This window comes from Haemaphysalis longicornis, unplaced genomic scaffold (assembly GCF_048455015.1).
Source record: "Haemaphysalis longicornis isolate Haplotype H1 unplaced genomic scaffold, Haemaphysalis longicornis Haplotype H1 scaffold_5, whole genome shotgun sequence".
Taxonomy (NCBI): Eukaryota; Metazoa; Arthropoda; class Arachnida; order Ixodida; family Ixodidae; genus Haemaphysalis; species Haemaphysalis longicornis.
Genome location: NW_027526385.1, coordinates 21,502,434 through 21,574,522, shown reverse-complemented (window position 1 = coordinate 21,574,522; position 72,089 = coordinate 21,502,434).

Here is a 72,089-nt window from a genome sequence, read left to right as displayed (position 1 = left end):
GTTGATGATGATGATAACACAACTTTGCACCCCTACTTCAGTGTGTTTAGTCCTCTAGGATGTCTTTCTATAGTTTAGTTTGGAAGTGAATGTATTGCAAACTTTATTCCTCAGGCCACACTCCGCGTTCTCACCTTTGCTTGATTTTAAACAAGTTATTTTTGGACGTGGCGTCGTATTGTACCCATTACGAGGCTGCAGCACGACAGTACTCACCTATTGAATTGTTGTGCAATGTCTGGTACTATAGCATACATTGATTCCAGTTCTCAGCATATTGACGTCTTCCTTCTTCAGCATTTATTGTCATGTAGCTACTGGGCTACCTTGTTATAAATTCTTTTTACCTACAGTACCTAAAGACCTAAAGACAGATTATCAGCCATAGAGAGATCTCCCATTTTTTAAACTGAACATTCCGAGGCGGAAACTACAAACGGGTTGGAGGTGTGACATCAAGAAAGAATGCTACTGTCACGTAACTTTCTAACACCGTACATGACTTCAAATGAAGAAGGATATCAAGGATGAAGCGGCTCTTAGATTTGCCAAGCTAACGTGACCCTTTCCTAATTTATTGGTAAAAACGAGCAGCTTTATAACTTATCTTTTCTATTTTAAGCCATCAAAACATTTCGCAGTCAACTTTCGTGCGAAGTTGTGTGCAACATTTTTAGAAAATAATGTGAAGCTTCCCTCACAGCAATATTTGCTTGCCCACAATAGTTTTCAACCCACCACTTTGAAAAAAAAGCGTTTAAAATAATTTAATTTGTTCTTACTTAGCCTTCAGCAGAAGATAGTGCAGTATAGCCGGCCATAAAATAAAACGTATAACGCGAGCGGCATGCAAGAACTATCGGCGTTACACCTCTCTGTTCAGCACCTGCTGTAGGGATAGCTGAGTGCGACTGTGCAGTGCGAATGGGGTTGAGTGCATTGGGCAGGCATTCTCAGATAATGAATGGGAGCCTACCATTGTCCCTTAAAAAGAAAGTGTATGACAGCTGCATCTTACCGGTACTCACCTACGGCGCAGAAACTTGGGGGCTCAATAAGAGGGTTCAACCTAAATTGAGGACTACTCAGCGCGCAATGGAATGGAAGGTGATAGGTATAACATTAAGGGAAGAAGAGAGTGGAGTGAGTCAGGGAACAAACGCGTATTAAGAATATATTAGTAGAAATTAAGAAGAAGAAATCGACGTGGGCAGGGCATGTAATGCGAAGGCAAGATAACCTTTGGTCATTGAGGGTAACAGAGTGGACTCCTAGAGAAGGCAAGCGTTGGAGGGGGGGCAGAAAGTTCGATGGGCAGAGGAGATAAAGAAGTTTGCGGAGATACATTGGTCGTAGTTCGCAGAGGACTGGGGTAATTGGAGAATAATGGCAGCGCCCTTTGCCCTGCAGTGGGCGTAGATAGGCTGGTGATGATGATGATGATGTGGGTCGTTCCTTGTCAGTACACTTTAATCTCTCAATATTTCAGCCGCAACGCTTAGTTTCTCTCGAAGTAGCACCCGGAAGCGCCTTACGCGACCGTACTAGCGAGCAGCACGATTTGCAGCTAGTGGCCTTCGCTGAATCTTTAGTACCGTGCAGCTCAAGATATGTTGGTCATGCGCTTCTTTATTTGGTAAGCATTGTTTCCCGAGTTCCCCTACCAGAAACCATGCAGCGCCGTACATCTGAACATGAATCCACATTTGGCGTAATTAACGCATTTAATTGTCCAACAGCGAAGGTCGAGACAAAAATATTTTTAAAATCGAAAAAAAAGGAAAACCTAATATTAAAAACGACCAAAAAAAATCAACAATTTTTCTTAGAGACCGCCATCACTGGGAGAAGATAAAAATAGAAACCCTTGAAGGAACGAGATGTACTGACCGTGTCAAACCCTGAATACGCACAAAAGGGCATAATACGTTTATTCATTATAGTAATATAACTGAATGTACTTTATATATAAAAAAAGTGGCAGAATATCCCCTCCGTGGATGATGGCGAGGGTGTGGAGTATGGGGACTCGAAATGACATGCAAGTTGCACGCCGACCGTCATTCGATTTGAGCCGGGAGTTGCACCTTGATTATTCCCTAAATGAAACTGCAAGCCACGGCTTAAATCAAATTTCGTTTGATTTTCGCTTATTGGTGGTGTGCCCATGGATGGACGCGGAAGGACATCGTGAGTTCCTAAGGTACTCCGCACCGTTACAGGCGAGGGAGTAAGCCGTTTGACTCTCGGATACCAACTCACGATTTTAGCACAGTAGGTAAGACAACTGACACTAACAATGTGGGGTCTACCAGACACAGGCTCGAATTATGGCGGTGCCTGTCTGCTTTTGTTTGCGATTTCAAGTCCTCTACGCACGGATGCAGACGGACAGTCTGCGGTGCTAAGGTGCTCCGCACCGAAAAACAAAGTTAGACTGAAGAGCAGTGCCACAGTAGGGCTTAATTATCTATCCCTTCCGTAGCATACTGACCGGCAACTAATCAGTAACGCACGAAGCTTTATTGTCACCTTGCTCCAACGCATATCTATTGTAGACCCAACAAACCCATAATAACCTACCACCTGATGGCCATATTTTGTAAGAGCTCAACATGAACCACTACAGAGCTTCGGCAAATGCCGCATGCGGCCGGGTGCTAGAAAGACAGAATATTTTTCTTATTTCACAGAAACGACACCTTGCCATTGGAATAAAAAAATTGACACGCAGTGAGCGAAAGGACCTGCAGGCGCACTCAGCTATCTCGACAGCAAACGCTGGCCGGGAAGGGGTCGTGCCGATAGTTCTAGCGCAGTGCTCGCTTGGTTAGTTTTTATTTGGCGCCCGCCGGTCCATAAACATTGTTATATTCTTCATTAGAAAATGTTCAAATAGATTACATATTTATATCCGCCAATAATTACTTTTGGAATGTATATGTCGAGATCAAGATCACTGTCGTTCACTGATTTGCGGACTACGTGAAAGCTTGTCCCACAAAAACGCAGGATTGGGCTGCTGCTTTGTTGCAGAACTGCTGCTATGAGGTCGTGTGTTAGAATTTCCCTGCACCACATTTTTGTGCTGCGTTTCTGTGTACGCACAAAACCTTTCCTGTCCTGAAATTCTATTAGGAAGCCTCAGTCCTTTATGCGTACTACACACAGATGGTCGGAGGTAATCTTACAAATACAAGCACTTGCCCACTATAAAATATGCGACGTTCCTGACTGCGTTGAGGTGAAAAAAAATACCTGTAAACAAAAAGTTGACAGGAAGCATACTATAATCAGAACAGCATTCTCGATCCAAAATATTTAAATCGCAAGAAAGTTTATTCTCAATCGAAATATTTAAATCGCTGAAAGTTTATGACATGATACAAGATTCTCACTTCAATTATGCTGTTGCTGATGGCGACAGAGATATCAGAATCTATAACACTAAAGGACAAGCTAAACTGTTTATCTATTTATCAAACTTAAAAAAGCCCTCGGGACTGCTGAGAAAATCGACCCACTTGTTGCAATCGAAGTGGTCGTTACGAGCATAAACGCGTTGTTGCCATCTATTGTCCTCTTTCATTTCTGTTTTTGCTATCAAAATTTCCAAAGCACCTGCTCATATATTCAGCCTGCCCCTTCGGTCCAATACAAAACTACTGGTCGGATTCTACATGAAAAAAAACGGGCGTGTAAGAATGGGCTTGCTATGCTACGAATTTACAAAGGAATCCTTTCAAAAGTACTATCGGTACAGAAACCACCTGTTTGTAGAGTTTCGGACGCATTAAAACTCCAATAGAAAATTATACGCACAAAAAAGTGTTTTTACATGCTCTCGATCTCACGATGGTTTATTTATTGCCATAATAAGAGTACAAAATCCTGTACACACCCATCCACATTTTGCTCCCTGTAGGCTACTCAGAAGACATTGCTCGTGCACTCGGGAATGCTCTGAATGTGAGAAAGACGTCTTACCTGCATTGAGTAGTGTTTGAGGTCCCCCAGGCGTGTCACTGCGGGCGTAAACAATGAACACGCACAAAATCCTAACTTCGAATAAATTGCGGAGTCGTGTTAAAGAGGTTTTTTGCGAAACACCCATTTCAAAATATTTGTTGAAGTATTTCACCATGATCAACCAAGCGCAGGAGCTCGAAATATCGTATTCGAGAAAAAATGCGCCTATTGTGCAGAATTTAGGTAATCTGCCAAGCTTAAGGTTAGTGTTGATGCTGAAGGCCTTTCAATGCACTTATTTGGAAAATGTACTGTAATAAGATCTTTAAATGAAGCCACCCCGTTCGAAACATTTTTACTGTTGGATAAAACAAGCTTTTAAAAAACATCCACCAGTGACCTGTAGTGGCTCATGTCAGCGTACCAACAATATAAATTGGCATAGGGACCGGTCACTGCTCGGAGGGCGTGACGAATACGTACACCTAGCGCCGCCCCGCGGAAGCTTGAGCAAACTTTGGGTCCCTGAAAGCCATATGGGGGCCGCGCGTTCAAATGTTCGACACTTCTTGGTTATTTGTTTTTGCTGTTCTGCAATTGTTTTTGAATGGTGTCTCGGGCTCAAAACTGTTGCGGCGAATAGTTTCCCCATGTCTCAAGTTCTTCTGTGCGGTTTCCTGGCAATTACGTAGCTGGACTACTAGTTTCGGCCTCACAGAAATTGTACGCTGCGGGCACCCGTACGCGGTGAAAAAAAATTGACCGGACAGATATCGTTGCGAAGTGCCATTCTCAGCAAGGGAAGCGTCTCTACAGCATGTCTCTCCAGATCACTACCAGTTTTCCCGTGTATCACGGCCTAATAAAGTGACTCCAGCGTGTACAGCGGTGCTCCACCACATTGGCGTGTTTGTGTTGTTTTCTCTGTACGGGCAACCACACTACAGTTACGTTTTCTGTGGCCATTCTTCAGCTAGGTTGGTGTTGTCACTGATTGAGAACGCGTTGTAAACGTTATTAGCTGATGACAAACTAACCCAAACCCAGTTCCACGCAGTGCGGAAACTGCTGATACAGCTGATGGAGCTGCGGGTTTAGTTTCGGCTTCTTTCTTGTGAGTAACGCAGGAGTCTTCTTAGCGGCTTTTTGTGATAGAATTTGTTCAGGCCATGAACAGTTCTCTATAGAGTATTTCCTCCTCCTATGGTTAAAAAATAACCTCAACTTTCAGAGTACGCAAAACGCCCTAAGGAGTCAAATAAATCGTGTGAATGCCACCTTGCCTTTGATATCTTGCCACGCTCTCACTTGGAATCCGGGGCCGAATTCTGTACACACCGGAGAGCAAAGTAGGGTAGTAGGGGGGATGCGTCTTGACATTGCTGTTGGCACCATCCACGAAATGCTCTGAGCTTATTCTGGGCCTACTTTTTTCGTCCATTGGATGCCGTGAATCGCTAAAAATAAAGGTTACGGCTGATAAAACAATAATGGTGGAAACCTTAATACCTTGTGTTAAGCCAAAACTACGTAATGCGATTCAGAAATATCGCAGTCTGCGATATGTATGAAAGAGAGAAAGCAAACGTTTTAGTTTTACGGCCCTTCGCGTCTGCGCTGCACATAAAAGGTAATCGCACTCACAATTGTACTCTTTTTACTGACAAAAAATGTCATGGCTTTCTCACTTGACTATTCGTACTGCAGATATCCATTTGCGACGCTCCTTCTCCCACGGCTGCCCGGGAAACGTGTACAACACGATGCCAGGCTGCGATTCGAATTGTGGCAGTTCTTCACACAGCAGTAGCTGCGCTGCCACAAATCTTTTTGTGCAGCATTTTGATCGGTCGGACGCTGCAACTCGCCATTATAACTATGTTTCTTTAAATACGTTACGCCACACAGCTTCGAACCGCACGCAGCGCGAGTTTTCACGTGCGCAAAAGGGCGGGTCGTGATATCCACCGACGCAAAGTTGCTAAGCGATGGAGAGAGGCGGCGCTGCAGTCACGGGCAAACTTCAGTTTCCGGTGCCTATCGCCATCGTCCAATATAATTGATAAGAAAAGTATCACTGTGGCAGAAATCACGCCTAAGTTCAAAGGTTTTCTGCGACCTGTCTTCTAAACGTGATGCTCGATCACGGACGGTATCTGAAAAGATGAAAAATGCGACATGCAAAGCTCTGTTCATTTCACAGTTTTAAACAACAGGCTGATATCTAGCCGATATTAGGCGTCTGCTTTGTTCCAAGTGCGGTTGTTTCATGACAGTCAGAAACTCGCAGTACTGTTTGTAGAGCGAATTTACGAATTGCCTGCCATTGCTGCATTGTAAACTCACAGAATCAGTGCGAATTTCTGCAGGCACTCTTTAGCTACGAAGGGTCTGCCTTCGTAGCTAAAGAGTGCCAGCATGATATTTTAAACAACGCTCTATAAAGAACGCGTACTCTCAAGTTAGGGAAAAGGAAGTCATGCATGGGAGAGGGAACGCACGTTCACTAGAGTACCTTAGCGACGACAGTTAGATACGAGTGCGCATGCACGGAGGCTCGCGCGGTGAAAGATTTTTTGTAGTACGGGGGTACGTCATATTCTAGAAATATATTCCTTAGGTATGTATCTACTGCAGTAATCAGCAAGACTAGTACGAATCTTGAGCTTAACTCCCCAACACTCTTTTTTTTTGTCCGTCAGGCCAACTTGGCTTGGGATGTAAGGAGTTAGGTAAGGATGTGGTAAAGTTAGTCTGACGAATTCAAGCAGTCAATAGTTTCCGAAACGCTTTTTAAAAACGTGAAGTTAATTTCTTTGCTGTCTGATGGCTCAGCACCAAATTTGCCTTCCGAAGCGATGCAACGAACTTCGGAGCACAATCCCCACACGCTTACTAGGAGCTTAGCCACCAATCAGCCTTATATATTCTGGGTACCACATGCATTACTTCTGTAAGGTTAGTTATAACGAGATGATTCGAAAATTCAAATTGAAAGTGAAACATATTCACAGAAACAAAGTATGCGAGTCAAACGCGCACTCCAAGACTGTGCCATCCTTCATGTCTTATGGAAAGTGTTTGTCGTCGCTTTTGATGGCGGTTTATTTGCCGTTTATGAAAGGGCGAACAGCTTTTACCCGTTTCCAATCAAGTTCCAGCCGTACCAATACAACAAAAAAGCTCCCCGACCGAAGCTCGTTCCCAGTGATGATGATGACGGTTTGAGTTTAATGGTGCTAGCCCAACAAGGGCAAAGAGCTCCAAAGGCAGTGATCTGATGGCACAGATGTACAGTAAATACCAAATTGTCTCAGTAAAATCAAAAGTGGAGCGAATCTATGAAATTGTCTGGTGTATATAGGACCAGAACGATTTTGCATGATATGAAAGAAGCTGTAAAAACTTGACGTCTGATAAAAACTGAAAATCACGCTTGTTAGCTGGTTCACAGTACATACATTTCTCACATAACTTCCCCGACAGCACAACTTCTCGTCCTGCTAATATTTACTGCATCCTAACAACCTTGTATTTCGGACGCTATCTTTACCTCACTGGACCACAGTTTCCTCTATCGAGAGATCTAGCGAGCGTAGTTCTGCACCGTGGAGTTGCTTATCACACCCGTGTTAGCCGAAAGACTCCTACTTCCTCAGAAGAGAAGAGCGCACATTTTCTTGCTCCCATTCCTTAAAAGTACACTGAAGGCAACCGGCAACATAGCTTAAAACGAAAGACTGACCTCCCCATAGACATCTTATCCCTGATATAGTGCCGAAACATGCCCTAATTGCTGAAAAATCGGTAACCAAACCACGCATTTCCCTTCCTCCTTTTCCTTGCAGCAAACACATGGCGCAAATAGCGGCTGTTACAGTCAAAATTTGCGTCGCGAAAAATCAAAGCAAGCGTGGCAGCGGTTATATAGAGCGGCATAGAAGCAACCGAATACTTCGTTGCCGCGTACCAAGAGGTTTCGTCCCTTTCGGTCAAATGAGTCGTTCTTTCCAGGCCTCCCACGTCGTTTGCTGCAGCGTGCTAACTAGCAAAATGATTGATAACGGGATCCAAAATCAGTATTGAAGCTGTGTTGAGGAAACGCATATTGTTAGTTTACGCCACGTAATTGTTGGCGCCGAAAAAACGGCTCGTGACAGCCCCTGCACGTCACCTGCATAGAGGCACCACGGCCAGCGTGCACAGGCAGCGTCATCCATCAGTAGACAGGGAAGACGTTGCCTACGACAGACGTTCAATACATTTGAAGTACTTACTATAGAGAAAAAAGTGTTTCCATGACGTTTTCGAGCAGAAAAATCCCTCATCAGATAGTCATAATAAAAGTGGCTATGCAACCAGTAAGGCCCAAGGGTCGCAGGACAATCGCGTCGGGTATTGGGCCAGGTATTGCACCGAAAATGAAACGAACGTGTTGGCTTTGGGGGTCACCGCATAATCTATCGGCTGGACTCCCAGGATGTTGTTTCTAGCTTTCTTTTTGTTATTTGATGTTAAAACAACAAACTACGAAAAGTTCTGGTTAACATTTTATAACCTGCTGAAGGCGTATTATAGCTAAAACATTTGAAGCAAAATCTTCACCGCTTCTGGTGCAAGTTGCGTGCTACTGCCAGTGTTGGTGATACCTAGCTTCACTTTTTCTCTTTTTTCTACCTCATGTTTGAAACGCAAGCCCCTAAAAGTGGTATATTTGTGCTTTGGGTAATCTAATATTCGACCGATAGCAACTGGTTTTTTTACCTTCAGTGTCCATTGTACCGCTTGACCCCTTTCTCGCATTTGCCCAAAAAACCCATGTTTCTGTAGCCAATAAAATCTTCAATAAAGGCTCTGCTCTCTCTCATTAACAGGAATGCGATTTGGTGCAATTATTGAGTTGTTAAAAGTAAGAAATCACGTACCTGAGCTCAGCTGAAGCTGAAGTAGGGTGTCACAGTAGGCTACTTCACAACACGTGAGGATGAAATGTAGTACCTACTTATATACAAATTAACGATGGTTCTTTCGAAATATCTCGGTAGCTTGTTCTAAATTACTCTGTGTAACTTTTTTTTCATGTGTACAAATAAATCAGTTCAGGCCGTCCTCAAATTTTGAGTAATGTCGTCGGGTTCAAAGTTTCAAATGTCGTTCAAATGTCGTCGGGTTCAAAGTTTGAACGCAGATTCTGTCTAAATCCTATTTGATGCAATTTTTATGGTGGAACGCGAATGTGGTGCGCTGCAGTGTGCTTAGTGACCCCTTGCCTCCGGCCCAGCTTGCGTAATTCTTCTTCGGGGTTTTTCGAAAAGTAATCGCCCCGTATTGCGGCATCACTTTACGCGCCAGAGCTCCTGGGGTCACTTCCCCGCCGGCTAAATAGGAGCTTGCCCCGGTTAAAACGAGGGTGCCCTCGATGCGTGGTAGGTTGGTAATCGACATTCATACTTATGCGACAAGAGAGCTCTCCAGGGGACGGCACGAAGTAATTTGCGCCGCATATTGCGGTCGTACGACCTACTCGTTATGGCGCGATGTCATCAAGGACCTCTTTTTTGGCCCATCACTTGACAAACGTGTTCAAGTGAAGCTTTCACCATTAGCGCTCTCCCAGCATGAATATACTTTGCGAAACGTTCACAATACTGTTAGTTAGACTTAACCTAGAGGTCATTATGTTACAAGGCGCGTTTAAACGGCTTTGAGTTAGGAACTTGCGCGACCCATGATGAACTGCCGCAAAAGATAGTGGCCGAGTCTATAGTGGAACGGTAGAAGAAACTCGTGCACTCATTAGGCCAAACGGAGAGCCGCGTCAAAGAAAATCCACGGTTTGCTGGGCCCAGCTGATATTAGAGCTCGGAATAAAAGATAGATTTCTAGGAGCGGAGTACCTTAGGGCCGCATAATGTCCGTCCGCATCCATGCGCATTGCATTTAAAATCGCAAAAAATCACGCAGCCACCGGCAGAATTCGAGCCTCTGTCTGGTAGACAAGACATAGTCAGTGTCAGTCGTTTTACCCATGGGGCTACGACCGTGCGTTAGTACTCGAGAGTCAAATGCGTTACTCTCTCACCTGTAACGGTGCGGAATACCTTACGACCGCCCAATGTCCGTCCTCGTCCATCCGTGCGCACACCATCATCAAGCGAAAATCAAACGAAAATCGATATGGGCCGTGCGTTGCAGCTTCATTCAGGGAATAATCAAGGTGAAACTCACGGTCAAATCGAATGACGGTCGGGCGCAAATCGGATGTCTCTCGGGGAGCAACTTGGATGTCACTTCGAGTCCCCGTACTCCGCACCCTCCCCATCAACCACGGAGTGGAGTTGCTGCCATTTTTTTTTGTAAATTGTTCCTTTGTCAGTGCGAGTGGGCACAAAATATTGTTGCTATGATCAGTGGGTCTGAGGGGAGCTGCATTAGAAAAACATTACTATTGAAATAGGTGTTCCTTCCCACCTACTTTCAAATAAGCTGCTCTTACATCCGTTTCTACATTAACTGGTTTCCTATGCCCTCTCCTTGAATAAAATTATCTATTGGGAGAATTTGCCATGGGAATGCGATTTATGTAGATCTATTTTGCCTTGCGCTGCGTAGCTTCACCAGAAGACATACTAACTAATATCGCGTAAATTGTTTTCTACCGCAAAGATTTAGCCAAAAAAAGTATTTTAAAGAAGGCAAGACCTTTCTCTTGAAGAGAAGTAATGAAGCTGATTTTTATCTAGGACTCGGGAAGTTTTAGTCGCACTCATTTATGTATATTATTTGCCTCCCCGACCAACAGCTCCAAGTGCTAGTGCGTTATCCCTGTAGCCCTCACAAATCAACAGTGGCACAGAGGTGAGGCACAATTGTCTAGATTCCTTTTATCACCTGCTCGCCTGAATGATTGCATTTTGAAGGACTGCAGAATAATGTAAACCGCTCAGTGGCCTTTCTATTTCACCAAAGATGGACTAAAGAGACGGTTCGTTTCCTGCTTCTATCGTGAAAAATTATGTGCCAGTCCATTCTCTGATGGTAGATGACCAGTGCAACGGTTTGTAGGTTACTTGGGGTTTACAAACTCCCACTCAAACCGCGCCGTGGCGCCACGGAAGCCTTAGGCGTAATGTTGAGCACGTTTCACTATGCAACACGCAACGTAGAAAAGACAGCTTTCACTACCATTGCTCATAACTACCTTATACACGACATCACTTCTAAACCCAAATGCTTTGGTGGAAGAACATTTAGAAGCACAGTTGTATATGTCTCCGTTTGCGAAGAGAAATCAGGGTATAACGGAAGTTTTTGTGCCCCAAGAACAAGACTTTTGGGTTTCCCTCTTTATGGCCCCGGGCTGACGTTTTGGCCAGAGTTCATTTTCAGCTTGACGAAGTACTGAAGTGGCCTGTTGGTAGGTCGTTTTTGACGTCTAAGAACGAGAAAAAGACCGGTTGCATAGTCTTCGTGCAGCGGTGGGTATGAGGTAGAGGGGGGAGAGTGTCGGGTCGTGCACGCGTAGCCACGCTTTGAGCAATAACCGCACATGCCAGTTCTGCTGGTTGCAGATTTCAGCGTGACGTCTCTCGCTCTCTCTCTCTCTCTCTTTCACACACACACGCACACAAACACAAACACACAAACACACATACACACGCACACGCACGCACTCGCACACGCACTCGCACACGCGCGCGCACACACACACACACACACACACACACACACACACACACACACACACACACACACACACACACACACACACACACGCACACACACACGCACACGCACACGCACACGCACACGCACGCACACGCACGCCCGTACGCGCGCGCGCAGCAACGCACGCGGCCATGGCTACCCCTCTAAACCCCCCCCACCCTGATGGGAGCTAGCGGGTGACTGAGACAATGTTTCTTTTTCAATCGGCTGGGCTAGTGTATGGGTTTCGGGATCCTTGCAACGACAAGCTGGCTCATGTAATTAACGGTACGGAACGAACAAAACAACCGCTGATTATCATGAGAGCGCAAAAGAAGTTACCTAATTGCCAAAGAAGTAGAGTTTGAATTCATCTGGCACCCGCCGCGGTGGCTCACTGGCTAAGGCGTTGCGCTGCTGAGCACGAGGTCGCGGGTTCGATTCCCGGCCGCGGCGGCCGCTTTTCTGATGGAGGCGAAAAGCAAAAACGCCCGTGTGTACGAGATTTCGGCGCACGATAAAGATACCCAGGTGGTCAAAACTACTCCGGAGCCCTCCACTACGGCGCGCCTCATCCCCTGCGTTGCGTCGGCGCGTTAAACCACATAATCAATCAATCAATCAATCAATCAATCAATCAATCAGAATTTGTCTGGTATACAGACGAAGGTCGCAAAGCTTCCTATTCAACCATGCCGCTTAATATCTCGCTTTTATTACCTCGAGATAATAACAGCATCAACAGAGGAGCAGATCAGTCCGTTTCCTAGGGCCCAGAATTGTCGCGCTTGGCAAATTCACTTTCTGGTCATCGGTGCATTCCTCTGGCGTGCGAAAGAATGGGTAGTCTTATTCTGGACTGGAAATGAGATGCAATGGCTTAAAAGGTAACTAGACCGTTTGCAAAAGGAGTCGGATATGTCGTATGTAGTCATAATGGCAAGGTGTTCATGTGGTGAGCATAAATAGTTTGGAAAGAAGAGCAGAGCGCTGTTTTCTGCCTTACGCTTGTTGTAGTTAAAGTGTACCCTTTGCTGCGAAAAGATTTGGAATAAAGTATGGCCGACTACTTTAAGTTCCTAGTAATGTGTCTTCTGTAGCTGAAATTTAGCTGGCAGCATTTTTGATTTTCTAGCCGTCTGGGTAATAAGGTGGCCTGCAGCGCCACGCCCCCTTCGCATCTTTTTGTGCATTAGTAGTGCTTCTACCTAAAATAGTTTGGGTTTCCAACTCTGTGCAAAAATATTCCCTTTGAGTCTTCTGTACGTTTCATCAGTGTTATACCCCATACAATCACTTCGCAATTTAAGAAATAAACTCGCTGACATCAGCTCGTAGTGAAATGCAGCTGTTTAATCTCTCATTTATTCTCGCTCGGGTTGTCTGGGGGTGTGGCGTTGTAATGAATACACATGTTCGTATAGAAATAAATTATGAAGGGCTGCTTCGTGATGGAAAATTTGACTCGAGCACCGTTCCTTCCATCCTCCCACGTTTTAGCGGGTAGACACTTGCCTTTTCTTCATGTTTCTTATGCTCCTGTGTTTGTCGTGCGTCTCTCTAGAAACACTTTTTGCCATCTGCCTTCTTTACGATCTTGCCTACATATAAAACATTTTTTTCTTATGCAGATGAAATATGTTTCGAAAATTTTACCACGGTATTGCAAAAGCTCTATTGTCATACATTTGCCTCTTTGGTTGAGACCTTGAAGCTGGCTTTTTGAAACCTGTTTTGTGAAGCCTGTTTTGTGAAGCCTGGTATGGGAAGCCTGTCTGGTAAAGCCTTATTCAGAAGGCCTCTTTAGTTAACTATTCCACATTATACGCTCTGTACCTAGCTTTCGATACAGGTCATAGGCAGCATTGGCAATGTGGGCTGTGAGATCTGTGAAGTATGATTATTCACTTCACCTATATATTGCAGTATTTCCACTTACCATTGCGGTGGCAGGTTATGTTTATAGAGAAGGTAGTGTTTTGGAAATTCCAGATCATTTAAGACATTAAAACGGAACATCATTCAAGAAGTGACACGAAAGTATTTGCGTGGGTTTGGCTGTTTGTGACGATTCAGAGCAGGTTCAAAAATATAGCGCACACAGGGTTCACGAAAACAACTGTGTCAGGAACACCACTAGGCTATGAAACATCTGGTGTATACGCTGCGTTATAAAACCTTTCTCTATTTTTGTTATGCAAGTTCCTTGTTCATCTGGGCCAGCAAGCAATTCGCATTCGTATGCCTATCATAACCTGTACCATAAACGGTCGTTTCCTCGGTCCGTTTTTGCACAGAATTATTTTCTGTGGGCAAGATCAAATTTGTCGTCTTAACTGTGCTGAGCTTTTCGCAATAGGCATTCGTGTAGTCTTGCTCCAGGATAAAAGTAGGTACGAACCAGAAACTCCTTTCTTGGGGTGCTTTTCTGTACTAACATTCGATACTTAGTGTATGCTTTAGATGGTTTGACACTAGAGCCCTCAGGAGGCACAATTATTGGATGGAATAATTGGCGCTTCTTGGACAGTTTTAGGGAACACAACTGAGGAAAACAATTTTCCCAACACTTGTTTTTTTACCCTCGATTACAGCTACGTTTTGCCCGGGTACGAATTTGGGCGTCTAATACAGCATCACTTGCCTAAATATTTAGCGATTTAGGAAGCGTCGTGTTTCTGATAACAATTCAATATTTCTTAGACACATTCTAGGGCTTAAAAGTGCTTGCTAAAAAAATCGAGAAGGGCAAAGCGACGCAACAGCTATAGCACTGATACAGGTGTCCTTACCTGTGGACAGAACGGAGGAAGACAGCAATAAATTATTGCAGGATGTAAAAAAAAATGATCAAAATTCTCAAACACACTGCCCACAAAGCCATTACTAATTCTTTAGCGGGTTTAATTGTATAGTCCGGAGGCTGTACAGTTATTGGCTGCAATAGGGAGCGGTTGATGGACAGTTTGCTTAGAGTACAACTAAGAAAAGAAATTTTTCCAATACAAATCAAATTAGGTAAATTGGAAGCCTGGACATGTTGGTTCATGATATTCAGGAAAAAAACCAGGGAAAACATGCTACACAAGATCAAAGACAATGCACAGGGAGATTCACTAGACCAACAAACTTTTATTGAATGTGCACCCATCATTACTTCGTTTTTCGCCCAAACCGGCGCAGCCGCAGCTGGGTCACTCCTAATCCCTTAAAAAACAGTTCAATATTGCCACATAACCCCTTATCACGCACGTTTCATGTGATGTCGCATTAAGAAACGCATTTTCTTCATCCGTTAATGCCACTGAAGGCTCACAGATGCGTTTTCTCCTTCTTTCTTGATCGAAAAAGCCTCTATCAGTTCTAGCTCGTTCTTCATTGCACCCCGCCCCTCAATGGCCACACATTTCTAATCAGGAGTGTACTTCCACTTCCACTCACGCACGTGCTGCACCAAGTGACTTCCTGCGCCATGGATGACACTCTTTAGTGCGCGCGCATGCGGTCGTTAACGCACAGAGCCGTTTTGCCGACGTGGACCCTTTTACAAGCCATGCAATAGAATAAACCGTACCCTCTGCGCATTCAGCGAATCCGCTGTGGTGCTGCGGGTGACAGGCACCCTGCTTCTGGTCCTTTTCAATGCGAGGGCACAAGCCTGACAGCTTTCTGGGGAACGGGAATACCAAACCCACGCCGTCCCTTAGTGCTTCCTTTTTTAGGTTGTGTGTCCGAGCACGGGAGTAAGACATTACTGCAGTTTTCTTAACCATATCCTCACAGGATTGAGGCGTTATTGGTGTTTTGAGGGTTTGTTTGAAATTTTTAACCCCGTTTCTGCCACTGCCACCCGGCAGCTATCAGGCGCTCCACATTTTGCTCGAAGCCCTGCTCAATACAAGGAACGCCGCTCTTGTATAGAGCACTGAGGAAACACATGATTACAATGTTGCGCCCTAAGGTTTCTAGTGTAGGGAGTCGGATGGAAGAATTCTTTTTTTAGAATGCGGTTTGTACATCACATAAAAGTGTTATTTATACCCAAAAGTTAGCCGTCAACATAGAAAGCGTATGTTGTTGTCTAGGGGTATTTCACACGTGAAATTACGTTCACACGCGTTCCCGTACCTGTTCTAAGGCGTTCCAAGTAAGGCTGTTTGCCTAAAAAAGCACAAAAACTGAGAAGGTTTACGCCAATGCTCAAAACATTCGCTCTCTGAGACGCGCTTTCTTCAGCTTCATAATTGTCCTAAATACCAAAACAAAGCGAAAGTGAGAGCTTTGCAATTTTAGTATGTGCTGTTTCAACTGGCATGCAACACACTTCTACATCTGACTGCTGTTATTCGGGTGGTTACGTTACATTATAACGGGGAAGCATAAGCACTGCTTTCAGTTATAAGGATCCGAACATTTCGACAAGCAGTCCTTCAAGCTGAAGTGGGAACTTGTTCAATAAAACACGCGTTATCTTGCTTGGAACCATTGGGAAATCGCTAAAGGTGCGCTCAAAAGAATTAAAATCGCAGGTTTTAAGTGCGAATGCACTTCTTAAGCGAGCCTGAAGCGTCCGCCGCCGTCCGCATAGCAACAGCTGCGGGTGCGCGCGCTCCTCGTCTTCCTTGGCAATGGGGGGAGATGGGCGCGCGCTGCCTGGCCGCTGACATGGAACATACCCACGTGGGGGATTGGCCAGGAATCGGGCGTGAGAAGGGCTAATGCACCCGCTTAAAGGAGTACTGACACGAAATTTCAAAGCTGAGATCCGCTCTAGCAATCAAGTACAACGACAACACAAATAGGTGTCTGTGAATAAACGCATCTTTCTTTCTTTGTAGTTGTGTGTGTGTGTGTGTGATCTCTCTTTCGCGAACATTACCGAACCGCGCAAATTCAACTCGTGCATTCGCACTTTCACATTCTTCCCCTCGGGGAAATGCGGGGAATTTTTTCAAACCATTGAGTGCGCAGCAATTCAAGTGCCCAACAATGTTTATGGGATTTAAAATAAAAATAGGCTATTCATCCTTTACATCATTAAGTATTTGGGTTTTAATGGTAAGTTTTATTTACCTGTTACAACATGTTCATCTGTTATATATATGGCTTAACGGTTTACATTGAATATGTCAGCGAAAATGTAACGCCTTGCAGGTGGCTATGGCGAACATTGAAGTTGGGTGGGGTGTCAGTGTACATAAGTCCCTTTAAGAGGAAATATTTGCTCAGCCCCGTCAACGCCTCAGTCCACCGTAAGAGAACAGTGATGAAAACAGTGATTGTTTCTCGCAAATGATGAAAAAAAATATTTTGTGACACAAATCAACACAACTACTGCCCGAGGAAAGGCGGAGTGGATTTTTGTACAATGCCTTTTTGTGTTTTGGGGGGTATTATGACGGTGAAAAAATTATGCTTCTTACACGCGGTTGATTGTTGAAGTTATTATTTTTCTACCTTTCTTTTGAATATTTTTTTTATTTCGGTTTCTTCAGAGTGTTAGGTATTGGTCTTTCTTCTCTAATAAACGCACGCTTTTAGCTTTATGGCTACCGACGTTTGTGCGCAGGATGCAAATTCGCCAAACTGCATTGAACAGCTTTTTTCACAGTTCCATGTTATTGTATACATACAGAGGGCTACAGATTATTCGATTGGTTGATACCTTCATGATTACCGGAGTTTACCCAGACTTCAGTCCTCTCAAGAAACAGACTTGTTTCCGCAGCCGTGTTCATTCTTCTCTCTTCACTCCTTGGGAGACAGTCTGCCTCTGCTGGTCAGCTAACTCAGTGTGCTAGTTGCACTTGCCGGTCATCCTGCGGTGCGGGTTTATGCAGTTTAGTGCCCGTATGGAAGAAACAAAGGTACAGTTGCCGAAATGATGCTGCGTTAAGTCATTTTGCTGTGAAATAATGAACTAGAAATTCATTTTACATCATATGCTTGATGCAAGAAACGGGTGATAAAGCTGAAACAGGGCAGCTTGACAGGCCACAGGCCTTCTTCATCGTCATACCACATTAAATTTTATCATCGTCATCATCGTCATATGCACGCCAAGAGAACCTTCCCACAGATCTCCAATTATCCCGGTCCCGGGCTAACTGCGACCAATTTATTCCCGCAAACTTCTTGGTCTCATCTGCCCATCTAACTTCCTGCCGCCCCCTGCCACCCTTGCCTTCTCTAGGGATCCACTCTGTTACCCTTAGTGACATACGGTTATCTTGCCTTCGCATGGCATGCCCTCCCCTCGTCCATTTGTTCTTTTTAATGTCTACTAATATTACCTTAACACGCGTTTGTTCCCTGACCTACTCCGCTCTCTTCTTGTTCCTTAACGTTACACCCATCATGTTCCGTTCCATTGCTCGCTGAGTCGCCCTCAATTTAAATTGACCCATTTAGTGAGCCTCCAAGTTTCTGCCCCGTAGGTGAGTACCGGTAAGATGCAGCTGTCATACACTTTCGTCCTCAGCGACAATGGTAGGCTGAGGATGCCTGCCGAATGCACTCCAGCCCATTCTTGTCCTTCTAATTATCTCTGCCTCATGGTTGGGATCCGGGGTAAAATTTACCTCAGCAATAAAACAGCATTTTTGCAATCACAAAAGATACGAAAGTTCACTGTATATATAGTGCGAAGCACACTGCAAGACAAAAATGAATAGCAGCTTTTAAGTACATCATACGGCAGATAGGGTGCGAACGCCAATACAACACAACACAAATTAGCACATTACCACCAACAGGCAGAATAATTAATAGAATAAGTAACTTAACGCAGCTCTATCACAGTGAAAAATAAATCAAACCCAAAATTAAAAAAAACAGGCAAAAAATGGAATCTACGACAGTTTGAACAGCTGGCACAATGTAATAAAAGTGCCGTGCAGAAGTGATTTTATTCTACATGCTTGGTTTCTCTTTCAACAAAGGAGCCTTTACACCAAGATCTCCTTCCGCCTCCCCGCAGAAACGGGCTGCTGATAAGGTTAATTTAAGAAATAGCTATTTGCTGATACCGGATCTGTCCGTCTCAGTCCTGCCCTTCTTCCCGGTACCCCGAGCTCTCACTAAGATTACCACAACAATGATCGTGTTATTGAACAAATGAATATAGTCTCTGGGAGAAAATGGTATACGACAGATCTCACAACAAAGCAGACATCGGCTATCGCGTGTGTGACAAGCAAGGTAAATTTTATATTAGCATGCCATGATCAAGGACATCGTTCTGAATGCTCCGTCGTTGCTTCTCTTGTTTGAGCAATTGTACACGATTTGAGCAGAGAACCTTCAGCAAAGCTTTATAAAATCACTCAGTCGCTTTTTGCCGAACCGCAAGTCTTCAGGCAGCTCTTATACAAAAAGAACAAAGCCCTCTACAAAACACCGCAACTGAAAATCGAAGACTCCTTTGTGCAGACACCCGGCAGGATGCGATATTAAGGCTCCTGTGACATGACGTGACACAGAACTGAAGAAGCGCCAAATCCTTCCAAAGCCAAAACATACCCAGTATTTTTTTAAAAATTGAGCCAAGTGTAAAGAGTATTATATTCAGGATTATACCGTTACGTAGAGCTTATCAAGAAGCAGCTCGTCGGTCTTTGTTCTTCACATCCACGTCGCACTTACTCTGTGGGGCCTTTTCTATCCATAATTATGTAAGCCCGGTGGAAAAATGAATTTTATCTGTCCAGACTACCTACGTCGTCGCAGTGACACATGTAAGACCTCGATATGACTTAGGCGAAATGAGCGCTTATCTTACAGCTTTGAGGACACACCGTGCTTAAAAGGTGCGAAATTTGACGGTGGCGCTTATACATCGTGGCTCCCTGTATTCACGACTACGACGCCCACCTTTTAAGCCATTTCTGCCAAGCTGCTAGTGCGGTGATACGCTTCTGATCTGGGACTTAACTAGTCTTCCTTGGTTTACAGCGATTTTCCACTGTGGTCAGCACAAGCAAAGATATGACCTTTGAAACTTGCCTACAGCACGTTCCGCATAATGGCGTCATTATGCCGCGTAATCACTAGACGTTTTGCTGTGTCCCGCTTCCCTCTGTTTACGTTCCCTACTACGATTTTTCTGGTATTTACACTTTCTTTATAAGCGCTTACGGCGAAAATATTGCACTTTTGCATAAGTGTTTACAGCGAAAGTATTACACTTTTGCATTTACTAGTGATCGCGCCACACCAGTGTCCCCTATCTGTCCGTTTTTGTGCTTAGAATGTAATTTGCAACTCTCTGTTCCCAGACGGATCTGCAATTTTTACACGTGTACTGCCAATTTAAGGCGACGCTTGCCATGTCTTACTCAGGCTTATACCGCGTCACTAACGCACTCCAGGAAAGTCAACTTTCTCTGACGATGATGATGACTGTGGGTAACGTGAGAGAAAAAAAAAACACTTCGCATGGTTGGAATCCAGCCTGGGTTCTTCGAAATATTTCGATCGCACTAATCCCACACACATTAAGGAGTTAGCATTTGGAGCAGGGCGGATGGATTTTCAAAATCGGAAAAAAATATGCACTTATCCCTCTACTGAAGATTATATTTAAACTCGAACCTTTTGGCATGCGAAATCAAATAGTGAAGGGTGGAAGTCAAATCCGCTCCGAACAACAGTACAAACTGTTTGCACGTCAAAGTCAAGGCTCAACGAATCAAAGTCCGAATAGTCTGCGAGTGAAAGGCTAAACTCACACGACAACAAAGAAATTCATGACGAGAAAGCTTTGCATTCAAACATCGTTGCCGTTATACGGGGGGCGCATGATTTTTATTGAACAAGACGTTTTATTTCCTGGAGTGCGCAAACCATACAGCATTTCGAAAGGTCAACTCTGCCGAGTAGGCAGCGTTATTGTAACCATGAAAAGTTATGTTCCTTAATGTGCGCTAACTCGACTCACCGATGGGGTTTAGGCATTTCAATATCTTCAGTTCCAGATCTTCAGTTCCAGATGTCCGCACTTCTAGCGCCATTTTATTACAAAAGGGAGAGCGGTATTTAGGTGCGAAGCAGCTTATGGTCGAGCCTGTTCGCTCCACCGTTGTGTGGGCGCCGTTGTGAGGCGTGCACACCCTCAATACGCATGCCTGGCCAGGCAACACTGATGATGATTGTGGCAGGATGCCCCTAGGGATTGGCCAACCAAAGCATTCATCCAGAGATAGCTTCGCGTTTAACCACTGTCGTCATCTCCCCGCAGGGGATCCCTGAGTAGTATGCGAGGCATTCCTGCTCTCCTCTCCGACGCTCGTGTTCTCTCCGGCATTTTTCCTCTCCTCTCCGACGCTCCTCTCCGGGATTGCGCAACAAATGACAACACCTGCGGCTCCGCGCGCAGTAATCCGAATCAGCTTATGGTTAGAGACGCGACGGTAGCCGCTGCATACTCCGCTGGGGGCGCCACTGTAGCTCCGCGGTATAAATGACGCGCGCGCGCGCTCCGCTCTCCTCATTCTCCTCCCGGAACGCCGCGATCGAACTGAAAACTAATGGGAACTTGAGTAGACCCCATGGCTGCTTCGCATACTACTGAGGTTTCTCCTACGGGAAGATGGTGAAATTTTGTTAACGAAGCCTATTCGTCCAGCTTCAAACCCATGAAACGCTTGGCAGTGTCCCTCTGACATTCACGCTTAGCCAGGGTCAAGCTGGCGCTCGGGCGCCGGTTTTTATCTTGGCATTTAAAAAATGCGCCCGTTCACTCCGCGCCCTCGACGCGAAAACCGAGCTATCGCTGATAAGAATCGGCTTCACTTCGTGCACTGTGCGCTCACTGCTCAGTTTCACTTCGCTTTAGTACCAGTGGGGCTTATCAGCGCCATCTCGTTTTTTGTGGTGCAGTTGTAGATGCCGCAGTTGCTCCTACAAAAGCGGCTGACTGGCAGCCGCTTTGACAAACTTAGCTATAACTGGACAAACATGGTTTAAAATAGATTACCAGGCAAAATGTATGTCTACGATTCCACGAATGTATCGAGTGGTGTTGACGTTTGAGTAAAAAGTAACACAATATGCGTTCTCTAAAGCTTAAATTCGGCTCGTTGTTCTATCGGCGTCACTAACAAGGAACAACAATGGCTTTTAGTATGCCCCCTACAAGTAAGCCGTGAGGAATGGCGCGCACCGTTGTGTATAATACCCCTACCAGATTTCTAGCAGCCTGCTATTAAGCTTCCCATGTCCATTTTTATGTTGACGTTAGAAGGAAACGCCATTAAGTGTAGAGATCAGCCAAATGTAGAAGTTGATTATGTCGCAATTGCTGCTAGCCTAACTACCACTGGCGAACAACACATTGTGGGTCAACTGAATTGGTTGGTGTGTTAGTAATATTTGGTGCATCTCGGCTAACCTTTTATTGCACTATCACTTTCTTTTCGTCCTGTAACCAGGGAGAGCGATAGAGGAGCAGACAACGACCGAGTGGCGATTTGGCGAGGTGCCATGGCGCGAAGCTGAAGCAGGAAGCGCCAGCTGCCGCTGCCTCGACGTGTCTTGCGGCTTCCACGCCGCTCGTATGTGTTCAAAATTTATTCTTCAGCCATCGTGCTTGGCTTAGGTGAACAAATGGAAATGGCGGCGAGGGAAAACCGATATTGGCGGGCTGCAAGAGCAGAGGCCGGAAGCCAATGTCACTGCTTTTTTTAGTATCATTGTTCTTTGGTGTGAAGCATCAGTCATTTCTCGGACTCCAATTCCCAATGTGATGTTCAAAAATAATCGAAGTTAGGGTTACGTTTTGCCGCACATTACGGCTGGAACAAGGAAGCGTGCGGCTAAAGTTAAAAGAATTTCTTGTGTGGAGAAAATAGTTCCAACGGTAACACTAAAACCCACCGGCCACAACGGTGTTCGTAGCCTACAAACGTTCGGTGGAATCTGTCCTTATTACACTGAATATTATTATGATATACCACACGGTCAAGATGCAAAAAGCACGCAAGTTTGAAGAAAAAACTCAAGAACACAAATTTAAGGAGCGGATATAAATAAAGGCATCGTTTTTTCTATCATTGTCCTCAGATATAGGCCCTTAGATGTACTTGCATAAACATAAAAAATTTGTTGGCAAACTTTGTTCCTAGAGCGCGTACAGCCCGAGCGTGGAGTCCGCCCGGCTTTTCCCGGCCTAACGTAGTGTGACTACTTCCCTCAGATTTGTAAAAATTATGTATCTTTTCTGCAGAAGGCCGATGATCCCTTACGGATAAAATAAGTGACAATTTAACAGCAAAAACGACGTTTTGATGTCCACCTTGCCATCATAACAGAGTGGCTATGGCGACGTGCTGCTGAGCCAAACGACGCGGGTTTGATTTCTAGCCGCGGCGGCCGCTCTTCTGATGCAGGCAAAGAGCAAAAAACACCCTTGCCTCCGCGATTTCGTTGAACGTAGTTCAAGATACGTTTGGCGGTATTCTAAGTCCGTCCTCAACTTCATGTTTACCGTCCACCCGGTGGGTAGAGGATGCCACAATGCTTTCACATGCGAAAATTGCTTTCAATGATTTTGGTCACTGGAACCTCGAGTGGAGGAGGGACGTAGTATAAGGGGTTAATCGTAGAGGTGGGTAAAAATTATAATTATGTACCGTGTATTGCAAACAGCCTTCCAATCTTTTAGCTATTGTATACACGCTTGGTAAAACATGTTCTTTTAGAACGGTTTTTTTTCTATATCGTGGAGGCATTTAATCAAAGCGCCTGCCTGTACTAGAACAATCAGTTTCTCCTAAACAATAAGTTTGCGGTCTACGTTAGGGAAGCTATCAGCATAAAACCGTGTAAAATGGCCCTATGTTAGTTATCTTTAAAAGAGATGCACATTTACAAAAAAGCTTGAACTTCAAATTCCGTCGTTTTGTTTCCTTGACTCTAAAGGTCGTATTCTTAACTGTAAAAGCACAGTTGCAATGTTGTTGGTGTTCCCGTGAACGCGTTACTTCGTTTCCAATTCATTGAGGTATTTTACTCCCAGAAAAGGTTTTTTTCACTCTGACTATACAAAACATTGATCAAAGTTAGCGATCATAGCTGTGAACGCACAGGAATGCCAAAAACAAGCCCTTTCCACAAGAGTTACACATGTTTCTTTGTCCTAAAAAAGTTCTCGGTGACTCTGACGTCTCTCAGAGCCAATTTTCGCCACATAACATGTCCGAAGCCTTAATCATACCGTGCTGTCAGCTCTGGTAAAGGGTTCCCCCGCACACACAGCACGGCCCAACGCTTACACGTGCCAACAAACTGGCTGAATTAATAGAAAAGTAACAGGAGGGCGCAGCCAACTCAAACAAATTCCGCCAGAGGCTGCATTGTTTCTGATTTTGCCAGGAAGATTTTGCGGGCATTGCGTATTGCATCGACGCTTGTTGCTGTACCACTCCAGTGAAAGTTAGCATCCTGTTCGTGCACGAGCGAGTAATTCACTTTGTTTACATTTGGGCACTCTGCGTCTGAGACTGTTTTCTAGTCGTTTCTTGGACTGAAGGTCTTCGGGCCTCCTTCGAAATAATTTTTTTTATTTCCTGTTATTCGTAGCCAGTGTAATTTGAAAAAAGTAAAACCGTATTGAGATGACAGTGAAGAAAATTTGAAGTGATCATCTTACAAGGTCAATAGACGTTTTTACGATGCCTGACGTAGGACAAGCGAGTCGGTTCACTTTCCCCACGAAATCTTCGCCTGACTTTCAAAAGAAGTTCTCGCTTACTCTGTTGTCTCTCAGAGCCAAGTTTCGCCACATAACATGTCCGAAGCATTAACTATAGCATGCAGTCAAACCTGGTAAAGGGTTCACCTGCGCGCGCAGCAGGACCCAACGCTTACACGTGGCAACAACCTGGCAGAATTACAGGAAAAAATAACGGGAGGGCGCGGAAATTTGAAACGGATTCCGCCAGGGACTAATCTGGTTCTGTTTTGGCCAAGAGCTTATCCGGGGCATTGCTTACCGTGTCGACGCTTTTCACCGTACCACTCGTGTGAAAGTTGAGATTACGTTCACGCACGAGTGCAAAGTCACTTTGTCCACATTCCAGCAATCTCTCTATTTGAGACTCCTTTCTACTTTTGTTTTTGTTGTTTCTGGGACGCAACGTCTTCCTAGGGCTCATTCAGCACATTTGCTTTCAGTTTACGTTATTTTGAGCTAGTGTAATTTGAAGAACTAAAACCCTAATTGAGATGACAGTGAATATAATCCGCAGCTATTATCTTGAAAGGTAAATAGAAGTTTTGCGATTCTTGTCGTAGGACAAGTGTGTCGCTTCACTTGCGCCACGAAACCTTCGCCTGGCCGTCGAATGCCTCTGCGACGGGATATATCAACGTGCATTTGGCCCAAACGAGGCGAACTCAAAACAGAAGCATTTTTTTCCTTTGGTACGTGCTAAATACTGCTGTAGCAGCTGTTTTGTTATATGAGCTTATGGTATGAAAAATGTTACATCATAAAAAATGGTCCTAGTGACTTGTCCACAAATTAAAGGTCGTTTTAAAACAAAACTTTCAGGGACACTTTTACATGATCTCTCTATACCATCGACATCATGACCGAGAAAATCAACGGGAACCCTTCTTCAGGTTGGTGGAGAGAGAACAATTTAGCATTGCCGAACGAGAAGGAAGGGTTGTAGTTTTCTATCTCAGGAGAAAAATAGTGATAATGCTAAGGACGAGCTCAATAGCCGCCATCATGATTCATGAATGGAATTGTTGGAATTGTGCAACCGAGTGCCGTTGTAATTTGGTGGATCATGATTTGGTTGGAGAACAATGGGTATTTATTGCAATGCTACAAACACGTGTGGACTACTGAGGGCCGAATGATTCTGCGTGTCTTTATTACATAGTTTATCTGAGTAGTGGCTGCGAAATTTCAAACCGTGCGTCTTACGCCAAAAGCCATCCCATCGTGCAGTCAAAGGAGACACGTCACTTATGAAATCACTTAATTCCAGCGCCTGCCTGTTTGTCAGCAAGTAGTTTCCAGTTTGACAGCCTCTTCGAACTTTAAAAACACAGAAACAAATGTAGTTTACGGTAGAAAAACAAGATACCACAAACCCCGTTTAAATTGTGTATGTTATCCACCGCGGTGGATCAGTGGCTAAGGTGTTGTGCTGCTGAGCACGAGGTTGTAGATTCGATTCCCAGCCGTGGCGGCCGCTATTCCGATGGAGGCGAAAAACAAAAACGCCCGTGTGTACGAGATTTCCACACACGTTGAAGGTCCCTAGGTGGTCAAAATTAATTCGGAGCCCTCCACTACGGCGCGCATCATCGCCTAGGTTGAGTCGACGCGTCAAATCAATCAATCAATCAATCAATCAATCAATCAATCAATCAATCAATCAATCAATCAATCAATCAAATTGTGAATGTTAGTTAAAATAAACCAAGAATACGCGTTACAAAGCAGCTTGAATAAAAAATCCCACCCAAGTATTGGTTCCCAAATTCTTGCTCCTTTTCTGTAAAAGTGCAGCAGCAATAGCAGTTGGCGCTTCAACGAATACGCTCACTCGTATTCTATTTTTTGTGATGTTTTGTTTGTGCCCCCGAAAGTTGATCTTTTCTCCTGCGACTTTCGCAACAACTTGTAGCCCCCTTTTCCAACATTGCTGAGAAGATTGTGCGCGATAGCCCGGAAGCAACCATTTTTCATAATAGTTAGAGCTGTTGCTTTCTGTGTAAAAGGGTCCGCTAGCGCTATGGCCTTTCTGAGGCTCTTCTCGCTGGAAACAATTCCGCAGCATAAATCTAACACAGCTTTGAGCTCTGGTAAAGCGGCATCGATCGCGAAAAGTACGAGCCAGCGCTTACACGTGCCAACCTTGGAGAATTAGGCAGATAAAAGAAAGGGAGACCGCAATCAATTCAAATGAATTCAGACAAAGGTGTCCCATAGTGCCGTTTTGGCCCAAGATAGTGCCGTGGCACTGCATTCCGGCTTCGGGGCCCCTCGCGGGGCGCTCCAGGGAAAGTTCACAACGTATCCTCGCACAAGCGGCTTATTCCCTTTGCCCACCCAAAAGCGCTTTCTTTGTTAGAGCCTCCGTGCTACTTTCATCTTTGATCTGTTTGAGATGCCAGGACTTTCGAGGGCTCATTTAAAGCCTTGGTTTTCGGTAATATTTGACTGCCTTGAGTCTTCCATAAAGAAGGCCCTTGTTGGTTTATTAACCGCGTTCTTCTTGACACGTCTTTAGTATTTAAAGAAACGCCCATGGGGTACTGTCAAGGGTAGGGTGATGCGCTTCCAGTGATGAGGAATCCCTGTGGCAGATTTATTGGCGTATGTTACACGAACTATATTTTATGTGACAGTCCCTACATCCTGACGTTGAAGTACCCACATTGTTGCCATCACGGCTACGCACTCGCCTTAGCTTCAAGTGTAGTAAAACACCTGGCTTGAATTCGTCGGATATACCCCCACCAAGCCTTATTGAAATTACCATCTTGGTGTCGCAGCTTACAGAGGAAACTACGCCCGTTTCCGCGAACTGTATGCGCCATTAATTGAAATAAATTTATTAAAGACGATTATTTTCCACCTAGCTAAAACCTACGCCATTGTAATACGCCTTTCGCGTCCGGATTTTCCGAATTGCTTTTTTTAATTCTAAGTGTAGTTATCTAGCCGACGTCTGCCTGGTGTTGGTCATCAAAAACCATGAAGGACGTTTCAACAAACCCTCTATATTACTCTTGCGCCTGTACTTTTCGCCCATTGCATTTTCTTATTCCCGCAACTTTACATCGACCCCTTACCAAAAATTTGGATGAAGCATTGAAGGTATTCTAAATCAAACAAAAAGACAGAAGAAACATGTTCCCTTATTCAACAGTAAATATACGGGTCGTCCACTGGGGCACGCAAGCAGCACGTTGAGTTGGCTGCGTTGTGCCGCCTATCTCCGAAGCACTTGAGAGGGCAACGAAGGGGGCCTCGGACTCCTCTTATCATGAAAAAGCCTACCAATATTTATGCTTCCGTCGCAGGCTAGGCAAGGAATATGCAGATTGAATGTGTATTCTTACAACCGCATTACGCTACTTTGAAATTCTACTGAAGGGGAGTAGAACTGGTGAGCGGAAATCTTATCAAGACGGGAAGCCAAACCATAATACTTTAAGACGATCATAACACTGCACAAAAGAGAAGATCAAATGCATAGGTAGCAAGATTCAAGAAATACTTCTTTTATAACTAAATAAATATAAAATGTCTAGAAAATACGGAAATACCGGTTACGTGTGAAAAGTGGGAAGCCCGTAGAAAATATACATCGTTATAGCAGCCAACAAAAACAACAATGCTGTGTTTTTTTCACATATCAGCCACTGCAGTGTTACTGAACGTATAACCATTCCTTGGTACAAACATTAGGGAACTCATTACACCGCATTTACAATTTTGGTGTCAGTGAAAACCGACAATGGGGGCAACTGAAGAGCTAATCCTGCACATTTGGCTACCTAAAAAATCTCTATTGTTTGTGAAAATGTCGATATACTTTCACAGATTGCTGGAGCATGTCCATGGAGCTGGAAAGGAACCTAAAAGAGAGCTTCATAGCCAACGTTTTTAAAACAGGCGGCCACACTATTCTCGTGTTTTCTCTTCCATAGCAATGCTGTGGATTTCCCTTACAATATATTCCTATCAGAAGTCTATCTGAAAGCGTACGCCCCCATTGCTTGAGAAGCTATGGTGACCTTGTGAACAATGTTGTGAGTTCCTGAAACAAAAAAAAAATACTTGGACATCTACGGAAGCATACCCATTGCATGGCGTAATTCTGCATAACATTCTGCCAGAGAGTTATGGCAGTTGACACCAGCAGACGACAGTGAAAAACGTGCAAAACATACACGGTTACATCTGAACTGCAAATATATTTATAACAATGCTTCCAGACATGCGAGAAAGCAACACAAAAAAATCAAGAACTATTCCATGCACGTGTTGCGCTGTAATTTCTGCTTATTTGATGCGCGAATTCTGTACACCTTGTCGAAGCACATTACGTCATGAAGATATAAAGCAATATTGCTGATGTAGGAGCAGGTTTTCAGTGCAAAAACGCTATTGGCTCAATCATGCGCAGTCTTTTGCTTTTTTTCAAGCAATCTGTCTTGCGGCTAAAACCGGGTGATCCACAAATCTCGAAGTAAAATTAGCATGAGAGCTTCTGATGGAATAAAGGAAATATTCTCACCTAATTTCTTCTCGCGCATCTAGACAACCCGGCCGCTTACACCAGTCATCTTCATTGCCTTGTGTTTTACTTCATGTTTTTTATGAAATGGGTTTTTCTAATTTCACTCTCATGAAGTGACTTTCTTTTGGTGCTTTTTCCTCTAAGTCAGCCTTGCGCAGTTAAAATGCACGCATCGTCAAAGGAAGTGTAATCCTAAATTGGTATTTGTAATAGCTCTCAGAGAAAGAATTACCATTCAAATATTTCTTTCAGCCGAATAAAATATTGCGAACAACAACTTGCTTAGCCAATGTTTAACAATTTACCAAGCTAAGCTACTGCCACTTGCTTTATAAGGAATCGACTAATTTAAACGGCTTAATTTATTGCATTTCGTAAAGAGTAGCGTTAAAATTGTGAAAATCACAATGCTTTGTGCACCAAGCTATACTGCATCAGAATACCGTTCGTAGGTTTCAATAGAAGCGATTGAGGAGCATGTCCTTGAAGTACCTACCTTTGATATACGCGATAACACAAACCGTATATTACACTAAATTACCGCAGCATTCCATCGTGTTATAATGCGCGAGAATATATGGCCAGCCTTAGTAAGTGGTGCTTCAAACCAAGGAATATCTTCTATTACCCCGAGGAGCGAATCAACTGAACGAATCAGTAACACGGTTCCTTTTCCCGGCATTCAGACAGTGAATGAATGATGTCATCCAGTGGCCATCGCAGGATTTGGTACCGACTATTTTAAGGAAACTTTTGTAACAGTTGGACGGGAGAGCTGAAGGAGGCGTGGCTTGTTTTTTTAGATCTCTGCTGCCTAAACTTCTAATTGGCAGCATGTGCTAAGGTATTATAAGCGAACTATTGCAGACAAGCTTACCTAACTAACGTTCGGTGCGCTTAGAACAGGAACAGCAGTTTACGTATGCGGCACAGTGTCTGTTTCGCTTCGAGGCTGCCCCGAGGCTGTAATTTGGGATGCGTCAAAATCAACCCCGTGTGCCTCCCTTTTCCACTTTCGACGATCCCCGTACCGGTTCCAGACGTAGCGCAAAAAACACCTTAACTATACACTTTTTGGGCCCCAAACAAAGTAGTTAATTGGAACCATTGTTTCGACGTCCTAATTGTTTATGAATGCAGGTTCGCTTTGAAATCCGCCTAATTGCATTCTCAGAAAATTGCTAGCTTCTGCAATAGATTATCTGGGTTTTTTTTCGGCTGGGAAAATTGTTCTACCTGATGAGCGCAAAAGAGGTAAGCAATAGGATCATCAGCACCCCGTTCTCTGATTCAGCAGTTCTAAATGCTATCCCTGTCGGAATGCAATTTCGGACTCGCGGTCGGGTAATTTATCCCTATCTGAAATTAACTAAAGGTTAGTTCTCGGATGACACACGCCCTTCGTTCTGTCCTGCTGACCCTGCAACAATACTCTCTCTTTTGTAGATTCATGCAACGTACAAGCAATGTGCTTCTAATAAGATATTTCCAAGACCTAGTTTGTTTAAATTGAAGTACCAGACAACTGCCTTAAAAGTGCAAATGAATTTCATGCCTTGCCGTGTGTTCGATAAGCAGCCGTAGCATTTCAGCGCTTAACTCTGAGTTGCCAGATAGTTTTTTCAAGGCAGTAAATGTTAAATTTAGGAGGTGTTGTTTTAATTTACAAAATCCTGTAGTCACCGCAAATTTGTCGTATATCCCATTTAGCATACCACTTGTCGCTTTCCGAGAATAGACAGGTAGGCCCTACAGTTATCTTTAAATTGCTCCGCTTACGTGTTCGCTGTGGGATACCGTTCCGATCATCCTTGACACCTTTCTGATTATGGCCAGTTCAGCTTTTGCGATCTGCCTATTGCAAGATAACACAAACGAAAGACATTCATCATGCTGCGCAATGTTTAAAACATTCTGCAAACTATTTGGAGATGAAAGCCACTTCTTTCAATCACCCATCGTTTTATAAAAAGCACTGTTGGCTTGAAATATCCGAGCACCTTTTTATTGCCAACAACTTTTCGGCATCCCCTATTTCCGACTTTTTGCGACGAAATTTCCAACCATCAGGAAAGTCGAACGACTACAATTGCTGCAAGAAATACGTTTCGCGGACATGCAAAGGGACCACTGGGATGAGGCTTAGGGATAAACATTTCCTAAAGCCAATAATTACACTATTAAAGAGAAAAGTGAAAGTGAAGTACACATTTGTAAATATGACTTTAGACTGGTTGTGGTGCGTTAAAAAATACGTACAGTTGTTCGAACTCCTTTGTTCTCGCCTTGTCCTGGCTGCGGAGACTCTGACTGAATGTGCCTCATTAAACTGGTCCGGATAGCTTGACTGCAATGTAGGCTATACATACGACCATGAAGTAGTCTTAAACTTTTCAAAATTTTACACCTAGAATCTTCACTTCTATCGCACCCGCTCATCCATTTTTTTACTCGGGTCTACGTGGCCTGTTTTAATCTGATAAGCAATGACAGCGCCATAAGTCTCAAACAACAGGTCTATAGTTGTCCTTGACAGGTTTTGAACTTTTCATCGCCTGACTTTTTTCTCCATACCAGAGCGAGAAGAGACACACAGAAGCACCAATCAAAATCGCTGCGAAAACTGTACTCCTTTGACAGATTCCAAGTGGCTGTCAAGAGAATCTGTTTCTTGGCTTTTTCGTCTCCGGAAACGGCCCTGTGTACTATAGGTTTCCAAAACATTGTAATTCAGCGATAAGAATAGAGTCTTGCTCCGCAAGAGTTCAGCTTTTCTTTAAAGTGACAGTAGAAGACGCTTTAGAAGATTGGCTCTTGCACAACAAAAACCTATACGAGCTTTGACACACAGCCCGGATTTTCTTCACTTGGCTGCCGCATAAAGTGTGCTGGAAGGACAATGCGAGTATTGCCGACGATTTTTTCACAATTTCAACTCGTGGGCCAACCACTGTGATAGAGTAGAAGAACAGTACGACTCTTTGGCGCAATTCCCTTGGAATGTTATAGCATGCCTGCCTCTGTCCTCGCAAGCTTCCTTTCTGCGTATGCTATTTTGTTGCTTCGAGAGTTGGCTGCTCAAAATGATGATAGGAAGGTTGTTTTGAGTCACATGCTCCAACCAGCGCCTAATATAGGGCACACAAAAATAAATGCATCTTTTCCACAAATTGTCAACTCTGAATGGGCTGTAATTGATTGGAATCAATTGCACCTCTATGCAAATTGTAAATACTAGTGAAGTGCCGATGTTATCGGAAAGGTTGGCAACATCTCAAAAATCACGTTATGTTAGTTCAATCTCACGCAACAAAAAAACAAGCGTAAGACGCCATCAGGCCGAGATAATCGACTGAACAGGAAAAGGTACAAATAACAGGTATCGTGCAAATTTTGCGAGGCATGCCCCTGTTTTCCATTTCTACTAACCAAATCTGGCTGGTGTCACTTGTAGCTGGTAGACAATTCAGCGCTGAGAAATTAAATCATGCATGAGATTAACCAGACCGGGCTGTCCATCGTTTGTACTTGACGTTGTGCGTGCGAAGTGGCACGAGACGCGGCCATGGAAGGGATTTGTCTCGAGCTGGAAGTCAATCACTAGAGCTGCAAGGAATCACTTTCATGCCCGTGAGAAAGTCGTGCTTCTACCTCGAATTGCGCTATAATGTGCCCACAAAACCTCAGAAAGCAACAGTTTTAACAGAGAAAGTAGCATTTAGGCACAACTATTACTTAATACTAATGAGGCTACCGGGTAGTGGCGGCAACACTTTTGCACAACACAAAAACTCTTCGTGAATATGAAGCGTATACCATATTTTATGAAGTTAGTTTAAGCTACTGCTCTTAAACATTGATTGAGAGCTATCGGAACGGATGTAGACTTCTTTTATGGCCCTGATCAAAATTGTTCGACAGACTACAACGCTAACTTAGAGTACTGTCAACACAAATTGCCGTCTGCCGCCTCCCTGATCCCCAAGGTGACTACCACGACCGTAGTCTTTAGATATAACTTACACTCTAAAATGAGAGGAATGGTTACTCGACATTATTTATCTATTTTTTCGGGCTTTATAACTACATTAGGCTTAAAGCGAGCATTTCGTTACAGATTGCTTGCTGCAGCGGTAAGTGCAGATCAAAATGTAGCCGTTGTTATTGAAATTCTTTCGCGTCAAACGCATTGCGTAATCGACCAGCCATGAGGACTCAGTGTTACACATCTATCTAGCGCCATCACACGGGCACGTCTCCGCACACTACATACAAATTTCCTGGTTCTAGCCCAGTTTTCACGGATGACACAATAAAAAACATTTTTCGTGCATAAATTGTTGGAAAAATTTCACTGATTTGCCCATAAAAGCGATATTCCTGACATTGGGCACGCAGTGATCTGACAACAACTTAATAAAACTGGATCTTACGAAAGAAGCTATACCCGCATTCCTACAAACTATTTCCTGCACGCTGAAATATGTGCCGCCTTTGAAATATCAGAGCATTTTTGCCCAGACCAACAAAAAACGTTTTCTGTCATCTATGTTCGCGGTTAGTGCCAAGGCCCTCAGGGTAAACCAACGTGATAATAAACTCTCTCTCGACACTTGTGTTTTTTTTTTTCGCGCCGACGTATTTGCATCATTGTTGGCTAACGTTAGACTTGTGGCGGCAGATAATTTGCCTTCAAGATGAAAGCTGTGAGGCCTTGATGTGTTGTAAATTCATATCTTCTGGCTGGCGTTGCTCCAGTTTAGTGTTTTCTGAGAAATGTTCATTCCCCCTCCCTACCCATATGTTGTATCATAAATGCGGCTACGCTTTGGTGGAGCCTCTTGGGTAAAAAAACTAGAATGCTGACATGCAGATTCACTATACTGCTGCCCTACGTTGATGTTCTGTCTTTAGAACAAGAGGTAACTAGGTGTTGCAGTCGTGCAAAGTGAAAAAAAATAGCAGCGTAAACTAAGCACGTGTTGATAATATGAACACCCGAGAAACTAAATGGAGAAAAAATCAATAATACAGTGTGCAACTGTAAGCTAGTAATGATTGATAGAAACGCAATTGATCTGTAACGTAAAACGTGAAAAGTAATTTTTGCGGCATAACGTATTGCCAACAATCATACACACTAAAAGGTGGGATGCCACTGTAAGGCTGCTTTCATTCTAACGCCACAACCAGGACCCTGGCCGCATTTAAAGGTGGTTAACATTAAAGGAGCCATGAAGACAAACTGCAAGTTGGGTTTATTAGAAAGACTGCTTAGTCTCGATAACAATGATACCAATATCATCCCAATCTTCGAACAAATAACGGAGATATTAAAGAAAACGTTTGAAGCAGTCGCGACCCCCTAGCCCATTTCCCGCAACTTTTCTATGACGTCACGGAACCTTGTTTGTGCGATTGGCGGCCGCCTAACTGACCTGTCGCGACGACACATGACTGGACGTCTGTAATGGGGCCTCTAGTTCCATTTGACTGCATCACTTGAATGCTAACGTACAGTTAACGCACTGAAAATTATGTTTTATTGTTGGCCCGTATGACGTCATTCTTGCTCATAACACGTCACTGTGGCGCAAAATTTGAAAGTTTTTAGATACTTCTTGCTTTTTTTTCGTTAAAAAACATTTTTCGTGGCTCCAATGGAACTGAGTGAGATACTGAATCCTAGTTCTTTCAAATTAAACGAAGTTGTATTTTCTCTTCATGGCTCCTTTAAACAAAACATACTGGAGGTCTCCACAGAGGTTGGCTGTTATAGAAAACTGCAAGTACAAGGGCTTTCCAATTAAAATATACTGATGAATATTTTCTCTCTAGCAAGACTGCACGCACTTCCTAGGCTCTCAGACCAACAAGAAGCTTTGTTGTGGCTAGTAATGGCGCGGGGCGAGAAATAAGTGATTTAAATTTTCTGTGAACGTTTACTAATTTCATGAGAAATAAAAACACGCCCTTTTTATTCCCGTGGATGTTAGCCACGAAGGTCATGAGGACCATGTAACAGATGTGGCATTGGGAGCGGCTAATGAAAAAAAATCTCTCAGGCTTAATGCCTGCGAAATTAGTTATCATGAGCAAAATCAAACAGTGTTTGGCAACAGTGTTTCGTAAAATTTGCCTGGGCTTGAGATTTTGAGTATTTCATCTATCTTTATCTGCTTTATCGGTTTCATCATTTCCCTTGCGCTGAAGGAGACGCACACATGTCCCATCTGGCCCGCCAATGATTTCGAAACTGAGGGACAAAGAGCCGCCAAAGCAGCCTTCAAATTCTCGCCTAGTCACGTGGCTTAGTTGCGCTAACGCACATTTTGAGCCCGCTTGAAACTTCATGTGGTACCGGTTTCTTGGTCGAGGCCAAGCGTGCGCCACAATCCGTAATCACAGTTGTCGTTAAGTTTGTGCGCACGTCTGCTCTTCCACCTCAATTTTTTTTCCATTTCTGGTATCTTTTCTTTGTTCTGTACGCTTTATGGACTTAAATTACGGCGGGCTCTCCTGCATGCAGATAAAAAGTCAGAATAAGGTGTTATGAGGGCTGGGACGAGTTTAATTTATGATGATGATGATGACGATGACGTTCTTTGCTAAATGAAACACCCACAATCAAGGAATCAGCAACTTATTAGTGAGCTTAGCTGGTGGACCTTATTGGCCAAGTAGTAGGTCTCATTGTGGTAGTCTTACTTGAACTTAAAAATTCTAAGATTCTCCCGTCTTGGCGGATGCACCAACGCTAAGACTTGTAAGGCACCTGGTCACCATTGCGTGCAAATCCACTGCGTTTACAATAAAGATATCATGGTAAAAAGGGTTAGAAGGATCCAAACTACTTTTTATGTTGAAAGCATCAATAATTCTCCGAATCCGCCCTTCATAGCGACCAATGGCTACTCAAAGCGCAAAATCAAAAACAAAACGAAGTCTGTGAAGTGTGTAAGTTCCCTGCGATGTTCCCGGTGCAGTGGCAGCCATGATCCTACGGGCTGTTCCGCTGAAAAGGTTGCCTCCCCGAACTGCAACCAAAAGCACGAAGATACATCTGCTCACTGCTCAGCCCGGCGTGATCAGAAGGGAATTGTTAAGGTTATGTCAGCTAACAACACTGACTACAAGTTAGCAACATCGGCTTCTATGCAAGGGTTTGGCACAAGGCTCCACGAAGATTGGACCAAGCAAACTGCGGGTTCAGTCTCCAAGAACGCCGAGGAGCACTTTCCGGCCTTACCGGTTCTTCAACGCGGGCCAAAGCAGCCGCTCCCTGCTGCTCCAGCACTGGCACAGCACTCTCCAGCCGCTCAGCATGATCCTACTCCCAGGCACGCGGAACCACCTGCATCACAGGGGTGCCTGTGGTAGCACCGGTTACGACTTTCAACTACGCGGTCTTCAGCCTCTGCTCACCGAGTTTCACTGCAACATGAGTGTGAACCAAAAGACTAGCGAAACACTGGGGGCCTGTGTTCAGTGCTGTCCTTCCTTATTGAGGCTGTGCGTATCCTCCTCGCTTCCCTTTCATCTCCGATAGCCACGGCTGTTTTGACGCTCCTGGACTTTGCATCGCCCCTCCTCGGACAATGGCGGTAGCAGCCCCTAGAGAGCAGCAAACTCGGGACAACGCAAAACTCTCAACATCAACTCACCCAGGTATCCTACAGTGGAATTGCCGGGGCCTCGCAAACAATATCAAAGAACTGAAATTCCGAGTGCAATACGGTAAGCTACGGACATGGGCACTACTCTTGCAGGAACATAATGCATTGCACTCACTACATGGCTTTTTGGGGTATCATTTCCCTACCATACCAGATGGGCGCAAGAATGCCACGGATGCCCATTCCGGCAAGGCTGCCGTTATGTATCTGCTCAATACCCACATACATATATAGACCTAAATGCTTGGTGTAGCCCCAACCAGGAAGTAGTTGCTGTTCACGTACTTCTTCCGCGCGGAACGTTTATACTCGTCTCGATCTATATACGCCCTGCGCCATCGTCCCAGATACGACTTGGGTGGCTTGCTGATTTACGAAGAGCGTACCCGGGCGTCCCAATCCTTGTCGGTGGTGACTTTAATGCACCACACATGGAATGGGGATACGCAATGACCTCCCGCCGTGGCACAGAAATTTACGAGACCTTTTTCGACGTGGCGTGTCAGCTTCTCAACGCTCCTTTCACGCCTACCCGCATGACTACTTCAAAATCTCCCGATCTAACGTGGTGGAAGGGAAATAGGACGTCCTAGGGGCAGTGATTACCTCCCTATACTTATCCATCAACGCCCACGCGCTACCTCCAAATTCAAGCGGAAGACCTGTATTACCAACTGGGACACATTCTGTTCGCTTACTGTGGACGTGCCGCTTTCGGCATCTACATTACGCAGTACACTGACTCAAAAGCTCAAGGAGGCTACGATCGAAACGTGGGTAGAGGAGGCCAAACTGGACCTTGACATGCACCTCCTTAATTTGTGTGCGGCACGAAAAAGAGCAAATATCGTTCCTCGGAGAAATCCGGACTACGTTCCAGACAGGATCAGGGTTAACCGCCTTACAGCAAAAGCCCGACGATACCAAGAAGGTTCTTTCCCGTGGAAGATGTGTACGGTGGTGCGACGGTATGAATGGCCGAACATCAAATCGCACACTTTGGAGCACATTCCGAGCAATAGAAAACGGTCGTCGACCACCCGATCCGGTGGCAAGCTCCCGACTTGCGGCTCGACAAACGGGCAGCTCGACAATTCTTCTCTCTACACGATGTGCCGCACACGCTTCCCCAAGATCCTCCTCCTCCTGCAGCAGACACGGACGGCCTGGAGACTCCGTTAACGCTTCTGGAACTACTTGCCGCTATTGAATGTTCCAAAAAGCGTACCACCCCAGGCCCGGATGGTATACCGTACGAGGTTTACCGAAACCTGGAGGGAGATATCCTCAATACTATTCTAAATATAATTAATGAAACCTGGACAACCTCAACAATCCTGGCGGAATGGAAGCACTCAATAGTTGTCTCATTAGCTAAGCCTGGAAAACCTCCTAGCCGGTTAGAAAATCTCCACCCAATCTCCTTGACACTCACCATCCGCAAACTAGCAGAACGAATGCTGGCGACACGTCTTTTTGAACGAATGCTGTCGACACCATAGCACAAGCGACTGGAGAACTGAGAAATAGCCGGTCGCACAATCGGCACTCTGAGTTGGGTAAAATGGCACTGTGAGTGTAGCGGCCTCCGTCTTGCGCAGGAGGCCTTTACACAGCGGAAAATTCTTTATTGGAATACCAGGAAAATGTATGACTAAGCAAGAAAGCTCGCGGATTCTTCATATAGAAAGTGGGGAATTGAAAGCATCGTTTTGATCGCCTGTGTAGCTTCTCTTACGCCGACTGTGTGATTCATATAGAGTATTTATGTCCGCGTTTAGAAGCGACGTAAACGTGCTACAATTTGTTGCTCAATTCTTAATAATTACGGCCTGAATTCATCTGCGTGTAACAAAATGATTTTGTGATGTAACCTGAACAGAATATGTTATTTCTTCGTTTCATCGCAAATGCTACGTAGACAATGTTATTCTAAGGCCATTCAATACCGTATTCCGAATATAAACATACACCTCAAAGACAGATCGAACTAGGAATTATTTACGTGTATTGCAGTATTTGCGTGCACATGTATTAGTAATTATGTACGTCTTTTGAAGAATTTTCGGGTGTGGGTGTCAGCTGGATCTTGTTCATTCACAACGCTTTCTTATTTTTGAAGCATTTCGAATGCTGGAAACGCCTGTGCACTCTTCTGAGATCAACAGAAACACTTCGCAACTTTCGCCGCAAAATTACGCTAAAGAAGTCACATCGCTGTTACGAGAAGTTGACAGTTTTCACGTGCTAACGAGGATTTTACTTTTTCTCTTATCTAAATTCCCTATGAATAAGCGGATGCTTTATATTTGACTGTGCGTTCTATGTGCGGCGGTACCTCGAGAAAGTGTACAACGTAATTTCTCAGCGAATTGGACTTCTCTTAATGCCCCCGTAACGAAATAAAATTTCACTTCAGCGCTTGTTTGATTACGTGCCTTTTCTATCCGATTTTAACCGTAACAAACTGCAATTTTACTTTCAGCACATTTTTGATTAGGTGCCTTTTCTATCCGATTTTAATATTTCAATACATATTCTATTTTCGTAGAAATCACCGGCAAACACCAGCGGCAAAACTTCCAAACAAGTTCCGCAAATTTAGGCTAACGTACTAATGCCTCTGGCAGTCTTCTTCAGTTGTCGGAAATGAAGCTGAAATATACGTCTCTGAAAAAAAATTCAGTATTTAGAGATTTTGAACAACAGCTATCTAAATTCCACAATTCCGTTAGCATTTGAGGGCGTAAAAATTGTTGTTACCCAAAGCCTCATAAATGTCCCTTTAAAACTTTACACCTCGGTTATTCTTCGAATGAAACTCACATTATACACGCTAACAGCTTCACAGCTTAAAACTTTTGCGTTGTATTTGCAGTTTTGCTGTGTCAAATGGTAGCTTGGGTATTGTTCCTGCAGAGCGTGATCCGTGAAGTGCAAGACTAAGCGTTTTTACTTGAGGCTTACGACCAGATCGCAGGTCGGGATTTTACAAACGCCAAAGGTGGATGGTACTGGGTTAGTTGTACCTGATTGGCAATTACATAGGAAAGCTCCAGGATAAAGTTCACTATTTAGAGTTGGAGTTTTGTCGAGAAAGCCAAGTTCCTTCGTCATGAGCACTGAACCTGCAAATTGGGGCACGGCCAACGAACTCATACCCGAAAGCGAGAAGCTTGTCTCCAGCTTCTCTCTCTCTCACTTCACACAGCAATTCTAGCTGCCGCAAAAATGTAGTCACAGTGATATCATTGGTTCCCCAACATGCTCCCGAAATCACAAGTCTTGCTTCGGACACACTGCTTGACTCCCGGACTTTCTACATAAGTGGTCGCACTTACCACGAGCTGTGCAGCATACATAATATATCAAATCTGTTGTTGAGCCTGCAACGCTCCCCTCCAAACCTTGACGACATCGCCACGAAGCAGCTAAGGTTCAATATATCAAATGCGTGCTCCAAACGTAACAGCAAAAGAGGAGCAGGGGCCCCAAATAAATTGACGCGTTTTGTTTACAGTGATGGAATTTTTTCTGCAAGCTCGTCCTGCCGGTTCTTAAAACTCAGTGCTAAGTTTCAAGAAGCATTCAACAAGGTAGTCAACTTTGCGAATTAAGCCATAATGTCACGGAGAACATGCCTACTAGAGAGAACCATTTTCACTCTAGCAAGATACCCGTACCCAATGCTTGCAGGCAGGGATAAACGAATGTTTCTCCCAGCAATTACCTGAGCCAATCTTGCTCGAGCCAGCAGTGCCTCGAAATTCAAAAAAAAAAAAAACCAAAAGAAAGTGCCTTAGACCAATATTTATGCATGACACCCCATATGCTTAGGCGATAATTTAGCAATTGCTGTTGGTGTTATCACTGCGCGTTACGCAAGCCTTTCCCGAGTATATAATTTACCTTGTTTTGGCGAAACTATTAGTTTTTCCGCTCATGGCGTATAGTTGATTGCCTGGATTACAGGGTGCGTCGCAACACTTTTCCCCCGTTCTTATGCTCAGAAGGGCTCATTTGCTACGCAAAAATTATACATCTGCTTATGAGCCGTACGTGCAATTGCATATGCCGTGCTTGCATATGCATGTGTTTCATAAACGCCGTGGCTGTTTACCGGTAGCTTCACTTCCAGGAAAACGCTTACTTCGCACGCAAACTTAGTATATCGTTCACAAAGGTGCCAACCTCGACTGAAACCCATCTGGGAAGATGGTAAGTAGAACTTTAGGAAAGTTTCGGTACCACGTAGACTGAGGAAGATGGGATAGCGCTTTCAGGGGGCCACGAGAACAAAACAGAAGTTTTCCGCATTCGAAAAACTGCCTCGTTAGAATAACACTGACACCGCTTTAATGTGGGCTCCTTCGAATAAGCTCAAAAATGAGAAAATAAATGAATAGCCATTCCACTACCCACATACTTTCCCCAGCTGAACTTAAGATATAATATAACTCCCTTCTACAGATCTGCAAAGGCCGACAAAATGTAACGTAAATTAGGCAGACATTAAAAGCGCACAGAAAAGGCCATTTGCGCTTACATTTTGAGCATAAAATTGTTATAGCAGTAATAATGCTAGAAAAATAATGGAAGTTACGAACAAACACGTGAACACATCAAAGAAGAGTACATTACTATGCTGCCGTCGACATTCCCTGCCGCAGCCATCAGTCGCGTTGAGGTTGTCTGGCACTACACTGGCCAACTGGCATGAGCGATACTGCCACTTACGGGACTGCTTGTCAATTAGTACCTAATCTTTCACAAAACGATCCCTACAAACGGCGGCAAAAATACGCCACGTGCGATTCTGGTAAGAAGTTAAACGAGTTAAAACATAGGATCCATGAGCGCTACCGCTGCGTGATACAGCAAAGCGGACGGTACCTAAGGTAACCAAAGGCGGAGTTTAATTTAAGTTACCTCCCACAATACATCGTTGCTGCTACCGCAATACACCCGCTTCATTGGGAGAATTAAAATTGTGTCCTGAATTACTTTATTTTTCAGTCAGTGAAGCATCGTGTGCTTCCTGACAAGCACTGAGGGTGGTGTACAACAAACACATATTTTGCGTATGGGCCCTTCAAGTTGTAACTAACTCTAGCAGCATTAAAACACTGTCTTTGATCGAGAATGTTATTGTATTCATGCCGGAAGACTACAGGCTTGTTTTTATATATTGAATTATATATATGACGGTTTGAACTTTGTTCGATCAAAAGACTGAATCCAATTTGGTATGCGTAAATGGTTTTTATAAAACAGGTATCCAATTTGGGCTGTACGTTTTAAATATTTTTCAATGTCAACAGGATACTTTGTTGTTTGTGGGAAAATAAAATGTTTCAATTTACATCACAGATTTATATCTAATATTTTTTCTGTATATTATTATCATCAAAATGGAAATAGACGTTCTCTTTTTCGTCTAAAGCTTGTAACCTATTTTAAGCTGTGTCACCACCTGTGAAAGGACGTTTTTTATATATACGATTTTTTTCTTTTTACAGTCCGAAAACCCCCAAACATTCTGAAATGTTTTGCAGAAAAAATCATGTTCTTATGTTCATGTTCAAAATCATGTTCTTATGTTCTCATGTTCAAAAGTTATAGCCAATTTTGTAACAGGTGATGGATGGTTTTGAAACCAAAACTTAAGGGGTGCAGTAACAAAAACTGCTAACGCATCGAATATGAGCAGCCTACATAAACACTTTTCTAGTCTCCTTTAGTCTCATACGTAAGAAATTACTGAAAGACACTTTTTGAGTCTTCCTTTTTTCTAAAGAATGCTTTAGATTTCTGTAAAGGGAATGCGGCACCCCGCAAGCGCCGTTGTTTGCTTTGTGCGCGTTTTATGCGCCTGCTGTGAATGATAACACGCCCGCCATTTTTATACGTATTATTCCTAGCAGAAAGAGTAATAACATACGCTGGATGTTTTATAACAAGTCAAGGATAAAAGTGACAAAAGCGAACCTTTCCTGACAATTGTTCCACAGTGTACGCTCCAATCGAAGACGAAGTGCACGTGAATGTATTGGTTAGCGCTGTAAGGCTTCGGAAGTTGGAGAAAAACTGTGAGGTGCTGCTGCGAGAACCTTTACTGCAACGGATAAATTATAGGTATGCGGACCCTATCATCTCTTTTTGCACAACTGACTTAGGTTACCGACGACATCGACGTGGCCTGCCTGTCCTACCCTTTGATATATATGAGGCTGTGGGACACTCAAACGGTGGCAAAAGAACAGCAGCAGATACTTTGAGGGAAGCGGGCATCGAGGCTGGCCACCATACCCCCGTAAAATATAGCACCAGTGACCAGAATCGAGTAAAGCAGGGTAAGCGCCCATCGATGGGCGAGACAAAACAGCTCCGCAAGAAAATACAGGCAAAAACAAAAGCCACAAAAGAGCTTCTGACAGCTAAGGAGAGCCCTGGTTTTGAACCTGCTGAGTTTTAACGTTCCCGGGTAAGCTTATGTGTTTTAAACATGGATGTAAAAGTTTTATCCTTGTTTTTCCAAAACTTGATTTTTTGCACTTTCTTCTTGCGCGAACAGTCGTAACTTCAAAATGACTATTTGTTTCTCAATAAAACTTCGCCGGCTTTCCTGTTTATTACTATTCTGTGCAATGAACTTCGATTTAAAAAAAAACAGATGGTGAGTTTTCATGTAATCATGATTTATTTCAAGCAATGCAGACAAAACTGACAAACTTTTCTGTTTTCTTTAGTTTTTGACTATAACTTGATTCCTTTTTATTGGAAGACAAAGATCCTAGTTAGCTGCACAGAACGCTTAGTTGGCTACCAGTGTACAAAAATTTTGCAATTCCTGCCATCCATTCAACTGTTACGAATGTTCGAGTAGCGCCCAAGTCTGGGGCATTAGCTGTCAATAACATGCATCAAATATAATACTTTCACGATTGTAACTTTTACATATCATAAAATAGGGTTCTTTATTAGGTCCATAATAAATAGAAACTTAAATAGAAAATTTCAATTTTTTTTGAAAAGGTGGTGACATACCACAGGCTAATTACTTATTTCTACGCTTAAAAAGTGAGCAAGACCGTGTGACGCGAGTCGAGGCCTTGCATTTTGGGCTAAGAAAGCTTCAGATGAATTTATAGATTCCTATGCGCATGGCCAAAGCGGCGTACATGCAAACCGTCAGTTGGAAATGACCCGCTTCCCGCTTAAATAGAGGTCGTACTTGTGGGAGCTACATCTGGCCTGTGGACGATGCGAGGGAGACAAGCTGGGGAATATTTCCCGCCGCCTAGGTTTCCCAAAGCGCAGAATTGACGAACACACGGAAGAACAGAAAACACCAAGAAATGAGGAAGAACACAAAGGAAGTAAGTAAGTAAAGGACATGCAAGAGTCAAAAGCATGTTTAGAAAACTGCCCTCACAAACTTAGACCCGTGGGATAAAACTCGATACGAACAATCAAAAATAAGTATCAGAGACATAAAAAAAGCAAACCGATTAACAAAACGCTAGAAAAAGGTGAAGATTTATTCTCAACAAGAAGGAAGAAAGCAGGCAAGTACCTATTACATGACTTACTAAGTTCTTAAAAAAAGCTTGGTTATCCAATAGAACGATGGCTAGAACAATAATAGGAATAGCTTTTAGCGACAGGAACCAGTGTCCTAAATTGGGGCGTATTGTGTGATGGTAGTTATTTTCGCTCAAATCGGAAGAAGTCGGGCTGGTAGAGAAGTGCAATCAGGAGAATTAGAAACAGCTGAATATCTGAGTCACAAGATGTCTATCAAGGAACAGCACTGTAAGTAACAGAAGATAGGAACAAAGGCGACGAAAAGCTTAGATAAGAAAACTTCTGGACAAGATTTAATTCGGATAGAGCAGGCAAGAGACATATGCAAGTCCACGAGACTCATTATTCCTAGACGAAGCTAAAGTGTCTGATGATTACCAGTGATGCGAATCCTACTTATGGTGATGATTGATATTAACGACGTTGTGGCGGCAAGAAAGAGACGTCAGGGTTAAAGCCTCTGTAAATATTCCTTGAAAAGAATGCATTTTTCATCTTCAAAATTTAGCTTTTTTTCACCATTCAAAAATTATTTGAAATTTACTTTTGGGTCCGCTCACCCACAATTTCCATATTATTCGCTTGAAATATACTGAATCTTGATTTGTTTTGTCTGTAATAAGCAGTTCAAAAGCCGTGCAGTTTGAAAATGCGGCTTAATGCGGTGTAGTTGCCTGATTGTTTTGATGATGATGACGTCGAGTACGACGATGATGATGGTGATAATGATGCTGAAAGTGGTGGTGGTGGTGGTGGTGGTGGTTGGATTTTTATGAAGCAGGACCAACTGGGCAAATAATGCTGACAGGTTCGCTTTTTTGCAAAGGTTGTCAAAAATCTTTTTGTGGCCTCTATACGTCGCTTCATCTCGTCTCACCCCAACACAAGCTTCATGCTCTTCCCATCCCCTCCCACATTTTGATGGTTTTCCCATTTGATTTTCTTTCTCTCTGACTGTCGTTTGTTAGCCAGTGTTATTATTCTAGGTTAAGGGTAACGATGTTTTTCACCATATGTGGATTTGCTCCAAAACGTTTTATTCGAAGGCTCCGGAAAAAAAGATATTCTGATAGAGAGAACAGAACCATTATTAACACACGGAAACGCGCCCACGAAAAAGGGGCAGACCAATTTTAAATGGAGAGAAATTTTACATGCCACTTTGTAGGCAAACATACACATGTAGCTTTTGTATTTCATGCAGCTGTCACAATCTGTGGCTGATGAATCTACGATACGTACGGTGAAGGTTCCTTACTTTCTGCTTGGCCGACATCCCGCACAAGTCACGAACACAAGGAGAAACACAAGGGTAAGGTCAGCGTAGCGATAAAATGCACGCCAGCGTTCTACTCACCGCCAATGCAAGTAGTGTCGCCTTGGTTAAAATATTCATAATCACGGTAAAAATAGCGAATACATTTATGCTAACTATGCGTCTTGAATCCCTCGAACAAAAATTACAGCAGAAGCGAAAACATTCTCCCAAAATTTTAGCGGCATTGCCGCGACTGGAACCTTCGTTTCGTGAGGCACGTGTAATTTGTTTTCAGAAGCTCTCATTTTGCCAGCTCCGGCAGTTTACGTTGCAGAAACGAGTACACCGTTATTAAGGGCACCTAAGCTTGAACAATGGCCGCACAATAAACAGTCAACGTCCTTGTAAGCGCTGTTCTGCTTTAGCTACGCAAATATATTCTCATAGATTAGGCACGGTCAAGCTGTCCTCCGCACGAGCCGCCGATTCAATACTGCCAAATTATTAGGGCGTGCAATAATGGCTGAGGTACGGTGCTGTACCTGAAGTATCTACAACTATTTTATATCCGCGATTTCAAGGGGCGTTGAAGCACCGGGAACATTGAAAACATTCGGCAGCCAATCTTGTTTTGTCTGTCGGTAATTTGTTTGTCAGGTAGTGTTGCACAACGTAAAGCTATTGCTAAACGTGACGTAATCAATACAAATTGGTTTCTGCCGTCGTTTTATTACACGTTCATGGCTCACGGCAGCTAACGACTCGCCGATATTTTACACTGGCATTTTACTGCTTCATAAATGGTTGCATAGAGGATGGGCGGCCCGTAACCCGGGAATATTTTTATTTATTTATTCCTTTCCCCACCTTCCTTTCTTCCCCATGCTGACCGACGCGTCCACCTTCTTAATAAAGCGTCGTTATTTATTTATTTATTTGTATTTATTTATTTATGTATTTATTTTTTGATATACTAAAATTTATTTTTATTTATTTTATATTTTCGTTTTATTTACTTGTTTGTATATTTAATTTTACTTTATTTTTTATTTTTGTTGTTATTATTATTGCTTTTTATTTAGTTCATATTAATATAGCTTCATCGTGGAAATATGATAGGTGGTTGAAAATGATGTTTAAATCACTCAAGAGAAATGCTTGTTAAAAAACAGTGCAGCATAATTAACTATTGCAGGTTACACAACAAAATTATTACACGATTAAGATACTGCGAGCAACACATGTCATTCTTTGCCTACGTATCACCGATCTGATTACCGTCTTGCTGGTACCATCGCAATGTTAAGCCACATGGTTCTGGCTATTTTCTACTTATCCGGCTGGTACTTGCAATCACAGAAGCTTCCAAGGTGTGTATCGTGCCTAAGCACAGCCGGAAGTGAAGCAAATATCCCAGACGTACGATATTTCTTGGACTCTAGGATGGTAAAGGAAGACGTCTGACCGCGTGCGTGGTACCACAAAAAGCAACATATCGATCGCAAAAGCTTCACACTGAACCTGCACAAAGAAAACGAGCGGCCACAAAAGGTAAACTTTTAGTACACAGAGGTAATCATTGCTGTGCTCTGGTAATGACAGCATCACTAACTTAACGGAGTCAGTGAGGCTATAAATGCACAGGCGAAAGGACTATTGACGGCTGCTCGGTGAACCGGAAACCTCGGCTGAACCCCAATTTGTGGCCCAGATCCTCAAAAAGAATTCAGTCGTTCGCCTCCCGGTGGGGAATGAGGAAGCCGTTTATGGAAGTCGTGACAACATAAACAACGGAGAAACACAACTTTTCCGCTGAAGTAAATAACTTACTCTCAAGAACGCCTTTCAGCTCAAACGTGATGCCTAAAAGAATTTTTCACTGTTTCCTTAGCTATTCTGCGTCTACCAATCCACTACGGTAAACTTTTACCCTCACTATTTATTTAGTTGAGACGCATTCAAGCCCGCCCGGGCATTTTTTTGTGCCTAAACCAATTCATGGTAACTTAGATCCCGGCCTTTGTATCAAGACTTACCATTTAAAGTAGCCTTACTGAGATTTTTATCCATCTACGTTCTGGTAAAGTTGAGTACTTTGAAGTTCATGCTGTGTTTTTTTTTTTTCATTTACGCCATCATACAACAGTGCTGAGAGAACTCATCTGTGGTGAAATAAAAATATTTTAGTTTTGGAAAGAGGGTTGATGTCTCCAAAAATGTCTCCATTACGTCTACGGCTTAACCTTCATTTATTAACACTTGCCGGATTTTATGTGCGAATTTCAGGAAGGTATTGCCTACTTGCTTCTTTATGCTGGCTTCCTTTTGTACACCCTTGGGAATGCTGCTTTGAAATATAACTAAAAGCTTCGTCCATGAGTTTGGCTTCTCCCAACGCAAGTTCTACATGGGGAGAATATACCTACAAATAATAAAAATGATCGCCTTGGCGTATAAGCGGCGCCGCAGCTGCGATTTCGCAAGTAAACCTGCAGCATGCAGAAGAAGCTTAACTTCAGAGTTGCACACAAATATACGTAATACCAAAAGGCCTTTTGTGATTAAAAGGACCAACAGACATTTTTAGTTTTCTTCCGAACCGGTTGCGGGAACCTGTGTTCGGTCATGGCTGCTTTTGAAGGTGTGGTCGGGCTACCGTCAACACAATGCCAACGTTGAGAGGGCCGTGAATGTCCCTGGGGACGTCCACGAATCACTCCTGGCATTTCCGCGAATGTTGATGAAAAGACACACTAATGTACACAACAAAACACAAGGTTTTACTTGGTCATCAATCCGCCCTACGGGCACGCGTGTTTTTACTGTGATGGCACTGATTCAAAGTTTCGTATGTACGTTTTGGTGCCTCTGACCATCATACGTACCCCCGTTAGATGCACTTTCAATATTTTATTACCTTGTAGATGTTTTTTTTTAAATATTTCTCCTTTTTTTGACACACTGGGTTAAAATGCGAAGCTTTTCTCATGCAACCTGAGTCAGCATTCGTCTGAATGCAAAACTTGTTCGTCCGTGCCAGACGGGTGCCGGTGCAAAGACGTCGGATTTATAATGCGGGACAGCCACGTCAGATTCTGACCACGGGGAGTATTTTTCCTTGAGGTGGTTTATGAAAGTTTGCTCATCATTATCAACGTTTTGGGAAACTCACTATGCAAAGGGGCTTTTCTGGAGTGCGTGTTGGCGTGACAAAAAACACCATCACTAAGGAATATAAATGTTTGATTTAAAGTGGTCATTCACACTTTCTGGGAGATTTATTTTTACAAGAGCGCACAGCCCTGACGAATTGCACAACATTAAAGGTATTTCAACGTATGTACATTCGCCTTGCTGAAGCAAACCAGTTGGTGACATTCACGTTCCGGTGGAAGGTGTCAGGCTCATACACTGATGGTGCGAGTGTGAATATCGCAAGTTCTATTGCTCTTTCCGATTTAGAACTTCGACGAAGATTTCTGGCGACACATGTACATAGCTGCCGGCTTACTTTTCTCTCTCTTGCTTTCCTTTGTTTGTCTGCTTCGGCTGTACCGTTCGTAAACACTTGCCAAGCATTGGTTGGATGCAGGGTGGCACATGAAAAAAAGCTAGATATACTAGGAAGGCACTTAATAGGGGTGCAGAATTCGGTGAGTTGGCAGTCCATGATAACAACCAGGCCACAGCAAAAAAGCAAGGACCAAGGAGGAGGCACATAGAGCAAACGCCGACAGAGTTAAAGGGAGTTGAGGAACAAGGCAATAATGTGTGATTCATTATGTCCCTGTTTTCTGCTGCTCTAGTGCTTGCCCTAGATTTTCCACCCACTTTCTCCTGAAGTCTGCTAACCTACGTGCGCAGCAGTTCGTGTTTTGTTTGCCTTAGAAAAATGAAAAGTACAAAAATCGTCAACCCGTAAATCCCGTACAGAGCCTGCACAGCTGCATCACCGTGCTCCACAAGGAGATGTGTGAGGCCTGACTCTAAATTTCCTTACACCAAGTTTGTTGCTCAATCATCAACGAACAAAAAACCGTCGTCTCTTAGACCCGTTGATAAGAGTTTTTGGTGCAATACAATCATCTCTGTGTCTGTCTGCTGACCATTCAACCATGTAACACTCCCGAGGGAAGACTGTTCTTATCCATAAAAACTCCCGGCAAAAAAAGTGACCAACGAGGTGAATATGCGCTGAATGTCAAGTTACCCGAGGCTAGCAGCTATTCGGCAAGTTACGAGGCGAGTGCAAGAGGAAAACGCCAATGTTAAAAAAAAATGAGGAAAACTTGTTCTACGCCATACTTCAAAATGTGTAGTGAACCTAAGCTTAAGTACCTGCTGCTAAATGTGTTATAATCGGGAGTAGGTACAGAACATTGGGGAAGCAAACAGGCCTATTACAGTTTGTAAGAGTAACATATAAACTGAGAACGAGATAAAGCAATAATTTGCACCTTTGTTATTTTCACAGGAATATACACCAGGTTATTTTAACAGGAATATACACCACAATATACGAACTAACAATAAATTACATGGCCTTGTTCAAAGTTTCTATTGGTCTTACCTCAGTAAATAATAAAATTTCTCTTATACAGACGTCTCAAGAAAAACGAAATTGTTCTGATCCCAGCTATTATTATCACATATTAAAAAAATTCCCCGCATTTCCCCGAGGGGAAGAATGTGAAAGTGCGAATGCATGAGTTGAATTTGCGCGGTTCGGTAATGTTCGCGAAAGAGAGATCACACACACACACACAACTACAAAGAAAGAAAGATGCATTTATTCACAGACACCTATTTGTGTTGTCGATGTACTTGATTGCTAGAGCGGATCTCAGCTTTGAAATTTCGTGTCAGTACTCCTTTAAGCGGGTGCATTAGCCCTTTCACGCCCGATTCCTGGCCAATCCCCCACGTGGGTATGTGCCATGTCAGCGGCCAGGCAGCGCGCGCCCATCTCCCCCCGTTGCCAAGGAAGACGAGGAGCGCGCGCACCCGCAGCTGTTGCTATGTGGACGGACGGCGGTCGCCGGAATTCAGGGTCGCTTATAAAGTGCATTCGCACTTAAAAGGAAACTACACCTAAGATCTCTGAGGTGTAGTCTCCTGTGGGCCATTCTTTTTCGTAACAAATAAACTCCCATGCCGCTGTCATCGCAAATTTTCTTCCACTGCTGTAATTTTTTCATCAATATTTCCTTCGCTCTTCTGTCCCCTTCAGGACAGAGTGTTCCAATTAGAACTAATTAGTTGGCTGTGCGTGAAGCCAAATAGAAAAAAGTAATACATGTGTCCAATTAGAGACCGCAGCATTGAAGACCGCCTGCCCGCTCATTCCTACTTATTTCTCAGGAAGAAACGATGGCGCTTTCCTGAGATCTTCTAACGAACGGTCCGTGTATTGCTTACGGCGAAATAAAAGTTAAGGTTTCTCAATCATTCCCAACAGATGTGAATACATCCGTTGCGTATACTGCAGGAAATAAATTCACGTAAATGTAAAGCAGAGTGCGAGAGAGAAAAGATACTCTGCAGCCCATTGGAAGTACGTGCCACCTGCTCTCTGACCACCTGCTGAAGACAAGGGCGAGGTCTTCAGCAAGGTCTTCTATTACTTTGTTTGGGTATTTGACGGGAAGTGCGGAATGTAGTCAGGGCTAAAGTCACACACACTGATTATGTAGCGAAGTGTACCTACTACCGAAAAAACTTTAAACTCAGCATCGCAGAAATTAGGGGGTTTAAGTAGAGACGCGTCGGACGTTGGAAGGAGGCGGATTGTATGAGCCGTAGGGTTGTCTGTGGTTCCCGGAATAGGTCAACGTAGGGCGGATGTAGGGCCTGCCTCTAGAGGCAGGCACTGTATCCTCTACAACATTTTCGCCTCTAGAGGCGAAAATGTTAGTAAATGTGCCTGAACGTGACAAGTCAGCCCGGTGACTGTCCTCGAGTAGCTCCTAAGCTTGTGAAGTAAAAGCACAGGCGTGTTGGAGGGTGTATTCGTTGTCCTTAATGGAAATCAAGGTAACATAGGACGCTCTGCAAAATGCATTGCACCAATTGCAGACGAATATATGAAGAGCTTTAGAGCAATCTGTTGAGAGTGAAGTTTTGAGCTTTATACCGCTGATATTGGGAAGATAAGCGCCCGTACAGACATTTTTCTATCTCTACGAAGAGCAATATTTAAAATTAAAAATGCAAAAATACTGGGCACTGCTCTAAAGAAGCTGTTGCTCGCAATCCTTGGTACAAACACTTATTATAACTAAGCCAGCTGTTGATTGAAAGAATGCCAAAGCACCCTTCACTGCCACATAATGCACTGTAAACTCACTGAGTTTTCATTACTGGCGATTTCTAGTAGTTATCACAGAGCTTTCCGGAACCGGGGTTATCGTGTGACACACGCCTTCTGATATCTTAGCTTGTTTCTCTTACTAGAATTTTGAACCCCAATTATTTTGTATCGATTAAATGCGTCGCGACGTTTTCTGTTTTTTGTAAGAAATTGGGCGACTAGAAGTCTGAAGATTGGTTTGGGCGTGCCTACTTTATTAACTGCAGTAGGTCAAAAATAAACTTATGGTACCTTTAAGCCCCGCCATTTGAAATAGGCTGGTCAGCATTAACAAATCTGGGCGTGCAATAAGAGGCTTGGAAAATTGTTACACATACGCAGAGCCCGTACCCGAAGAGGAGCGTTGAACAACGCTTGGCAAATAACCACAAAAGTTCCACGTTTTTCCTCTGTCAACAAGTTAAACCAATCATTCACTCAATAAATGAATGCACGAGCACTTGGCCTGCAGACCAAAACATGTGTGCCCGTCCTCTGATGCAAAGCACCATACTACCTATTTAAAAAGTCGGCAACGCCCGCTAAAGGTTTCGACAATTCCTTAGAAACTACAATTCATGATGAGTACTATGTATCCAGAATGAGAAAACGAGGAATATCTATTAAAACTCAAAGGACACCCGCGTTAACAACCCCAATAGCTCGTCGCAGCAAATGGTGACGTCTAAATGGTATTCAAAGTAAAGATGCCCAGTATTGAAGTTTTTTTTTGCAATACAATAAGCCTGTTATAATTAGTTTTAGTTGTGGTCCCCCACGCGAAAATCCCGTATCACAGTTTCGAACAGATGAGAGCATTGTATAAGTTTTGTTTCAGCCATAACGGTATCTAATGGCCGATTCTATATATGAGACCTGTACTTTTAGAGAGTTCAGTGGACAGGTGAGCAATAAGGGTATTCCACGAAAGTTGCTCTTGAAACCAAACACCTAAGAACTTCTGTTCTGTCAGTCGGTTTAACTTGGTTCTGTTGAACATATTCGGGATTTCTTTCTGGAAATTTTTATTGTACGGCCTAAATAGCATGTAAGTTGTCTTGGTAGCGTTAAGTTCCATTTAATGTCTATTAACCAATTTGATAATGGTTCCAAGTAAACATTTATCTTTGAGTGAAGTTTAATTATATTATCAGATGTGAAGATTACGTTAGTGTCATTCGAATACATTACAAGCTCTTGCGGACCTTCTATATTTATGATGTCATTTACATAAACTATAAACAGTAACAGACCTAACTTGGAGCGTTTTGGGACACCTTGTTTTAGCTCTATTATGTCTCACGCAATAGAGTTTAGTTGAACAAACTGCTTTCTTTGAGTCAAATAGCTTTTCAAAATGTTACCTGCCACGCCACGTATTCCGTATCTCTCTAACGTACTCAGCAAAATATCAACATCTATCGAATCAAATGCTTTTTTAAGATTTAAAAACAGTCCAATTGTGAATTGCCTGTTTTTAATGTTTGCAATTATTTTATCTTTTATCAATGCTTGTTCTGTTGATTTTGATTTTTGGAAACCATATAGATACTTCGAAATTGCATTGTATTTAGAAAGTCGATAGCCTAATATAGATTACTCCCTCAAATACCTTTGAAAAAACTGTCAGGATAGATATTGGCCGGTAATTTGATACATTTTCGTATGCTCCCCCTTTATGAATCGGCGTCACTCTAGTATCTTCAGGTTCCTCGGCGAAACCACCGGTGGACAGATATAGATTAATAATGTACGCTAACACGTCCGTTACTTTTAGTGCCACGCGCTTAATCACACTTGATAAAAACCCGTCAAATCCTGCCGCTGCATAATTATTTATTTTTCCGATGAGGTCCCATACTCCGCTATCGTTCGTTGGTTCGAAAAAAATACAGCTGGACAACCGCGGAATGCCAGTCGCGCCGCGGCCGCCGTTATCAGTGTGTGTTGGGTGAGCACCAGCATCAATGAAATGAGTATTCATACAATTGGCTAGCTGAAGGATCTCTACCTGTTCTCCATTTAAATGCGTGAATTGCGGCTGTGCTATTGTTTTTCTACTCGTTATTTTGTTAAGAGTGGGCCGTATCTTTTTGGGCTGGCCTCGTTGGTGCAAAAATAGCCGTTCGTAATATTTTCTTTTCGCTCTCTTTAAATGGCTCTGTACCTTGTTTTTAAACTTTTTGTACGCCTTGAGTATTTCGGGATCGTTCGTTTTTATAAAATTGTGTAACAGAAAATTTTTCGTTTTTAAGTGTTTATACAGATCTGGTTCCACCCAGTGTTTCCAAAAATTTTTGATTCGTTTACTTGCGGGTTGTAGAGGAAAGGCTGCATCGTAGCATTCTCTTATGGATTGCAGGAACACATTACGAGCGATATTCACATCGCTCAGTTGATAGACAATTTCCAAATCTAGCGATTCCACTAGATCTCGGAAATGTTCGATTGGGCGGTTGTTGACCTTACGGAAGAAGCGCGGTGGAGGAAATAGATCATCTATAACAGAATGAGTCCCGGTAAAAAAGAAAACTGGAAAATGATCACTGATATCCACAGTCACAGCTCCTGTCGATATATCACAATCACAAAAAATCGATATACGGACATCAAAATTGTGGCTCTGTTCATGTCAATTTGAGTTGGTAGCATTTTCATTTCTATGGGCCACTGACGGCATTGTTTTGTAACTTAGAGTCAAGTGTTCTCGCCCTTGGGCAGTAATTATGGTTATGGTCCCATCGTTTCCTTCTCGGGCAACCCCTCCTGTATTTTTAGGTCGTGCTGCTAAGGCATTGTAGCACTGCGCTGTGCTGCTGCACACATGAACTAACAATATGCGACCGCATGTGGCGACCCTAGTGAAAGGACCATTAAAACCAGACAGAGGGTTGAAATCAGCTGTGCGCTCGGTTCTTAGTGTGTATAAATTCTGAGTGCTGATTTGAAAATGAAAATACAGTTAACTCATAATTTGTAAGTCACGTAGCGTACTTTAAATTACACTCACTGCACCAATAACTGCGTCATATTGGATACATATATTGGTTGTGCCCGGTGCAATTTCGATTTCCGTAGGTGTGGTAGCTCTTCTGAGCCTTATATTTATGTTAGTTTTGTGCAGGTTATAAAAAGTTTGCTGATTGTTCCAGAGGTGTAACTCCTGATTTATTCATGGGGACAAATACAGTTTAAGCACAACTTCAGCAGAGCACCTGTAATTCAGATACTATATTGCAACGCTCTACCCGGCATCCGGTTCCCATGTGAATAAAAATAACAGGCGAAGCTGGCTTTTTTTCTGGAGATTATCTGACCCAGCAGCGCAATTTCTGTTTCTAATCTGATATAGTGAGCCTAGTCTTACCATAAAACCTCCAAAGTGTATTGAGACATTTTAGTTTTTTTTTTCAAAGCATAATCATTGCCTCATACCTTGATTGTACGTTAACTATATTGAATGACAGCCCAAAAGACTGAAGGATACCATAATAGTTGTGTTTACGGAAAAATCTGTTAAAAGTGTGCCTCTAGCACTCGTTCAGTTACTTACTGATTGCAGTAAACTAGCCATCTTACATGAAACAATCAAAGTCGCTTGCATGGTGTTCCGCTATTGCAAAAACAAAAGGCCGGCTTCCATATTACGTCATCATAATCATAATCATCACAGCCTATCTACGCCCACTGCAGGGCGAAGGCCTGTCCCATTATTCCCTAATTACCGCGGTGCTGTGCCAACTGCGACCAATTTATGCCCGCAAACTTCTTCATCTCATCTGCCCATCTAACTTTCTGCCGCTCCCTGCCATGCTGGCCTTCTCTAGGGATCCACTCTGTTACCCTTAATGACCAGCGGTTGTCTTCCCTTCGCATTACATGCCCTGTCCACGTCCATTTTTTCTTCTTAGTTTCGTCTTCCTTCTTATTACACTTAAACGTAATGAGACCAGCTGCTTTGTTGTAAATATCAACAATTGTAGAAGCCTTTGTACAAGTGAGGCTCAATTTTTAGGATTTTCTTATTGTGCTAGTACAAACATTATTATTTATTCCTACTGGGTACTTTCTTGCTCTAGATTTTTATGGCCGCTACTGATACTGTTCGAACAACTTTAACTGTTGTCATTACGGGAATATTTAGTTTATAAAATAATAATAAAATAAATATACAGTTAGCGTATATATACAGCGTTAGATTATACTGTAATATTAAATACGATTCCATTCAAAGTAAGGGAAGAATCCAATTGTAAATTTGACTTTTTCCTTAATCATTTTATCGTTCGTGCTTTCGGTTATATTATCTTTGAGCATTCAGGTATACCAATAGGAAATCTAAAACAAAAACCTCACCAGGACTTACAAAAACATGTGTAACTTACTCGCGGCAACAAATGTGCAGCCGTGAAAATCCGTGTATCTGGAGTCGTCGAGTAAGGACCCTAGAAGCATATTCTAAGAACTGTACCTCGAGGCAACAGTGCTGTGCGCTATTCGCAAACACTCTAGAAAGTATAATTTTCTTTACACTTCTCGTTGTGCTTTCAAAGAGGAAACTTCGCTCTAAGGGCTGTTTGAATCACCCTCCACGTCACTCAGTGCTGTAGCGACCACGCCATTGGGAACCGCGGGGCCCGCCTGCCTTTTTGGTGCCGCGCTGCACCCTAACCAATGAAGTTGGGCGACTGTTTCTTAGAATATTACTCGCACTATGAATTAAACTTGAAGACGGTTCCTTCAAGATCTGAAAGCACAAAATTGCGCATAGTGTGTAACGGGAAGTGCATCGGAGTAAGGCAGTAATGTAAAATGACCTGAGAGCCGCTAGGCCTAGGCGCAGCCATTAGAGCCAACATTGATCGGAGCATCAGCGGCGATCGCGATGCTGGCTCTGGCGGCGAGATCGTTGCCACAACGAACTTCGTGAACATTTAATAAAATACGGGCTGAGTTATTTTAGAAAACGAAAGGCGAGTAATTGATCGTGGTTCCTGTACAGTCTTATCCGGCATGAACGTGGTACTTGTGCCTGATGCAACCGAAACCTCGCCTTTCGGGGGGTGTATAAACTGGTAAGGAACTCGTCTTTTTCAAGCTCGAAAAAAAATTTCAATAGTAGAACAGTTCTAGGCGCTCGTGGTATTTTTAGACATTCTCTTTGTGCCCTACATACAAGATGAAGCTTATCCAAGAGCGCTCCTGTTAAGAAACAGGTCTCAAACTTCCAATTGCCCCTCCACCTATTTTTCACATTGAAAATATTTCTTTCTCGTAACTTTGGCCTAAGTCCAAAGTTCGGTTTATAGCTAGCATTATCTGCTATTAGATGATGCTGTACATAAATTTTGTGTTTTAAAATTGTGAGATTACAAACCCTGCTTGTTTTTCGGATGCTTATATGACCATTACTGAACAATTTCTGCTGCATACAAATCAAGTGCAGTGCTAAAATACTAAAAAAAATCACTGTGTAGTGAATATAATTGTCAGAGCCATGACTTCTCAAATGGAAAGTGTTTTTGGGAAATTCACATTGAAATGGGAATTCATATTTCCGCAATCTTGATAAGTATTTATAGCCCTTGTATTTTGATTGCCTTTTAACTGCGCGAATTCGTTGTTTATATCAGTAAATGGTCATATATCTGGCAGTCATATATCTGGTGGTACCATGTATGTGTTGTTCATGCTACACAAGGAGGCACCTACAGCCATACATTCGTTAGCCGGGCCATAAATGGCTGTACTTGGTACCTTAGATGCGTTGGACTTGCCATATGTGGCTGTTATTTGCGCCATATACAGGCATATTTGGCCCGTTGTACGTGTTGTCTGGGACATATATGACAATATTTACTGCCATACATGGCAAACGAGAGGCTTATATCCAGACGTATATGTTACCTATGGCCACATATACCCTACATATTGTGTATACAGAGCATTTTTGTAAGGAAAGCTTTGGAATTGTACATTTTGGTAGCGCGTAAATGCCCGTACAAATAACATGGATGAAGAAAGTTGTAGTTTAAAGTTTAATGGTGAAAGTAAGCGCTGGGGTTTGTAGCAATGGGAAAAACACTTTATTTAAAGGGAAAACAAGTCCGCTGTCACCGCTAGCTACAACGTCCACAAAACCGCTTCTTCTTCTTTCTGTTAGCCTTCCCTCAGCTGCTCACATCAACCTCTTCACTTAGAATATTGCGTGTGGACCGCTGGGTGTGTCTGGCGATGGTGGTAATGTCGTGGCATTACTCCCTTCCCTCGGAAACGGTGTCGGCCTGATGATGTCCGTTGGTATTCCAGCCTAACCAGTCTTGAAAGCCTAATAGCTGAAAAATTCTGTCTCAGTGTGCAAATATATGAAGGTAACAAGAAAGGTTCAGTCAGGCGGGGCTTGGACTGAGCGGGTGTGATAGGGCTTCATGCGTGCCACATGTACGATCAATAGGATAGGCCGGCGTCTTGATGAGCATGCTGCTGTGGCCATGGGTTCTACCTCATAGTTAATATCAGAGACGCGACGAAGGAATTGGTAGGGGCCAAAGTATCGGCGTAAAGCTTTCACGAAATCCGACGGTGACGGACGGGTGTCTCCACACCCAAACAAGGTCTCTAGCTGAGATATTCCGCATTGCGTCGTACCTGGTTGTATCTTTCGGCGTCTACTGTTTGTTTTCTTAGAATAGTCGGTCGATCTGACGAGCTTCTTCAGCACACTGCATAAAATCTTTCACGGCATTGTCGGCAACGTCGGTGTGATCTATGGGAAGCATAACGTCTAGTGTAGTGGTCACCGGGCGTCTATAAACAAGTTGAAATGGTGTGAGTCGAGTTGCTTCGAGCGCAGCCGTATTATAAGGGAAGGTTGCGTAAGGTAGAATTTCGCCCCATTTCCTGTGTTCTAAATCGACGTACATGGAAAACATATCGGTGATGGTCCTGTTGGGGCTCACCGTGAGCCCGTTAGGTTCTGGGTGATGTTATGCTTTACGATGCTCGCAGTTAGTTAGCCTATGGACGTTTTCATGGATGAAGCAGTGAATGTGGTACCCCGATCTGTAATGACAGTGGTAGGTGCGACGTGTGGCAGAACGATATTCTCTACTAACAATTCGGCGACTTCTGCGGCGGTGCCTGGAGAAAGAGCCTCCGTTTCGGTATATCGCGTTAAGTAGTCAGTTGCTACAATAATCCATTTGTTTCCGAGAGATGATGTTTGAATGGCCCCAGTATATCCACTCCAACCTGCCTGAATGGGGCGCCGGAAGGATCAACAGGGTGAACTATTCCGGCTGGTTTTAGGGGAGGTGTCTTCCAGCGCTGGCAATCGCGGCACGTCCTACCTTAATGCCTAACCGATTGAAGACGGTTCGGCCAAAGGTACCTTTGGTGGATCCGCGCAAATGTGCGACTCACGCCGAGATGGCCGGCTGAAGGCTCGTCGTGGCTGGCTTGCAGGATTTCCGCCCGTAGCACCGTTGGCACGACAAGGAAAAATTTTCCTGGCGGTCATAGCTCCGTTTATACAGCACATTGTTCCGCAGGCAGTACGCGGCTACATTTCTAAGGAAGGAACGCGGTACGGTGGAGTTCCTGCCACGCAGGTGCGTGATGAGTGGCCGTAGCTCGGCATCCTGCAGCTGGTAGTCAGGCATGTCAGTTGTGTATAGCACTGCAAGAAACAAGATGTCCTCTTCAGATTCACGTGTGTCGGATGAAATCGGCGCCCGCGATAAACAGTGTGCATCGGCATGTTTCCTTCCTGACATGTACACAACAGTAATGTGGTACTGTTAGAGCCGTACGCTCCAAACAGCGAGTTGTTCAGATGGGTTCTTAACGTTGGCCAGCCAACATAAGGTGTAGTGATCACTTACAGCCTTGAACGGGCGGCCGTGCAGGTAGGGGCGGAATTTGGTTATGGCGCAGATCACCGCCAGGCATTCTGTTTCTGTCGCAGAGTAATTCGCTCCGGCCTTTGAAAGCGCGTGACTGGCGTATGCGATGACGTTTTCTGTCCCCTGCTGTCATTGCACCAGGATAGCGCCAATTTCAACATTGCAGGAATCACTTCGGATTTCTCTCTCACTAAAGCCGTCGAAGTGGACCAAGATGGGTGCGTTCTGAAGACGTCTACGTATCTCATCGACTTGCACGTGCTGCTTTCCTGTCCGAATGAATGGCACATCTGTTTTTGTAAGGAGCGTCAACTCTTCGGCAATCTTGGAGAACCCTTCCAGGAAACATCTGTAATACGCGCAAAGACCTAAGAAGCGGCGTATCACTTTCTTGTGGGTGGGCAGTGGAAAGGGGTGCACCGCAGCCGTTTTTTGGGATCGGGTCCGACGCCTTGAGTGCTGAAAACGTGTTTAAAATTTTAGTTCTTGAAACCCGAGATTGCACTTTTCAGGCTTGACAGTTAGATCTGCAGAGCTGAGAGCTTCAAGACCGCATCTCAATCACAAAAGGTGCTCCTCAAATGAACTGGAAAAAGCGACCACGTCGCCTAAGTAAACCAGACAGGTCTGCCACTTAAACCCAGCGGGTACAGTGTCCATCATCTGCTGGAAAGTTGCAGGGGCGGAAGACAAGCCAGGCGGGATGACTTTGAACTCGTAGAAGCCGTCGGGTGTTACGAATGCCGTCTTTTTGCGATCTCGGTCATCAACCCCTATTTGCCAATGACCAGATTTCAAATCTAATGACGAGAATAATTTGTCATAACAGAGGTGGTCTAACGCGTCGTCCATTTGAGAAAGCGGGTAGACGTCTCGTTTTGTCACGCTGTTCACTTTGCGGTAGTCAATGCAAAACTGAAGCGTGTTGTTTTTTTTTTCCTGAAAATGCGGGAGTGGCCCACTTGATTTTAAACGATTCAATAACATCACCACCGAGCATCTGCTTTATCGGACTCTTGATGAATTCCCTTTTCCTTGGCGCCACCCTGTAAGGTTGCCGGCGCACTGGCCTGACAGATTCATCCGTGAAGACCCGATGTTCCACAATGGGTGTCGGACCCACTCTAGATGACGTGGCAAAGCAGTCGGAAAATTCTTTCTCGAGTGACTTTAAGGCCTCCTTTTGAGCGGTCCAGAGTTCGGGGTTGATCTGAACGGGACTACACCGAGTCGCTGCCAGTGGATCACATCACGTCGTTTCCAAAGCGCTCACGTGCGTTTCCTCAGCGGTCTCTTCAATGAACTCGATGACGGTGCCTTTTGCGAGGTGCCAATGCTCGTTGCAAAAATTAGTGAGCAGGACAGGCGTACATCCGTGATCTAGCCTCACTAATCCTCTTGCTATGTATATGCCTTTCTCCATGAGCAACAAGATATTACCTCTGGCAGTAGCAGCGCAATCCTGAAGTGCGACGCTTTTAACGTTCACGAGCACGTTAGCGCGAGCTGGTAGCGTGACATCGTCGTTAACGATGCGCAGCGCCTTGTCACGCTCGTCTTCCACATGAGTGGCAATAGATGGTTTGGTAGAAAAGCTAATTTTAGATTTCTCTAACTCAATTATTGCTCCCTTGGTTAGCAGGAAGTCCATGCCTAGAATTAGGTCTCTCGTACACTCCGGAAGCACAATGAATGCATTGACAGCTGAATCTGTGAGTCTTGATTCGGCAGTGCACCTACCGAAGGGTGTAATCAAGTGGCCTCCAGCTGTACGAATTTGAATGCTAGTCCAGGGATTCAGGCCTCTGTTTGAAGTAGCGGCGTGAGTTTGACTTTTAAAAGAATGGTCCCCAACAGTGTCAGCCGAGGCAGTCGTCTCGGGGCCGTCGATACCCACCAACAGTGTCAGCCGAGGCAGTCGTCTCGGGGCCGTCGATACCCACACGTACGCCACACGACACCGGTTCAGCGTAACAGCGACTCGGACTAAGCTGAACATTTTCTTGCGTCGTCGTCGTGGTCGTCACAGTGGAAGATGGGGGCGGTTAGCGACGTCAGCTGCCTCACCACCGGAAGTCTCTGCCTTCAGTTTCCACGGTTTTCGGGGCTACCAAGGCGATGGTTGGTAGTACCTGACGTGACACGTGGGCTCAGGAATCTGCGTGGGGTGGGAGGAGACGGTGATCGAGACTAAGGGCATATGGGAGGAAACATGTTCTGACGTCCAGCGATGTGCTCCTTGATCTCCTGTGGTCGCCCTCGGTATCTTGGGCGCTGTGCATTCGGCGCGAATCCTCGTAATCTAGTCAGACGGTATGCATAGGTGCGGTAGACGTGCCCTGCTTCCGCACAGTGGAAGCAGAGAGGCCTGCTGTCAGGGTTTCGCCATACGTCGCTCTTTCGAGGTGTTACATCCTTCTGGTAGGGTACGCCGCGGTGTCCCAAATTATCTCCGTCTACGGCGAGAAGGGGACGATTGCAGGCGGAGGGCAATAGCCAGGGTTCCTTAAGGTATCCTGCTTGCTCCGATGTCCTCCAGCTTGCCTGAGTTGTTTTCTGACGATTCCGGCGATGAACCCCGAAGCAGGTGACACGTTTTCCCCGTTAAAAACGGTGGGGCTCCTCGCGGACTATTTTCCTTATGACCTCGCGGAGACCAGGGATTTCGAGATCAGCTACTTTTGACATGGTGGTTCCTTCGTGGTGATACGGCCGGGACTTTTGTCGAAGCGCCCTCTCGATCAGCGTAGCCTCGTTAACAAATTCGGAAACGGTTTATGGTGGACTCCATACTAGACCGGCGAAGATTTTTTTCTTGACTCCTGGCATCAGGTGCTGAACCTTCTTGTCGTCAGCCATGGCGGGGTCTGCCCGCCTGAACAGACAAGAGATGTCTTCGGCATACATCGTGACGATTTCATTAGGACGCTGACTTGTGAATTAAAGCGCAGCCTCCACCGTTTCTTTGTGGTCACCGCTCCCGTAAGCCACGAGTAGCAGCGGGCGAAAGTGCTTCCAGCCCGTCATCTTGCCCTCGTAGTTGTTGAACCAAATCGTGCGCCTTCCTCCACAGCGTAGTACACATTAGGTAGCTTGAGCTACTCGTTCCATTCGTTGAGCGCGGCGCCCCGCCGAACTGGTCCAGCCAGTCCTCCACATCTTCAAAGCTCTCCCCATAGAAGATCTTCGGCGTACGTGGCAGATGAACCTCGTGCTGAAGGCAGTGGTTGGTGGAAGAGGCGCATCCGCGACGCTGGTGCTTTGCCGCGTCATCTTCGGATTCCGGTCAGCCGAGGGCCCGCACTCTGCATGCAATCCGCGATGCGTCGGCTGATGCTCTCGGGAACTGGCATAATTTCGCTACCTAGCGGCCTTGTAGTCGGCGTCCTGTTAGGGCCTGGTATCATATACCCCGCAACTCCACCTCTTGTAACGCTAAAATAAGTGCATGGGTATATAGCAGCCGGAAAGAAACTTTATTTAGAGGGCAAACTTGCGCCCGTAAGTCCGTTGTCACTGCTAGCTACAGTGACCACAAAACTGCTCCTTCTTTCTGTTCGCCTTCCCTCAGCTGCTCACTTCGTCTTCACTTCCAATATTGAGTGTGGACCATTGGGTCTGTCTTGTGAGGTTGATAATGCCTTGGGAATATGTTTACTCTAAACAATATTTTTCGTTTTATCAAGAACCCCTATACGTTGTCCGTTTTAGGTTGACAAATTGTTATGGCACGGGGGCCGGTAATTGCCAGCCGAAAAGTATTACTTTCGCATTACTGGAAACTCTGCACCTTTCAGTAGGGCTCTCTTGAAAATTGAACATTCCCGTAAATTGTTGACCCAGCGCAGCCCTGAAAATTAACATCAGAAGTGCTAAGCCTCCTCTAATGAATAGGTCGTTATACGTTCTTGCCAGAGAAACAAAAAAGTACCTGTCACATATATACTGAACGACACCCCCTGACTTCCAATAAGAAGGATCCCTGGGATCAATATTTTTTTAAAGTTGAGATACTTTCAAGACCTGGGTATTGGTAACAGTAAGCTTGTAGGCTTTTGCGCAGATTCAACTTTGCGTTCCCATGTCGGGCCGGTGTCGTAATTTGTATAGGGATGTAATCAAGGATTGTTTGTACGTCCTACCTTGCAGATTTACAAGTACAAATATACAGCTGGAAGCACAACAAAAACGCGAACGGGAAATACAGAGTAGGCAGGTCGGGCCCTCCATGTTTTTTCGCTACGCTTCTAACCGTGAGAACCACTCACCAGCTTGCACAGCACGAAATTCTTCTCAGGAGAAATTATTCTGTAGGCGGCAAGGAAAGAACTCTAAGTACGTTTTTGCGTCGGAAAAACCCTTCAAAATCTTCCGACGTACCAGTCACGATCATTTTTGTAATAAAAAGCCTTTGTGTGCGTAACGTCCAATTTTGCTCGCACATACGAGGTGTCACCAAAGTGCAAAAAAAGATTGATTACTACGCCCGGGCGCTTCTCGCGACAATAGTTTTTGCAAAGATGTGAAGATATCCTTCATGTCTTTGAGAGAAGAGCGAAACGTTGTTATTGAGAACTTTCCCTCCTGGGAACGGTAGAGTTCACCAGTGGAAATACGCAAACACACAAGGAAACATTTGATTCTTGTTGGTTCGAAGTCCCTGCAGATTACGTCTCACGGTGCAGTCAATGCCTCAAAGTGCCAATTTGCAATGCACACTGTCTTCCTCGCTGCTTCAGCAAATGTAAAACGCAGCAACGCAACCTTGTACACGGGTGTCCACAGAAAAGAAGTAGGGTCTGCGCTACTTGCATGCACTTTTTGAAGGTGCAGATACCGAACGCTGTAATGTCTTTATTAATTCAAAATGACACAACAATGAAAGCTCCAAAATGTCCAAAGAAGCTGAGGTATAAAAGAGTGCGACTTCAGATTCTGTAATTTAAATGAGTTGGAAAAATGAGTGGCCTTAGTACGGTATATAACGGGGACGTAAAACAACGGGAACATATTGGTGCAGCATTTTTCAATAACATAAATTCGGCGATGACACCAGCTGTAGCTATATGATAGATTACAGCTCAACTCTTGGGAAAAGAGCTCATGTTATTCTTCTTTGACTAGGGACGCCAAAAGATTTATTTGTTTGAATCCCGCCGGAATTCCAAACAACTTTCTTCCATCTGACGTCTCTCAAGATTTGGCGTTGTGAGATTATTGCACAAAAACACGCTTTTGATTTTGTTGCGCGGTTCATCGCGAGTAGGTCGTAATTCTGTGACACTCAAGCCCTTTAAATATACAGCTCTACCACAACGACATGTGGAACGCAGCCCAGCGACGTTGTGATGTGCGGTTATGCCTTTCGTGTCCGCAAGCTCCAAACTACGGCTCTGCCACACGGCGAGCGCATCCTGGAAACCGGTAAATCCCAAGAAATCTATAGTTTTCACCCCACATACCAATTCAGCTGCGCTCGAAGGGTGAAGGATGGTCGCAACTTTAGTAAGCTCTAGAGCCAGAAAAATAATTTAAAGTACGTAATTTTTAGGTGGTGAAGAAGTAATAAACTCCTGCAAAAGCAATATAAAGACTTAGCAAAAGAATGTTTGCTCCTATGAATTTGAATAGCATATGAAAACTGAATTTAGGATCGGGCTACTGCAACAGTAATTCATCCAAAGCTTATAAAAATAACTACAATATAGAACACATACATTACTCTGTTAGCAATAGGCACATTTCCTGCATTAACAAGCACAAAATGCCACATTTTTGCATAGCAAAAACGGCATTATAGCCCAGCATTCTTCAGCCGTAATAAAACAGGCTATGGGACGGAAACCGAAAGATGTGAAAGGTGTGTAGAGCTTTGTTCATTTGCATTCGGAGGGGCCCCTACGGAAGTAATATTTGCTTCCGTATTCACGTGTATCACTACAAAACATTATCACGTAGATCTGTAAAAACTGAAATAGTCAAATTTATCATTGTACAGAAGTATCTCGCAGGTTATTAAAACTTGAATTATACAGTGGGAGTCAGAAAGTGGTTTGTAGAGAGTGCCCAGTTGAACGTTATAGAGATTGTGAGTGGCTTGTTGTGGTTGACTGGAGCTGTAATGAATTGTTTTTTTCATGTTATTGCAATAATGCAACCTCTTCTATTGCAAAACTGTGCGTAGTGAACCTACCGTGTTAGGAACCCTAACAAACATTTTCGGCTCCACAGTACAAGAAATTGGAGGGTGTGGGCTTTGCCAAGCTGAAACTTGGCAGCTGTTTTTTTTTAATTTAGGAAGACATAAATATTTGATTTCATCTGATTAGGGCTAGCGTGATTATCCTATTCTGTGCAGCCGTTCAATCATGAATGGTTAGGCCAACCCTGCTTAGAACGCACGACTGGAATTCCAGCTACCAGACACTTGATTGATGCAAAATGTGTACAAATAATGCAAAACGTCGTCTGCGCTGCTTCTAGAAATTTTGCGAGGCGAAGCATGTTCCGTTTCAATCCAGCAGACAACAGGGGCAGGGTCGTTAGAAACCATCGCCTTCGGCCGGCTCAACTCACTAAGACGCCAGCCACTCGTATTCACGGGCCACCAGGCGAATTCTTCTGGGGTGCGCGCATATGCCGTTCCTTTTTGTAAATTTTAAAGCTATTCTTTTCTGGGATTTTTTATGGTAGAAAAGGGGACGTTGTGCACGCGCCCCTTTAGTGTCGCAAAACGCCATCACCGTTTCCTTTCTCGAAAGCTTCACCTCCGTTGTCTTTCGCTCTAACACTGTGCCCTTTTTCAGTTGAGCAAGCACTGCGTTCCAAGAGACGTCTTTGGAGGAAAGGCTCCTTGTGGAAAAGGTAAGTGCGCATGCGCGTCTACCAAATGAGCCAAAATCCGTGCTTTAGGCTGTGTGTCTTTCTTTCTGTTTTGCAACGCTTTGCATTATATCGCACCAGTTCTGCCCGTTTCTGCAATGACTGCTGTTTTGAAGTGCTCCTGACAATCTCAGCTATGAATGTTGGGTATTGGAAGAATAGAGGATTTCTTTCGAGCTTTTTCTGAGTTGCAATTCTTAACGCGATGTTAAAGAGACATTTTTCCGGAGCCCGCGCGTTCTGGAGCAGCCACAAATCCCTAATTGGCGCATAGCCACTGCCTTTATTTAAAAGCCGGCCCCCGGGCGTAGTTTTCTCATTGGGTCTGAATATACCAGCAATCAAACCTCCACTTCCAACTTTACAACTCACTATGCCGTTTTTAAAATTCCTAACACCCGAAATGTATCTTTCGCTTCTCACTAACTTCTTTTGCCCGTGTATGTTGGCTTGCTTATCGCCTGCCTCCTAAAATAATTGCGTGACTACGTTAACCACTGAGCCCGCCGATAACAGCGCGACAATGAAACAACCTTACCCGAGAACAGAAAAGAAAACTAAATTGAAATTTTTGCGTACTCATGCTTTGTTTGGGTTATCTCAGAGGCGAGGTATTATTATGTTTGAGAGGTGTGGCTGTTCCAATTGCACAATTCTTAGCATTCCTTTTTGCAAACAGTAACGTTACCCATATTCACACTATCTTCATTTTGGTAATATTGTAATTACGCGAGAATGTGTGTAGGCATAGGTTTTTGCCTTATCTGTATAGTACAAATAATTGTGAGTGAAAAGTTTTAAAATAAAATGATGTACTTCTGCTCAAGCGTGCCACAAATATTTGTAGAATAAATAAGTTCAATGGTGGCTTTAAAATTCCACCGTGCTTTGTAGTTAGGCTTGTTAGCATTCAAACTGGCAACTACAGCCAAAACAGTTGGCGAGAAACAATTTTGCAATGAATTACACTAGCGGCGTGATGTAGGGTACGCAAACAGCTTTTGCATGTCTACTCCTATTCGAATGTTGTTTGCCAGCCAAGCGAGTCACGCGTAAAGCAAAAGTATTATTAGATACATGCTTCTCGAGGAGACCAAAGGTCGGTCGCAGCTTCACTCCGAATATACCTAATGTAAGGGTTATCAAGACTCAATATAATATACAAAAGTTTTGGTTCTCCGTATTCTGAAAGTTTTTAGTTGTCTTAGTTCTGAGGAAAAAAAACATATATCTTTTTTTTATTTCCTCAGCACTTGTGTTTGATAGATCTCACAATTGAGTATTCTGGGTTGTACACCCTTAAAAAATGGTCAATGTTTATGTTCATAAGGTATGCCCTTTTGACAATATCCTGAATAAAACTCGCCAGGGCCTTTTTCTTGTGACTTCCAAATTGTTCTTATTGTGAATATAAATTTTTGATTATTCAAGAATCTGACAGCAATGATTGCAAATGGTTGAAGATCACCACTGTCTTGTCAACACCGTGGCTTCTAAAATAACACTAAAGCTCTAAATCCCAGTTGAAAGAATAGTGTCGAGCAGAGGCGAGATAAAAGCACACGCAAACGCAAGAGAGGTTGGCTCGGGCTGTTCCAAGCACAAGAGAAAAGAAAGGTCCCAAAAAAGAACGTAATCACACCGATCGGGGTAAATATGAATTTAGCAAGCCGCAACAGCTTTCATACTTCCAGGGCAAACGGGGCAGGCAAGAAAAAGGGCGTACGGGTAAAAGCAGTGATAAAAGTGATTTGATAAAAGCAGTGATATCAGGGCATTCCGTATTTTTTAATAAACAGGTCGTGGAAATTTCGGCTTCAATGGCGTTTGCATTAAAACACATATATGCTTGCCAAGCCCTGAGAAACTGGCCCGCTTTATCAAATCAGAACCTAATTGACAAAATTTCAAGTGGCTGCGCATGAATGGAATGTTATTGCAGGGATCTGTCTGACACCGGTTCAAGAAACGGGTGCTTTAAAGTTCTCTTGAGTTAGAGCGAAACCTAGGAGCATATACAGTCGAACCTCGTTATAACAAAGTGGTATTGGGGCAGTAATTTAGTTTGTTATATCCGATATTTGTAATAACCGAAGAGGTAAAAAGCGGCTCTAATAAATAGGCGATCTGGTTTGCACAACAATCCTAGATAAAAAGGCATTGTTCTGGGCTTTGAACCCACTATAAACAGGGTAGTCCTTATCTGTCTCCTTGTGGCATATAAATTAAACAGACCGGTACGTGGGAACGTGAAATTACAACGAAACAAAATTCTTTCACCAAAAAAGTTCGGCCGTCTTACTTACTCGACAGAAGATGTGGCCTTCGCCTGGTGGCTTTTCACAGTCTGAGCGGAATGAAGTTTTTCACAGTGCCAGCGCAATAAAAGGCCTTAAGCTACTAAAAACCGGTTGTTTTGTCTTACTCTTTTTAGATGTTCTTTTATTATGCTAGCTGTCGAGTTTTTACCCTCGCGTGAACCAAATATTTCTTCGTTGTAGCCGATTTTGCGCGATTCTCCATGTTTCGGTTTCGTTATAAATAGAATAGGTGTCATTGAAATGAAGCCTGACCAAACAAACTTCGTATTTAGTTGATATGTCCGATAATTCGCTATATTAGTGTTCCATATAACAAGGATCGACTGTTTAGAGACTATTTATTCAGTGGCCGTATAGTTCAATTGGTTATAAAATGTCATTTATTACCTTTGTTGGTATGACAAACACCGCTGATGCCACGAAGAGAATAAAGACCTGATGATGATGATGGTTGGTGTTTAATGACGCAAGGCCAACGAGGGCAAAAAGCGCCACCGAAGAAATTATTTATTGCTGATGAGAAGTGATTCCCACAAAACGGTAGGTGTAAAAACGTGTAAACCGGACGTAGTAAAATGAATGAAATATAATGGTGATGGCTTGTTTATGGGGCCACATTTAATTATGCATGGTAGGAATTGAGGTTTAAAAACTTAACGTATGACAAATACTTAAACACGCGTTTTACAGAAACCATGGCATTGTCACCAAGAAACAACGATGGGTGTAGCGGAATGTGGTGTCTGTAGGGCACTCTGATGTGTTTGTGTCGTGTTGTGTCAAGTGCCTTGCATTGAATGAGTATGCGAACTACGGATAGGGCCTCTCCGCACCTGCTACACACAGGTCTCGAAGACCCTGTGAGCAGATACGTGTGTGGGACATGTGTGTGCCCTATCCGTTGCCTAGCAAGTGCAACTTCTGTGTATCTTCTGCGTGTGTCGAAGGCGTATGGCCCCAACAATCGCTTTATTACGTGTCATCATCATCATCACCAGCCTACCTACGCCCACTGCAGGGCAAAGGCCTCTCCCATTATTCTCCAATTACCTCGGTCCTGTGTCAACTGTGACCAATTTATCGCCGCAAACTTCTTGATTTCATCTGCCCATCTAACTTTCTGCCGCCCCCTGCAACGCTTGACTTCTCTAGGGATCCACTCTGTTACCCTTAATGACCAGCGGTTATCTTGCCTTCCCATTACATGCCCTGCCCACGCCCATTTCTTCTTCTTAATTTCTAATAATATGTCTTTAACACCAGTTTGCTCCCTGACCCACTCCGCTCTCTTCTTGTCCCTTAATGTTACACCTATCATTTTCCGCTCCATTGCCCGCTGAGTCGTTCTCAATTTAAGTTGAACCCTCTTAGTGAGCCTCCAGGTTTCTGCCCCGTAGGTGAGTACCGGTAAGATGCAGCTGTCATGCACTTTCTTCTTCAGCGACAATGGTAGGCTGCTATTCATTATCTGAGAATGTGTGCCATATGCACCCCACCCCATTCTGATCCTTCTGATTATCTCTGCCTCATGGTTGGGATCTGGGGTCACAACTTGGCCTAAGTAGATATATTCGCTTACCACTTCCACTGCCTCGCCAGCTATCTCAAACTGCTGTGCTGTCCCGAGGTTATTTATCATTACTCTATTTTTCTGCATATTAATTTTCAGGCCCACGGTTCTACTCTGTTCGCCCAGTACGGAAAGCATGCTTTGCCATTCGTCCCCCGAGTTACTTAGCAAGGCAACGTCATCAGCAAATCTGAGGTTACTGAGGTATTCTCCATTAACCCTTACTCCGACCTGTTCCCAATCCAACGTTCTGAATGCTTCTTGTAAGCATGCTGTGAATAACATTGGAGAGATTGTGTCTCCTCGTCTGACACCCTTCCTTATAGGTATTTTACTGCTCTCCCTATGGGGAATGATCGTAGCTGTAGACCCATTGTAGATATCCTCTAGTATTCTTATATAATGCTCATCTACCCCCTGGTTCCGTAATGCCTGAATGACTGCTAGGCTGTAACTTGTTACGTGTAACTTGTCTGTATTTTCCTTGCAGTGATTTTGCCAAGTTTTGCGAAGCTTTTGTCTGATGTGCGGCTTTATATCAGCGTAGGGTAATGTGGTTTTGTCTACAGTATTCAAGAGTGTAGCAGAAGCAGCCATTTGAGCTGCGGTTTCGTAACCGGCTATCCCACAGGGGCCAGGAACCCAGAAGGCTGTCATCTCGAAACCTGAGGTGTATGCCGACATAAGTGCCTTAAACACAAGATTGCTTACATACTTTTTTGAACGTTTTCAAGACAAAAGCGCACATACGACGCTAAGACAATGTGTAAACACTATGGACTTTGAAATTTGATTTTATATGACCTGATGTAAAACACGTAAAATGCCGGGTGCTTCAGCCTTAAAAATGCTGTTGTGGGAGTTCATTCTTTTGCACACACTGAAGTTCCCTTTATGTGCAGCACAATACACAGCCGTAGCTGTCTTTGATGCATCGCCGTAATACTCTGCACACTGATGCTTCTCCTGCAGGAAGAGGAAATGCTGCATAATGGCTACCTTTGGTGCCCTGTTTTTATCGAATTGCAGAAAGGACAAGTCACAACAAACAGCCCGGAGTTGCCACGGCGCAATAAAATCAGTAATGGGTGTCTTGTGGATGGGTGAAAATGACTTCTTCTCAGAAGCTTCTGCTCTCACACTCTGATAGGGAACGGCATGTGAATATATGAACTGTTTAAAAAAGCTGCTGTGAGGATGCATCATGAATGGTTGAATTAAAAGGATGATTTGTCATAGACATGATTTTAGAGCCATACAATAAGCCAGCATATGTCCTCGGGTAATACAGGTACCATTTGTGACACTTTGCATAGAGGCTTTCAACGGGGCTAGTGCGAAAGGCGCGAGAGGCAAGACGAAGCCCCAAATGCCGCACCGGGTCAGGCATTTTGAGCACCGTTTTCGTCACCGGCCAATACACGACGCTGCCATTAATCAAGCGAGAGCCTACCACTGCAGTATAAAGGCGCAGGAGGAGCTGCTTGTCAGCACCGTAGTATTGGTGTGACAGGACATTAAGAATGGTCATTGGTTTTAGGCATTTCTGTTTGAACTTCTTCAAGTCAGGGATAAATTGAGTTTACTATCGAATAT